Source organism: Littorina saxatilis, linkage group LG3 (assembly GCF_037325665.1).
Source record: "Littorina saxatilis isolate snail1 linkage group LG3, US_GU_Lsax_2.0, whole genome shotgun sequence".
NCBI lineage: Eukaryota > Metazoa > Mollusca > Gastropoda > Littorinimorpha > Littorinidae > Littorina > Littorina saxatilis.
This window is the reverse complement of record NC_090247.1, coordinates 43,590,729-43,661,582: the sequence shown is the minus strand read 5'-3', so window position 1 is coordinate 43,661,582 and position 70,854 is coordinate 43,590,729. Positions and strand designations below refer to the sequence as shown.

The 70,854-nt window shown below is 41.3% G+C and overlaps 1 protein-coding gene across 1 annotated transcript; it reads left to right on the top strand.

Moving 5' to 3' along the window:
* The first annotated feature begins 11,887 nt into the window (after positions 1–11,887).
* Positions 11,888–52,185, top strand: LOC138962448 (T-box transcription factor T-like). The gene is made up of 7 exons (XM_070334260.1): positions 11,888–13,284; positions 21,858–22,122; positions 39,499–39,639; positions 39,994–40,055; positions 40,384–40,448; positions 45,057–45,227; positions 49,010–52,185. Exons 1-7 carry the CDS (start codon positions 12,668–12,670, stop codon positions 49,438–49,440), a joined length of 1,752 nt encoding a protein of 583 aa, XP_070190361.1. The 5' UTR covers positions 11,888–12,667; the 3' UTR covers positions 49,441–52,185.
* The last annotated feature ends 18,669 nt before the right edge of the window (positions 52,186–70,854 follow it).

Here is a 70,854-nt window from a genome sequence, read left to right as displayed (position 1 = left end):
TACAACTGCATCGGTTGATCGGTTGGCGTAACAGAGTGACCGGTTTTCGTGAGAACTAAAAATCGTTCATGTTAGAAATGACTTATGTTATCTTTGAGGAATGTAGCGACACACGTATATATATATATATCATGCAGGTTTGTGCCAATGTATATATCCATGAGATTGAACATGACTTTTTTGTTCACCATTTATTATATAAAACGGACGGCTAAATATTTTGTCATAAATAATTCTGGCATTTTGTGCTAATTTTGATTAAAAAAAAGTTATAATGACGCTTAGATACTTATGGCATTTTGTTGAGAGGGTGATATTTTCCACGTTGATACTTATGGCATTGTGTTGAGAGGGTGATGTTTTCCACGTTGATAAATACACATGTTGTGTTTTCATTGTTTTCTGCTATCAAAAACTGTTAATACAACAGTGGAATTCCCTTTCAAGACCTAATCAAAAATCAGGTCTTAAAAAGGGGGAGTCTTAACATGGGGAGTCTTAACATGGGGAGTCTTAACATGGGGAGTCTTAACATGGGGGTAAATTTACAGAGGTTATATGAACAGAAAGGCTTTAAAAGCAAGGTATTTAAAGGGCAGGAGTCTTTAATTGGGGGGGGGGGGGGGTCTTAAAAGTGGGGTTCCATTGTAATACGGACAACATGACAACACGAAAAACTGGGTGTGTTGAGTGTTACTTGCCCGTGCCTGTCCGTGCTACTCGTACTGACCAGTGGTGTTGCTGACTTTCTATTGCAACATGTGGCGAGTGACCGCTAACCGCCCCGCTCTGTCCCCCATCCCCCATCGTCTCTCCCGTGTCTTACCCCACCATCCATTTCCACTACTTACCTGCAAAACAAACTCCCAACGTGTATCTTCAAAGGCCTCAGACAGGTGGAGAAATATAAGGGAAAAGCGACGACTAGCGTGCGTAACTATATTCCGCGCTCCATTTTCATGATCGATAATCTTCTTCTTCGTTCGTGAGCTGAAACTCCCAGGTACACTCGTGTTTTTTTGCACGAGTGGAATTTTACGTGTATGACCGTTTTTTACCCCGCCATTTAGGCAGCCATACGCCGTTTTCGGAGGAATGATCGATAATGATTTTGCAAACAAAATTCCAAAACAGACAGACTTCTATCGTTCCAAATCAAGAATGAAAAAATAAAAAAAAAATAAAAGTTCTTGTGAATGTTTTGTTTTGTCCTTAAAAAAAAAGGGGGGGGGGGGGGGGGGCTCCGTAACCAACTATAGTCAGTTCCCGAGCCACTCTGTTCAAAACATTATCCTTTCTGAATTTGTTTTATATTTTGCAAACTGTTTGCTTCACCACCCCCGGTGGGGCTTGCGGGACTTGCATGCTGTAGCCGCCAAAAGGTAGTACATTATTCTCGGGGAAAAATAAAGGATAGAATGTTAAGCTCTTTTATCCTTTTCTGATGAATAGATTAATTTAATTGGATATGCATTTTTGTTTTTTACTTCTGCACGTCACTCTGCACTCCAGTATATATATTAGAACACAATTTTCAAAATCAAAATCAAAATAAAGTAGAAATTTGAAAGTAAGATCAAAAGTACAATGAAAGAATAATGTTTGGGTGAAGGATAAAAAAAAAGACAGAAAAGAACAGATCAGAGCAGAAAAAGGAAATAAACAGAAACAAATATATATAGACGGCATGTGGTAATTGAGAGACAACTTCGAATCTATTTCTTCTCAAATCAAAATGGTCAGGTGTGGTTTTGCCCTCATTCGGATGTATTATTGTGTACTTATACGCATTCATATGTTCACCTAATTGTATATGATGCTCAGACTGGGACAAACATTGTTTTGACTTCTAAATGCTGACTTCTGAACATCCCACGGAAAAAAAATTGGGACTGTGATTCAACAATGCTTCTGTCTGTGAAAAGAAGAAGAACACGTTTACATGGGTTGATTTTAAATGGACAGCTTTCCGCATTCCAAAATTCTAGTATGGGGGTGAAAAACGCACAAAACATTCCTGAATACGCTCAAAATAGCAAGCAAATAAGCACTCAAAGAAACAAAATTCGTGTTTATGAGTTTTGTTATACCTTTCATTCGAGGTCTATAGAATAACATTAGTGTAAGCTTTGTGAATCATTGCTTGATGCATATATATGGGTAAAGGCAAGCGCAGGACATGTGGACTGCAGATTAGTCCAAAGGGATAGCATTATCTTGTACATCAATCAATCACTCGTAGGTCCTCCCAATTCTGAAGTTGATATAATCTTGCATGACTGTACTGCTGTTAAATGTGATTTGCATAAATAGATTAACTTTGAATGTCCTTAGCGGGACTAAGTTAACACTTGACCATAATCACATCGTTATAGCGCGGGGTTATGGTTTATCCCCTTGTCCTTTTCCCCCAGTGCTTTGCATAAGTATACTTGCATATGCCTGTACAGCGGGACTTAAGTAAACCCTCGATCATAATCAGGTATATAACTCATGCATGCAGGTTTAACACTTTATGATCTCTTGAAAAAACACGTTGTTGCGAAGAGAATAGATCATCCTCAAGTGTGATTTTTTTCTCATTGACAGTAAGTATAATTGGTATTGTATACGAAGAGCATGCGCCATCTATTCTTGGTCAAGAGATGGGTCAGATACCGGGGTGGATGGGGGGGGGGGGGGGGTTCAACAATGGGACATGCAGGTTTCTTTTGAAGAGACCTTTAACACACAGACAGACAGACCAGACAGACAAACAGACAGACATAATGATTTACACGTCCTGAGAAAAAAAAGGCAAGATAAGGGGACAAGCAAGGTTGCCCGAAGAGTCTGTCGTTGAAGAAAAGTTGCAGTTTACGTCTTCAGTGACAACAGGGTAAATTAGTTAATTGACTGTCAGCTTTCACTTTTATGGACTGTTGCATGCACAGACTGCGTCACCAAATTGTCAACCGGACAAGCGACGGAAGAAAGAGGGCTGTAAACACCGAATTGTTCGCTGATTTCACACACAGGTTTCAACTGTATGTAGGACAATGCATCAGTGAATTGTTCACTTTGCCTCGCAGTCCAAATAAATCGATTTCTTCGCGCGCTTTGTCTCAATATTTGCGGACAGAGTGTTGGAAGTCGTTGCATGTCGTGTTGCGATGTGTCTGGTGCCGCCACGTCTGCTGTCCCATGGCTATCCCATGTCTCTCCACCCTTCACTGGTTCTAACCGCTTCTTCGTTGGCCTCCATGACTCACGGCCTCGCGGCCTCTCTTCATCCTCCATTGACTCTAGACTTCGACGGTCCTTCGCCGAGCTATACGTCTTTTCTTTTCCCTTCAATGAGGACATTCAGATTTAATGTACTCAGTAGTTACAGTATAGTTATATTATTTTAATAGGTCAACCAAAGGAAATGTGCAAGAGTACACTAAATATATCACACAAAATGATAAAATCCATATAATTATTTTTGTTCTTGCATGAAAACAGACATTTATACTCTTTTTTGTTTAACGATGTATTTTCTTCAGTAGGCTATATGATACTATTCTGTAAAACCAAGTTGTTATCTAGGTGCGCTTAACTCAATCTACATGCAGATTGTGTGAAATGATATATAAGAGGATTTTTTCAAAGTTATTTGCTTGTTTATTTGCTTGCAAGCATGGCTGCATGCTTGTCATTTTTCTTTTTGTCCTTCGGTGATTTTGTCCGATCATGTTTCGTTCCACAATCACTGCAGCTGTTATATTGCTTTTTCGCGGCTGTTATTTAAAAAAAATTCGTGGATTTATTTTTTATTTTTGTACAATTGTATAACTACTGGTTGTTGTCCCTCGCTGATTGTGAAAGTTCTTCCCCCTTCGATGAATCGTGAATTCTCTTCATCCGTTACTCGTCCAATCATCCTTCATATCTTGTTCAATCTCGCACTGACTCTAGCCGTTTTCATCCTTCAGTGTTCATCGTTAACTCATTCTATATTATCATTCCAGTCAATCCTTTTTCTACTCGGTTCTGTTCGTGTTTTTCAGTGCTAGATTTTAACAGACTATTCCGAAACCAGGCCACACAGTAAATTTCTAACAAAGCGATAAACACAGCGAAAGTCTCAGGGCTTGGAAACATACACGCATGCAGGTTAAAAAAAAAAAAAAAAAAAAAAACTCCATGTATTGCAGCTCACCTTATCCGATGAGAAAGCAGCCCGATTTTGTTTAAACAAGTTTATTCAATAAATTCCATTGGTACTATTACCGCATACATGAAATAAGGAACATGGAGCACAACAAGCTAGGCTTATGAGCGTACTCTTAAAAGCAAATGAAATTTGGCGGACGATTTTAATATAACAAATTTGAAATAATGTCAAAATAATAATGGTAAATTATGGTAGACAAACATGTAACAATAAAAGGGGAAAAAAACAAAAGAAAAAAAAAACCCAATGCTAAACTAACAACAGTACTCACACGCGCTCGCACACTCACTCGCACACACACGCGTACAATGACTTCCCCGATTTGTCATGAGATTAACCTCACAGGACTGTATGAAATCTTATCCTTAACCTCATCTTTATAAGCATATGTAAGTCAGAATTCTTCTTCTTCTTCTGCGTTCGTGGGCTGAAACTCCCACGTACACTCGTGGTTTTTTTTTGCACGAGTGGAATTTTACGTGTATGACCGTTTTTTTACCCCGCCATTTAGGCAGCCATACGCCGTTTTCGGAGGAAGCATGCTGGGTATTTTCGTGTTTCTATAACCCACCGAACTCTGACATGGATTACAGGATCTTTTTCGTGCGCACTTGGTCTTGTGCTTGCGTGTACACACGGGGGTGTTCGGACACCGAGGAGAGTCTGCACACAAAGTTGACTCTGAGAAATAAATCTCTCGCCGAACGTGGGGACGAACTCACGCTGACAGCGGCCAACTGGATACAAATCCAGCGCGCTACCGACTGAGCTACATCCCCGCCCCAGTAAGTCAGAATAAACCGAGGATTCTTGATTTGATCGTATTGAACTCACGAAGAAACATATCGAGATGCTGACCCTTTCCTGTAAATATACCCAGCCTTAATGTGTAAGCGTCATATCATCACATTGTCTTCTGTTGACACTGAGGGCGTTCCGTGCATGTCATTTTATTTCTATGTTCAGGTATAAGACTGAATCCTGACTCTCCAAAAGAAAACCCAGAAAAAAACAGAGAGGGATAGACACAAAAAAAACCACTAACAAAAACACGGTCATTATGATGCAATACGCAGTAGATGACAAGCATGCAGTCAATCAGTCAAACAAATTGGATAAAATGCAGTGATTACGATATGCTTGCAAGGGAAATATCCCGTCATACCATAAAGTCACTTGGTCGGTCTGATAGGCTGACATGCAAATGCAGGGTTTCCGATATTTTTTACATATCCGCAGCAACAGTATACATAGATACTTGAAACCATACATGTTTCTTCTTCTCCATATTACACCGATCTTCCTTCATCCGTCACAATTTTTCATCCCTATCTCCCTCTGCACTAGCCTAAACCTGACATCAGCCGCTGGTCACTAAAAGTCACTGTTTACTATACTACTACTACTACCACGACTGTCTGGGTATTTTGGCCTGGTCTGTCCCCGGGGGGCGTGCGTCTAGTCGCTTGAACACTGTGTCGCAGTTTGTCAATTACATTGTTAGTGGGATCAGGTGTGTGTGTGAAGGAACGGGGGGAGAGGGGTGAATTGGAGAAAGAAAACCATTCATTGTGTCTCCAAGATGCATACATGGTGAGGTTTGTGATCATTGATTCATCCTTTCTTCCCTCGTGCAAATATTGACCGAGTCGGCTGCATGCCAAGCTGGAAGAGTTGTTGTAGCAGTGACAGTGGGCTATACTGGTGTTACAGGTTGGTAGTGTTCTATCATTATGATGCAGGGGACATTGGTGTTATGCTTTTCTCTTTAGCTGTTACATTGACACTTGGCGCCCGTCGTCGGTTTGTGCTCGTCTTTAATGTCACTAATTGTCATTGCTGTTAGGGTTCTGCTGCATTTTTTTGGTATCTTTTAAAAGTATTTGTTTTCCCATCTGCCACACTGTCTGAATTTTCTCTTCGATTTGTATGACATATGCACCTGGAGGTGGCCATTCGGTGTCCCGAAGCTTTATGTGATTTTTGTCACCAACATTTTGTTTTAGCGTTCACTCACTCTTCACACATGTACTACGTAAAACCATGCTCATCACACTCTGTCATTTGATTTGTATTATTACCCTTTTTACTAAATTATTTGATATGCGTATTTTTAAATAGAAAGACTTATTATGGGCATAATTATATTATTATTATTATTGTTTTGGGTGTTGTTGGGGCCGTTTTTGCTCGTATTTATAAGTGCTATCACACCGCATTATGTCAATATTAGAATCGACAACGATGCAGTGTGTATTATCAAAAATAGCGCTTCATATCATGCACATGAAAAAAAAGTGCACAGCACATTGTGGCTGTTAAAAGAAAAAGAGAGTTCTATTTTTAGGTTTGAAAAGCACATCATGCATCGAGCACATACACGCATGCCTCAAAACTGAAAAATGTTTATATCGTATATACATGCCACCCTGTATTTCATTGATAAAATCTTGTTTAAACCAAAACTGAAAAATCTCTTTGCAGTGTGACGGAGAAGGTATTAAATTTCACAGCCTGTCAAGTTCGCACGAACGTGTACACTATGCTATGGGGGTCCTTTACTAGTATCTATTAGGGACATGAATATAGGTAATGTGTTAGGGGGGAGGGGGAGAGGGAGGGAAGGAGGGAGGGAGGATGTCGGAGCGTGTACAATTTTACACCTATATTTATATAAGTACGTGCCAATTAATAATGCTCATTTTGATGGTCTTTTCATTGAGTGTTTAGTTTAACACTATATATTTTATCCGTGAATCATAGTGTAGTTAATGATCTAGAGCGGTTAGAAGAATTAATAAACTATAGGCTTACCATGTCATGATCATCAAATAATAAACCATGTTGTCATTAAAAGTGTAATAATTAATCTTATATTGACGTTTAGATAACACAGCCATGGTAAAATTAAACGGTCAACCCTGCTGAGGTCAAAATCATATAGGCTTATTTTACACTCAATGCAACAGAACGTACAAGTTCCATACTTTTTTTTATATTTTTTTATTGGGGGGGGGGGGGGGGGGGTTAAGTTGATCAGATAAAAGGAATTACTTTTTTTCCTTTTTATTTGACTTATAGGCATGCGTTGTTAAGTATTTGTTTTTGTTAGTGCACTTTTATTTACTATGGATTTTGAAGAATGACGTTATATTTTATACAAGAAACAGAAAGAAATTCTAAATGATTCAATTGCTTGACGCATCATGCGGCATGAAGAAAGCAACAAATAGGTTCATGCTTTTAAAAAAAAATCTACTTTTATGTTGTTCAGTTTTAGTGTGAAATTCGTTATTGTTAATAATACAACTTGTCAACTTCATCTCTGGGCACAGGGACCTTAGGATATAAGACTAAAACCTCGAGATATAAAAAAAAGAAGTTGCGCTGCATGCATAGTTAGGCCCATGTACATGCAGCGACCGCATTTGTACGTTTCATTTTGCACCACTGTTATTCTACTCCCCCCCCCCCCCCTTGCCTTAACTATACAGTCTTCACAGGCCAACAAACAGGAAACCCATGTAGTGTGAGAAAAAAGACTAGCATAAAAAAAAAATTAAAAAAAAATCTGGAGGAGAAGGGGAGAAAAAGCAAGTTGAGCATACACTGTTCTTTCCGCCGCCTACTTCAAAGACGTGCAGAAAAAAACTGCCTTCTTTTGTCTGTGCTGAGTGAGTGTACTTTTTGTTCACCGGCAAATTATCTCACAGCAATTGCTTGGACCGTAAAGGGCACACACACACCAACTGGTTAAGCTGCGCTTTTGATTTTTACTGCATGTTCGTGCTCAGGTGTTAACGTGAGTTTTGAATAGATCAGCTAAATACAACATTATACCAACAGGGGTGTAATACTGAAATCACCAATTGACATGCACATTACAAAATTAACATATTCAGAATCAACAGCAAACTGAGCTTTAGGGTTATAGTGGTGACCCTTTGGTACATGCAAATAATGGCAAAATAACTCAAATGCTTTTTTTTATTGTGTATACAGTGCTTTATTTTCATGTGCGCCAGTATATTCTGTTTTTGTGTAATAATTATGCAGGACGGCATATTTATTGCAACAACAACAACAACAACAACAACAACAACAACAACAACAACAACAACAACAACAACAACAACAACAACAACAACAACAAATACAAATACAAATACAACAACAACTTCTATAATTTATTTGAATCTCAACACGTACATTTAATCCCAAAAGATATAATCCGTATCAAATGTAAATAGTTATATTCCTGTTTATAGTTTAGGCACGCTGAAATTAAGTAGAAACAAAGAACTAAAATATAAATTTCTAAAAAAGATAAACAGAAGCGCAGAGGGTGGGGACGGGATGATAATAGCGGCGTTGGAAAAAATGTAAACAACATTGCGCTTTCGATGCCTGTTATAGGCTGATTGTTTAACCGTCCCTTTACTGGAAAAAAAATAATACCCCAAATATGTCGTTCACCTGACACCATGTGAAAGGTCTCTTGTTTGATATTATAAGAAATAACAAAAAAAGTGACAATAAGAATCACTAAAATTGACAACGATTACTGAAACAGAAAAAGCCGGATAAATGTTAGAAAAGGAATAAAGAAAAGTATACAAACAGCTATACTCGATAGTAAATACATATTTGCTAGAAGTCGAACAATATTCTTAAGTTAAATACTTTTACAGCATGTTCCCTAATATGGGGCAACTGGACCCGACAGACGTTATCTAAAAAAAAAACCCCACACACGAACTAACGATGTAATTTTTATACTCAATAGAAATTACATTTTGGTGTAAATCATATTTTTTTTCCGTTCCTTCATTTAAATCTGAAGATTTTTAACCGTTAAAAAAAAACAAGTCTTCCAACACAGTTCATGCAAACAAACATGCACAGAGCAGAATAGCAAAAGTAGAATAATGTGGCTTGCAACTTCCTATCGCTCAGATTGTTCTTGTCCGTTTCGACTTTAAATGTATGTTTTTGTTCTGTTATTCATTAGCCCCTGCCCGAACAGTGTACACGCAAAGCTTTGGCTATATACATGGCACAATGCAAGCTATAGCTGTTATTGTTCGTTTGTTCGTTATCTAAAGTTTGGTATTTTGACAATAACTAACGCAGTTGTAAAGGGTGCTCACTTCAGTTTCTCATACCAGCTGTAAACAATTTTTGTTAGGCAGTAACTTATTTAAACTCGCGGTCTCGAACGGATAATGCTTTTATAATGTTTTCATCTGCCAGTTTTTTGTTGGTGGTGTTATTCTTTTTTTTTTAAACAAAACTTTATTCAATTTTAATCATGACAAGAACAATGCATAGATGATTACATACTCAAGCATACTGGAACGCCGAAGAAGAAGAAGAAGAATACTCAAGCATATAATGCTTATTTTAAGCAATCATAGTAATTACAAAACAAGGGTTAGCATGATGGCGGAATAAGTACATTAGCTCATTTCAGGAAACGAAAAACAAAACAAAAGACAAAACAGATACACAAACAAGCAGAAAATGGGAAGGGGTTGGTGATACAGGAGGTGGGGAAAGGGCAGCTAGCTAGTAGCTAGCTTAAGGGAAAAAGAAGAAGAAGAAGAAGACTTGGAGCGCCAATATTTGAGGAGATTTTTTCAATTGTAATAAGACACTCGCACAAAGTTAATGCGTATTGTGATCAGAGGAAAAGTCACTACATTGCGCATAAATCGAGACATAATTGATAAGTCGGAAAACAACAAAAGAACATGAGAGAGGTTATGGGGAAAAATTTGTCAGGCAGCATGTCGCATGACAGTGTCTAATAAATGTAATGAGTGAAGTATAGAGGCTCATTTACGGAACCTGCCCGTCTGTCTAATATAGTCCTGTACAGTTATGAATATGGTCTGGTTGACATTTCGTGAATATTGCGGGATGCCTTTCAATAATATTTCGATATACTTATAATCATTTGTCAAATTATCAATGGACAATAATCTTATATCTCTATACAAGGGACAATGCAATAAGTAATGTTCAGCAGTCTCGCTGGGATAACCACACTCGCATTGAGAGCAATCCTTAAGGTGCCGCTTACATAAATCAAAATTCAAATCACTCATACCAATACGCAATCTGCAATGATGTACTTGTTCAAATCTTTCTCCAAAATAATAATGGTGGTGTTATTCATTTTGTTGGGTGTAGAAAATCGGAGTGAAATTTTCTTTATTACTTACTTCGGAGAAACACGATGGAGTCAAGGAAGAATGTTATGTTTCCAGTCACAATAAATCGATTTTGTTGTGTCGAAATGATAAGATTTGGATTTTAAAGTACTTAGGGATTTTCACCCTCAATCTTTTATGTATTCAATTCGATTTGACTTTACGGCATTTATTCATTAACTCGTTTGTTCATCTACTATTTATTGTGGTTGTCTGACTTTACATTATTGTCCCCCCCCCCCCCCTTCCGCCAAAAAAAGAAAAAAAGTGTGTGTATTTTTTCCCTCGAACGGATTTGTTTCTCCTCGCACAGCCTGTAACGTTCACTGCTGGGCTTAGGTCTGTACCAGCTTCTCCGGTCACTGTTGCAAATGACAACAAGCGAGCAAGGAGTTACGGTCCCTTGTTTCACCTTTCTCTGACAGTCACCATAATCATCGATTATCGTCCCTTTGTTGAAGTTGCCAGTCTTTTGTCTATACTTTGACACTGTCTCTGTGTCTGTGTCAGTGTGTGGAAGGGGCTTGTGCTGTGCTGTGTACGGCATAGAGTAGGGGGGTTGGTGGAAGTGGCGCTCGGAGGGAGCCTAAATCCGCTCTTAATTCTATTTGCCGTTTGTATCTTCCCCTCGCTACTCTAAGCGCCGGCTTCTTTTACTGTTGCACATTCGCTTCAAGAAACTGTCGCAAAGGGGATCTGTTTTGGTGGCGGTGCGACACGTCTCATTCCCGCCCCTCTCTCCCCCTCTCTCCATAACTAGGCCTTTTCTCTCTCCCCCACCCCCATAGTGCTCCCTCTCCCAGGTTGTCCCTCCCCGTCGCTTGGCCCGTTAACACTGTGACTGTTCATCTCACTTGCCCGGCCAGTAACTATTCGGGGCAAAGAGCCCGTCATGGCACGGACAGTCCAGCCGCCGGTAAGCTGCTTCGTTTCGGGCACATCCCAAGGAAGGGAGGAGGGGGGGGTGGTGGGGTGAGAGAAAAAACTGAAGTCAGAGGAATGAGGAAGGGGGTGGGGGGGGGGGGGTGGGGTGAGAGAAAATAATCAGAGGAATGAGAAGGGGTAGGGGGGGGGGAGGGGGTAAGACAGAAACAAAATCAGAGGATTGAGAAGAAACAAAATCAGAGGAATGAGAAGGGGGGGGGGGGGGGGGGTGACTGAGAGAAAAAAAGGCAGAGGAATGAAGAATGATGTTTGGGGGGGGGGGGGGGGCGTCGTGAAGCAAGAAAGGTCGCCGCTGGCCGGAATTTCATTTGCTTCTTCACGCTGACCACTGGGTCACAGTTTACGGAGTCGGGCGAAAAGCTCTTCGCTTGGTTGGCGCTAGGACGCGAGAGGGTAAAAGAACGCCTTACCTCCCCGGTGTGAAAGCGACTCGCACCCGCCCTCCGTCCAATCAGATCGCAACCAAGCTCCGCCCCTTTCCGTGCTGCCTGGTAAGGCACGCGCTGCGATTGGCTGACACCGGAGCTCGTGCGTGATTGTCAAGTAGGGGAGGCTCGCCTAGAAGAGCAGTCGACAGTGGCGTTCGAAGTTTGTCAACAAACTGGAAGTGATTGAACGAGCCATTTAGCAGAGCGCTGTGTGGGCAAGACGAGCGGTCGAGTGAGAGTACTACTAGTGACAGCCTTCGACAGATAGAGACACAGTTGAGTTTGGGACAGAACAAGACACTATAGGACAGAGTGAGCGGCGAGAGTGGCAGGCATACGGCAGTCAGTCAGGCTGGAATCGAGACGTGCGGTCCTCACCCGAGTGACGTGTTAGCTTCGGCAGAGAGGTGAAGAAACCACACACAGCGGTCGTGTCGTGTCGCAGTACGGGACCCCCTACTGTACCATCATCCAGCCACACTACACTCTACTCAACTCTCTCTCAACGGTGAAAGGGGAAATCACACTTCTCAGATTGTGTGGCATCATCACGCTGCTGTCAGACGCATCGTGCTGGGACAATCGTCAGTGTACTTTCAACATCATTTCTTAGAATAACCGAGAGAAATTTCCGTTTTGTTGTGATTGAGTGTGTGTTTTCATAACCGGCGACCACCTTTTATTGTGCTGCACGGTGAGTTGTGTGTGCTTTTCTGTTTTCTCCGTGAGGAAATTAATGCGAGGAAAAGTGATCGATGTGTGCATGAGACTGAACCAGCCAGCAGTTTGAACAACTGAAAGTGGTGCTATCATTGATTTTGTTTTCTTCTCTTCTCGTGGGCAGAATTCCTTCCGTGCAGCGAGGACCTGTTTGTGGCTAAATGGACTATAACAAGCCGTACGTCGAGTGCCCCAGTGCAGGAAACTTCCTGGAACTCTCTGGCATCTTCAGACCCCACGCTGCCGCCGCTGCTGCTGCTGCTGTCGCAGTGAACGGAGGTCACCACCACCACCTCCGCCACCACTACAACCACTACCAGCAACAGTACGGGGTTACCACACCGACCACAACTACGGATTTTTTGTCCTACGACCCTAAACTGGCCCTGCGAGACTGCAGCGGGCCCGTCAAGCAAGAGCAGCAAGCCCCCGCCCCAGCCCCAGTGCCCCCCATGTTAGACTCGGCACCTCCGCCATCCCTGCACCACGACCCAAGCAGCGCCAGCTCCGAGCGCTGCCACGGCAGCCGCAGCCCCGACAGCAGCAGCGGAAACATGAAGTCGTCGTCGTCGTCCTCGTCGGCGTCTGGAGCCGTGGGATCGGTGACGTCGGGGAGCGACGTGCATCACCTGCTGAACGCCGTGGACACGGAGATGCTAGCTGGCAGCGAGAAGGGAGACCCCACGGAGAGGCAGCTGACGGTGCGGCTCGAGGACCGAGACCTGTGGTCCAAGTTCAAGGAGTTCACCAACGAGATGATCGTCACCAAGAATGGCAGGTCAGTGCACTTTTTCTTACAGTATAATCGTAAACTAAAATCAAGTTAACTGTTTGTCCCGTTCGTTGTCCCTTCAAATCCTAGCACGTCACAACTGATCCGAAAAAGTTCAATTCATTCAGTCACGTTCTTGACTTTCGGCAGACTTCAAGCTTAGCGGCATGGAAGCTGTTCTGGCCCTCGTGGTGATTCCTTTTGATCAAAACAATTAAATCAATAAATATCAATTTCCTTACTTTCCGGTTTTGTTTGGTTTAATGGTTTTGATAAAAAATTTAAAAAAAAACCCATCACGAGTTTCAGAACAGCTTCCATGCCACTAAGCTTGAAATCTGCTGTAAAACCAGAAACGTGACTTTTCATATGCGCGTTTGCGAGTTGTTGAATTGAACGTCGAGTGTGTGTGCTCCAGTTTTATAGGGTTCCTTACTTGTTCTTGTGTGTATTGCTCTTGTGTGTGTGTGTGTGTGTGTGTGTGTGTGTGTGTGTGTGTGTGTGTGTGTGTGTGTCACTACGTTGCCTTTTGTATGGAATTGCACATAGCATTTGTGCAATTGGGAAATTGTATTTGTATCATACTGCAGAATAATGTTAGCTCCATAAAGAAGCCCCTTAGAATAGCCCCACAACAATAAAGTACTTTAGCAGATGTGTACTTTATGTCAGTCAATGTTAAGCTTGCGCCCTCATTGTATATATAGTAACTCGGCCACAGCAAGATTTTATCCGAGCATCTTGTAGAAGAAAATTTTCCAAGGGTTAATTAAGCCTTAAGTGAAAGCAGACATGAAGAAGAAAAAAAAGTATTTAAAATAAAAGCAATGAGCACTTTTAATGTAACGATTTTTTAAGGACTCCAAAGGATATTTTAGGCACCAACAGAATAAAAGTAAACTTCCTAGGTAACTTGATTAAGAAATCACAGCCATTTGTATTGTTATTTAATGATGCATACGTACGTCATCATGCTTTAAGTTTCCTGTATTTGTAGGCAATATTCACCCCCCGCGGGTTAGGGGGAAGAATTTACCCGATGCTCCCCAGCATGTCGTAAGAGGCGACTAGCGGACTCTGTTTCTCTTTTTACCCTTGTTAAGTGTTTCTTGTATAGAATATAGTCAATTTTTGTAAAGATTTTAGTCAAGCAGTATGTAAGAAATGTTAAGTCCTTTGTACTGGAAACTTGCATTCTCCCAGTAAGGTAATACATTGTACTACGTTGCAAGCCCCTGGAGCAAATTTTTGATTAGTGCTTTTGTGAACAAGAAACAATTGACAAGTGGCTCTATCCCATCTCCCCCCTTTCCCCGTCGCGATATAACCTTCGTGGTTGAAAACGACGTTAAACACCAAATAAAGAAAGAAAAGAAAAGGCAATATTCAGGCAGTATACAATGATGGGAGGGGAGAAAAAAATAGAGGGGAGAGTAAGGGTGGAGAGAATAACATGTCGTGATTAAACTTATTGAGAAATATTATACTACGTAATACCACATATACGTTTGACTTCATTGTTTTAACATCTTGAGAGGTCAAATTGAAACCGTATGAACTGATTTCTTTTTGTTGTAATCATACAGCGCAAAATTCTTCTTCTTCTTCTTCGTTCATGGGCTTAGACTCCCACGTTCACTCATGTTTTTAGCACGAGTGGATTTTTACGTGTATGACCGTTTTTAGCAAAATAATATTGAATAGAAAATACCCATTAATAATAATATTGATAATAATAATTATGATAATAATATTAATAATAATAATAATAATAATAATAATAATAATAATAATAATAATAATAATAATAATAATAATAATAATACAAAAATGAAAGAGACTCCGAGTAGGCATAATATATTATTGCTTATATTATTGCTTATATTGCTTGCATAAGCTCATGCACACGACGGTAAGCATTTCCATTCATCAGTTTGCCCATCTAGACAAAACAAAACCACTGACAAGAGAGCATGTCAATTGAAAGCAATAAAAACAAAGGATTATGTTTTGCTCATGATTTAATCTTGTTTATTCATGCTGGTCTGTGTCAATATTATGAATCACATGATATGCATGCAAGAGCATTCTTAATGTAGATATCTACCCATATATTATTTGCTTAGTTTTAATTTTCGTATCTATATATTGTTTGTCTATGCGGCATGCCAATACCGCTGTTGAGTCCGTTTTTCGATCTTTTTACGACTAGAAAGATAATAAACCTTATGTTCAACATTAAACAGTGTACGCTCCTCTTGTTATAATGAGGCTTAGTTAATTTACAAAGTTCGAATTTTGAATAAAGCGAAAAGTTCTAATCAGTTAACCCACATACAGTACTATGATTTTGATCCTCCCACAACTCTCACATGACTCATTTAAATTCGGAGGAAGCAATGTAATAATAATTATTTACTAAAACTTCTAAATTAAGCCTCTGTCGAATATTTGTTTTTCCAGCCTATGAATTATTCAATGGCATACTTTACACAAATTAAACTTCGAATAATTCCTCATAAGTTTAGTGAGTCATTTACAAATTCAATGGGTGTTTCAATTTTATTTTTGACTGGTGATCCAAAAAATTATGAATAACTTGCAATTAAACTGCTGGTTCCGATCTTGCGTGGTGTGTCGTTCAAAGCGTGTGTGTGTGTGTATGTGTGTGTGTGTGTGTGTGTGTGTGTGTGTGTGTGTGTGTGTGTGTGTGTGTGTGTGTGTGTGTGTGTGTGTGAAAGTAAATTGCTGAGAATCCAGAGTTCTAAACACAAGGCTTGAATGTGTAATCTTGTAAGGCCTAAAGTGATGAATACAAAGAACACTCTGACGTCGCTTGTTATGTTACTGGTGTACTTGCAAAGAGCGCGCGCAGTTATCGTTATCTTGATAAGATGTTAATAGCTAAGACTGATTGATTCTTGAGTTTGTATGGCCTTTGAACTCGGACTTGAACTCGCCCCAGCGAGAGAGTCAGATAGAGTCATAAAACTTAAGATGCTAAGGAGCCGGTAGAATGTTCTTCAAGTCATGAATGTTACCTTTGGGGTGCATCGTGAAAGTGTTTATTGCCCCTGATAACTTTCTCATTCTCAGAAGTAGATTCCACTGTGTGACTATAATTATACAAGAGATAAAAACGACCAATTTTTCATGAACTGATAAAAACGCGCTTTTGATCATGGGCCGTGCTTCAATTAATTACGACCATTTGCAATTTTTTAAGGAAGAACTGCACCGAATGACTGTTTACGCCTGGTCCATTTCAGTTATGTTAAAATGTATTACTTACGGTCACACGACCCCTGATTTTACATGGCTAAAATAATTTAGATACACAAATAATAACCTGTATTTATACAACCTGTCTGCTATTGTATTCGTAACACTAATTAGCCGAAATATTAATAAAACAAATATATGTAACACAAATATCCCCCAATTGAAATGCAGGTCTACAAATATACCAATAAAAAAACCACCCAACCAAATTGTGTGTTACCCGACTTTTGAAAATATTAGTGCAAACAAGAGTCATTACTTATTGATACCTTTGTAATTTGCATATCAGCTTCTTTTTAATAAATATATCCTTCAAACAGCATATTGTGGCATTACATTTGGCAATCGCAATTATCAATGACTGATTACAAACCAGCATATTATATGTGTATTCGCTCTTCAATAAATTAACGCTTGCAAGGTTTAAACAAGATTGTAACCAATGATATAGTCATTAAACAACAAGTCAAACAATTAGGGCACAAAACCAAGCAAGAGTTCAATTAATTACCACATGGTGTTTTTTTCTTCGTTCTTTTCTCACTCTAACCTGGGGTTGAGCAGCGACTGATTATATAACAATCAGCACAGCTTTTAATATTGTTGCTTTGTAATTGAAACTGCTGACTGACCTATTAGGATAGCGCGAAACAAATGATCTGTGACTGTCTCGGGCATATATCCGGTAAGCCGGAAGTATTATACGTTTGCAATAATGTCTGATGATAACCGATATGACCATGTTGATTGTTATTAATACTTTTTATACGCGGGAACGCCACCTTAACAACCAATTAAATCGTCGTTCTCTCTCTCTCTCTCTCTCTCTCTCTCTCTCTCTCTCTCTCTCTCTCTCTCTCTCTCTCTCTCTCTCTCTCTATTTTGTTTCACACAAGATTCCTACTTTGACCACTTTAAACAGAAGTAATCGATTTTAGAAGAAACAGTAATAAAGAGTTCATGTCAATAAAAGTGCATGGTGGATATTATATGGCGCGGTTGTGATAGATACATCTGTAACTGACAATTTCTGTGTGTAATGGGTGACAGAAAAGTCATCTATTCTAAAAGCCAGCGTAGGTGTTTCACTGAGTCCCTATATATAATTATATTATTATACAGTCTGCAGTCGATGTCCCACTTGCACACCCCCCCCCTCCACCCTTTCCTCCCCCTTCCTCCCCCATCCCCCGCCGGTTCAGTGAGACGGAACCCCAGCAGCTTTTCTCTATCGATCTCTGGCATGCAGCAGACTGCGTGTCGCTTGCTGAATTCTCCCTGAGTTCGTGTGGACTGGTCTCACGTCTGCCCTTTCAGAGTCACGGAAGCATCTCTATATATATTTGAAGTGATTCACTTCAGACTGAACTTCAATTAATTAAGACAAACTCGGTTCTGAGTAAGTTCCTGTATATTTTGAGTGAACTGCTCTAACAATATATGGATATGTAATAGGTAAATTGCCTTGCTTTGTTAGTAAATGTACCAACAGTCCAGCCAAGAAAGTGGATAAATAGAAAAGTCCGGGCGGGGATGTAGCTCAGTCGGTAGCGCGCTGGATTTCAGTGTATCCAGTTGGCCGCTGTCAGCGTGAGTTCGTCCCCACGTTCGGCGAGAGATTTATTTCTCAGAGTCAACTTTGTGTGCAGACTCTCCTCGGTGTCCGAACACCCCCGTGTGTACACGCAAGCACAAGACCAAGTGCGCACGAAAAAGATCCTGTAATCCATGTCAGAGTTCGGTGGGTTATAGAAACACGAACATACCCAGCATGCTTCCTCCGAAAACGGCGTATGGCTGCCTAAATGGCGGGGTAAAAAACGGTCATACACGTAATATTCCACTCGTGCAAAAAACACGAGTGTACGTGGGAGTTTCAGCCCACGAACGCAGAAGAAGAAGAAGAAGAAGAAAAGTCCATACATAGCACAATTAATAAAATTAGTAACTAAAATACACAAGTGAAAAAGTATATACAAGTATACATGTTAGAAAACAAATAAACGAATAAATACTGAAATAAATAAATAAAGGACTGTTTGGTTTCATCAAGATTTGTATTACTGTGCTTTTGTAAATTAAACTATTTTGAGTACCGGCCTCCAACCTGCATACTCCATTCTTTCTCCTTCTTGCTCCCATTTATTCCCGTGTTTTTCCTTAAAATACTCTGATGGTTTGATTTTCTGGGCAAGCACTTTCTTTGATCAATCGAACTAGATAGAGGCTGGCTCATTCAATCTCGTTGAGAGAGAGAGAGAGAGAGAGAGAGAGAGAGAGAGAGAGAGAGAGAGAGAGAGAGAGAGAGAGAGAGAGAGAGAGAGAGAGAGAGAGAGAGGGGGGGGGGGAGATGTAGCCTAAGAGGTCAGAGATGTAGGAGAGCGACCCAGATAGGCCAAACTGCGAGAAAGAGAGAGAGAGAGAGAGAGAGAGAGAGAGAGGTCCGTGCACATAGAGCACGACGGTATAGCACCGCGATGCGGCACGCCATGCATACCGGGCAGACGAGACGGAAAGAACTTGTCTTTTTCCACAAAAACGCAACAGGAACGCTCGTGTCTCAGAACCTCCGATGCTCGGACGACACCCCCGGCAGAGGCCATTAATTATTCATGCTTTATTTAACTGCCATGTCCCTGCTGCTCTGACAGCCTCTTCCCGATCGAAGCCGTTTGTGATTTGGTATGGCGGTGTCACGTGACACGACTGTCGTGTCGTGGCTACCGAGACTGACTGATGCTTTCCTGTTGCGGTTCTCGGCTAGCCTGGCCAAGGGATGCTGAGCTGTTTTTAGATGCTCGGCAACTATGACCAATGAAAACATGTTCCGGCAGACCTTTCTGCGGATCATGTTCTTTGTTTAGATTGTTTTTAACGAGTTTTTGTCTCCAAATAGTCTTAAAAAAAAATACAATAACGTACCTGTATTCATAGCTTCGCTTTACCCAATAATTTTGTTTTTTACTAGTACTTTTTTCGGTCATTTAGGGCAGTCAGTGTGCTGTTTTATCAATTGTTTGGAGCATGCAGCCTGTATTTGTTGTCATGATTATTGAATTTCTTGTTGTCTCCATAACTGCGCTCAAGGGTTAGATTGTGAAGTTCCAAATAGATTAAATTAACAAGTCGCGTAAGGCGAAAATACAATATTTAGTCAAGTAGCTGTCGAACTCACAGAATGAAACTGAACGCAATGCCATTTTTCAGCAAGACCGTATACTCGTAGCATCGTCAGTCCACCGCTCATGGCAAAGCCAGTGAAATTGACAAGAAGAGCGGGGTAGTAGTTGCGCTAAGAAGGATAGCACGCTTTTCTGTACCTCTCTTTGTTTTAACTTTCTGAGCGTGTTTTTAATCCAAACATATCATATCTATATGTTTTTGGAATCAGGAACCAACAAGGAATAAGATGAAAGTGTTTTTAAATTGATTTGGACAATTTAATTTTGATAATAATTTTTATATATTTAATTTTCAGAGCTTGTTTTTAATCCGAATATAACATATTTATATGTTTTTGGAATCAGCAAATGATGGAGAATAAGATCAACGTAAATTTGGATCGTTTTATAAATTTTTATTTTTTTTTACAATTTTCAGATTTTTAATGACCAAAGTCATTAATTAATTTTTAAGCCACCAAGCTGAAATGCAATACCGAACCCCGGGCTTCGTCGAAGATTACTTGACCAAAATTTCAACCAATTTGGTTGAAAAATGAGGGCGTGACAGTGCCGCCTCAACTTTCACGAAAAGCCGGATATGACGTCATCAAAGACATTTATCAAAAAAATGAAAAAAACGTTCGGGGATTTCATACCCAGGAACTCTCATGTCAAATTTCATAAAGATCGGTCCAGTAGTTTAGTCTGAATCGCTCTACACACACACACACACAGACACACACACACACGCACACACGCACATACACCACGACCCTCGTTTCGATTCCCCCTCGATGTTAAAATATTTAGTCAAAACTTGACTAAATATAAAAACAAAAAAATAAAAGGGATTTTGTGTGCTTACACAGCGGTTGCTTCCCTATACCAAACCAAACTCACACAATGTTAACATAGTGAAGTGGATTTAATTTTTTTACACGGAAACAAACGATCAGAGCAAACGATCTTTCAAAATTAAAAAAAGAAGGGAACAAAAGAATTGACCATAATTATTGGTTTGCACTTGAAATTTGGCAGTCGATGCTAAAATGAATATTTTCGTCAAACGTTCACATGCAATAGTATACTGTTTACAGTACATGCTTAATAAACATTTCCTTGAAGAGTCTTACCGTCACTTTTGTTTTTGATGTTGTCATTTTGGACATTACATGTTTTATAATCGCTGGAACAAAAGAAGCGCCGGCCAAAACCTATGTAATATTTCCTTTGTACAGCTGAAATAGTTGTGTACATCCTTTTTTTAGTTGATTCCTGTGCATGTAGGCATGGACTCTCTTGTTAAGACTAATAACCGTCTATGCAATCGTCATTTTTTTTTTTTTTACATTGGAGGATTTGAAAGCTGTTCAGAAATGAATCAATGATTTTTAGCACAATTTTTCTCTTGTTTATCAATTTTCTCTCTCTTTTTTTCTCGTTTATTGTGACGAAAGTGTAGAATGATTAACATCCGGTTGGCTTGAAAAGTAAGCGAAGCTACACATTTTATCAACGACAAAGTGACAAATTACACGGACAGCAGTAAACCGAACTGTTTATGAGTATACACGTATTTGAATTAGATCGAAAGAGAATGTGCACGTGGAAAGAGAGAAACAATGTGTGATTTAACAACTGTTTGCTGAAGCGGCACATGTGTGCGCCAGTACGTGAAGCGTTTTATGACCCATCGGTGATGATTGTCCAATTAACACCTTATTGTAAACTGCACATAAACAGGCCCTGGGATATCCCGCTTCTATGATATATTGCAACTAATATCTATAAAAAGTTAGCGGGTATTTGCTATTCGGGAACGGTTATTTCAGTCCCTTGGTCACTTTTCTCCCTTGCTAAATCATCGTCTTCCCAGTTGTTTAAACGGTCGCACCCCTTTCCTTACTTATATTTTGTCAATCTTGCTATTGTTATTCTATAATATATTGCAACTTATCTGGGTTTTTTTCTTTTTTCTTAATTTTGCGGGTATTTTCAATTGGGGAACGGTTATTTCCCTTGGTCACTTTTTTCACCTTGAATAAGCCTATTATAGTATCTAATTTTCAGTTGTTAAACGGTTGCATCCCTACTTCAAATCTTGTTGACATTATTGCTATCTTCATGTTGCAGACGGATGTTCCCAGTGTTTCGCTGCTCAGTAACCGGCCTGGACCCTAGCGCCATGTACACTTTCCTGCTGGACTTTGTCCAAGTGGACAGTCATAGGTGGAAGTATGTGAACGGAGACTGGGTACCCGGGGGGAAGGCCGAGCCCGCTGTCCCCAACTGTGTGTACATCCACCCGGATTCGCCCAACTTCGGCGCCCACTGGATGAAGGAAGCTGTGTCATTCTCCAAGGTCAAACTGACCAACAAGATGAACGGAGGAGGACAGGTGAGTGGTCGTTTTCTGTTTGTTCTCTCAATGATTTAAATTGAATTTGTTTTCCATATTTTCTTAATTATATAACACAATAAATGACAACATCATTTTATTCAATTTTATTGTATGTGTTTATATTTTATTTAATGATTCTTTTTAAGTTATTTTGTTCACTCTATTTCATCTTTTTTTCTGTTTTGATCTATTTGATTTTATTTTATGTTATTTTTTTTAATGTTTTTTTCTATTCTATTTTTATTACATTTTGCTTGCTTCATGCTGATGTTTATTCAACTTTGTTTTACTATGTTAAACATTATTTTACCCAGTTTCAATATATTCTTTGCTTTGTAATCTTTTGTCTTGGTTTTGGCAAGTCTGTAATTGTATTTGTTGGCCAGCTTTGTTTGTTAGTTTTGTGAGATTTGTTTGGTTTTGTCCCTTTCTTTATACTTTGTTTTGTGCTTTTTGTTTTTACTCCCGCAAGACAGTATGCTGTTTTCTTTTGTAATGTGTTGTGTGGGTTGCTCTGCTATATAATCCTTTTTTCTTCTCTTTGTTTGGTTGTCTATGTTCCTGTCAAGGGGAATAATAGAGGTGACACAATCTTGAAAGAAACCTTTAATTTTCAAGAGTTATGCTGTGTTTTGTTCTTGTTATCCTATGTTTTTTCATTTGTTGGTTGGATGGTTTGTTAGTTTGATTTGTTGAAACAGAATTGTTAATACAAATCTGAAGTATTTCCATAATTTGATTTTGTTTTGGTAAAAAGAGACTTGCATAGTACACCCTGATAAAAAGAGAAATGTGAGATTGCATATAAGATTCCGTTGAGTGACCGTATGACATTTGACTTCCATGGACACATTCTCAAACGGTTTCATCGTATAGTTTAAGGTCAGAATTGTTTGTCCGAGGGGATAACATTTAGAGTTACTTCCCGTTGTCCATCTGCGTGTGCTCTCTATCCCCCCTCCCCCCAATACTATAAATGAATAAAAGTTGATTTTATTATTATTTTATTTTTAATAAATTGTTCATGTTTTAACGAAAAAAGCACTACACTATTTGATAATCGGAATAAAGCGAATAAATGAATAAATACATAAGCACAAGATACAAATAAAAAAAAAAGATAAAAAAAGACAGATTTAGAAACTCTGACAGTTAAAAAGATAGTAAGACAGACTGAAAGTAATGCAAACTCTTGTGTAACTTATACTTCGTATGTTTTTAAACTCCAAAGTATACTCTAAATCAGTATGGAATTGGAATTATCATCAATTGACAGGCGAACAAAGCAGCCATCAAAACTGTACGCAGGTGATATATAGGCCTATATATAAATAAATAAATGCATTAAACTAGGGCAACGGGGTAAAAGTAATATGTGTTAGCATCCATTCATTGAATGTTTAATACGCATGGGTGCGTGATTTTAAAGAAATTCCTTGCTAAATATCAGCCAAACTAAATAAAGAGAAAAGCCAGAGCAGCCATCCTACTTTGTCAATGTTTTGAACTGAAGATCTTTTGATTTTTGTTTTCAATGGAAATCTAAACAACGAAGTGACTGTGGTAAGATGAACAAAGTTAAAAAACAAAGGAATACTGTACTCACCAATACAAGAACGGGACAAGACGATACGAATTTTCGCTTATGGAAGCTTCATCAGGAAAAACAAGAACACAAAAGACAACAAAAAGCAGACGCAACACGGAACGAACAAGGTTTGAAAGAAAATGGAGGGGAAACATGCAAAAAAGGGAAGGAACTCTAGGAACGGAAATGAATGAAAGGGGAGAGAAGTGGTTGGATGATGTCAAGGGCACAGGCATACTAGACTAAAAGTGATACACATTCATAAAAGGGGGGTGGGGGTGGGGACAGAGGAAATAAAAAAAAATAAAAAATAAAAATAAATAAATAAGAAAGGGGGTAGGGGGGGGGGAAACAAACGTACGCACGCACACGCACACATACACACACACACACACACACAACCAAACACATGAAATCACACATAAACACACACACACATTCACACTCGTACTGTAAATCCACAGTATGTTTGGGGAATACAAGTACATCACATTTTCGCATTCAAGCCATCAGGTGTGGATGTGCCCAGGAATGGAAACGTTACCCTCTTTTTAGCCGGCAACTTTCTTGTTATTGCTGCAGTTTGTCTCCGACTTACGTTTAAAACGCCCCATAAAGCAGCTAATGTTGCTTTCATATCCCGGGCGACCGACATGCGATATTGCTTTATGCATGTTCACTCCGCCATTGGCCGATACTGCTTTATATCACCCACCACGTCACTTTATTGGCCGTTAAAATCAGACTGATACGGTTGATATGCGGCTTGTCTGTCAGTGTGTGTGTGCAAAGCGATCCGTCTCATAAGCGCTCACGACCACACTGACTGCATGGCTGTGTACATGGTGGTCTCTCATGCGAGGCAGTCGCCAGTGTCTGGTGACGACAGTTTCACGCCTTCTCGCGCGCCGCACGTGCAGGTGGTCCTGGACAGTACCGAGGCGGACTAGCGCCAAAATTTATAATTTCAAAGATCTCACTTCATCTTTTTAATTTATATATATATATAAGCAGCTAATATTGCGTGTACAAGTATACCGTATGTGTGAACGACACTAGCTTGAAGAAGGGGCATTCAGTGTACTATGTTTTTGATGAATGTAACAGTGTACAGGCTGTGTGTGAAAGACCGATTCTGAAGGCAGCTGTGTACTGAATGTTTAATTTTGAGAAACTAGCGTAGGAAAAAGAAGCGATTTGGGCAATGTGTCTTTGCTGAAGGTAGCGCATTGTATTCTGGTAACACCACTTCTGCAGAATGATAAAAAAGCGGCTAGGTTCCCATCTTGTTGCAGAAATAAGCAGTACGTTTAGACTAAAAGTGAGAACAACACTGGTGTGAAGAAAAGGGATTAGCATACCATGTTGTTGCTGAAGACCGATACAAAAGCTCATATATACATTTCAGCAGCACAGTATACAGAGTAAGCAATGCTGATGAGGTGTTAGAGGAAGACAAAAATCACGACTCACATCCTACTTTACCCTACCCCTCCTCACCCAGCCACACAACGTGTCACAGGGCTTCACACTACCAGCAGCAATGCTGACATTTATTTTTCACACACCTTTGCGCACCTGGCCATGGCGGGAGTGCTTTCTTCCTGGGCAAAAAGAGGGAGTCAGATTGTTGCTAACTGGCGCTGCTGGCATGCCTGTCCCTTTCACTCCGCTAATTGTCCTTTGGCTAGGGGCGCTGGTGCTGTATGTGCGCGATGTTAGGTAGGTAGGGCAACTTCCTCTCTGCTTGTTTTGGGCCTCTCTTTTTCTTTGAGACCATCGATGTTTTTTGTGGCGTTGGAGAAGGCAAAGCGCGTTTCATTAACTCTCAGCTCCATTTTGTAAGGGTGGTTTTTCTTTCTTTGTGTCTGGGTGGTATGTGATTGTTAGTCATCAGGGCTCCAGTTGTCGCTCTTCTAATGTCTTTGTATGCATAATGTACTACTTATCCCTTTAGAGGTACACCAGTGGTAAATGGTTGAGGCAGATATGATGATTGGGGTGATGTCTGTGAGAGTGGCTGTTGGTCTGACTTTACTTGGTCCAACGTTCCAGTAGCTGCGTTTTTGTGAAATCAGGAGACAGGTTTCAAATGACTCGACTGTCAAATACTTGACTACCTTCAAGTGCATTGAAACAGTACCCATAATTATTGTGTTACTTCAATGGTACCTGCGAAGAAAAGAACATTTTGGGAACAGCCACAAATGTCCCTAGATTGCCGCAGGTGGCCTGTTATGATAGGTAAGTTTTCGCCAAGACAATAGACAAAGGGACAATATAATGTGTCCTTTTCTCGGTAGTAAGGCCTGAAATGATAGCAGCTACCACTGTACATTGGGGCAGTAAGGCTGAGGTGAACGTCCTCAGTCGATGATCTTCAGCGATGGCAAGATTTTAACCCATTGCTCGGAGGGTCAAAAGTTGTTAGAGGAGGGTCATTGTGACCTGGGTCAGGTTGAACTTCAGGAACACGGCAGTCATTGTTTTACAGATAGTGAGATACGGTCAAGTTGACTCTGGTGTTGACCAGGCCCGGGGCAAAGGCGTGATGATGAGCAATGCTGACCATGCGGTCAGTACACACGGTCAGTGGACGCCCTGTCACCGTTCTGTTGGTCAGCCGTCGTGTCTGGCATATCTTGTGCCACCCCCAGTGTCACCAGAACACGTCCCCAAATCCCTCCCCCACCTCGACCCTCACCCCAACCATGCAACCCGCTATTACTGCTCAATGCAAGGGGTCAAATTACACCGAGATTTAAGCGTTCTGAACGTAGACAACAGGAAATGCATATAAGCTATTGGAAACCGGTCACCTGGCACCTCAGAGGTTAAGTAGACTTGAAATGACATAACGACTTTCCTTTGACAGTATTATCAAGACGATGAAAAGTCGCTTGATCGTGTCATTGTTTTGTCTGTGCAAGGAGACTGGTTCCACATAGCTCTCATGATGTCTATAATTAGACGCTTACTTCCCTTTGTTACTTGCCCTTGTCTTCAGCCCTCTGCCTCAGATGATTATGATTTTTGCTCCGTGGAATCGACTGTTCACAAACAGACTTTGAGGAGATAGACATAAGCAATGATTTTTTTCCTTCCAACTTATGTGTCATTCAGGGTCACATTACAGACTAAATGTGACCCTCCACCACGAAATGAGTCGCATGTCACCTTTGCATGATTTTCATATTTTTACATTTTCCTATGTTTTTTTATGCTCTATCCAATGGTGAAAACCGTTTTAGAAAAGAGCAAAAACTGTTTGAGTTATAAGCCTGTGACTAAGGTGACCCTCACACTGTTACCAGACACTCCCCGGACTTATATTTAGCCTAACGCAGAACCGCGCGAGGTGACATGCGACTCATTTCGTGGTGGAGGGTCACAAATGCGGAGTTGTCGATGGAAGAAGAGATCCGAAAGGTATAGGTGCAATCGTAAGGTCTCCCTAGAGGAAGCCATACTCAGAAGTGAAGAACAGGGCATCACTGATTTGTGAATGAGAAGTCTTGAGAAAGGAACCCTTCCTTCTCCCCTCCTCGTCCCCCACTCCCTTCCATCCTTTTGCGAGACCTCATTCTCTTCTATTCATTCTGTGTATCGGAGCTGGTGACACTGGCTGAGAGACACAGCATGCATGTTTCCCCGTGTGTGGTTAGGAGAAGACCGCCATAGAGGGGCTGGGGGAGGTGAACAGGGATGAGGGAAAGCAAGCAGTCAATATGCCGTGTGCTAACTGACCAGCAGGCCATGGCTAACAATCAATGAAGAGGGCCAGGTGTTGATGTGCCAATCAAAGCCCCCTCACAGTTAACTCACTGAGGTCCCCCCAGCTTTCAGGGTGTCGCGCTATTTAGCCAGACGTGCTTCCCCAGCTGCGGCAACCATGCTAGGAACGCGGGTTTAAATCTCTGCATGAAATGTCTGAGGAGCCTCCGCTGTCCTTTCGCTGGCCGTGGTCCGGCTCTGGCCGATTTAGCGGACGTTCCAGCCTGCTTTGGGGGACGTGAGGGAAGGTGAGGGATCGGTCTGCGCTACCTCTTTCATCATCTTAGTACCCCCTCGCCCCTTTTCCCAAGCCCTTGCTTCGCGAGTCGTGTCGCCAGTTTCCTATTCCTCTGCGTTTTCAGTATCAAACATATTTTGTCTTTAGAAAAATAAAAAATAGTTTCCAACATTTAAACACTCCTTCCGGCTTCGTCTGCCGCCACCCTCCCAATCATTCCTTGTTTGTTCAGAACTTGCTGTTCCTCCTGCTAAATATATCACGACGTTGCGTTTTTCGGTTCAAGTTTTCGTACAGGGTGTCTTATTTTCTAGCAAGATCAGATTGCAAGATTTTCCATGATTTCACTTCATCCTTGTGTATAAAAGATTAATCAACCACTCAGTCCATCAATTTGTGTTCTCTCCCAGCTTATCCACCGGACCTGTCATTGCTTGCACGTTCACCGCAAATGCAGGAGTCTTACTATACGTGTTTAGCGGAACAGAGACTATAAACACGAATTTAAAGACAAGATAGGAGGCGGAAAAGTTCACCCGTGGCGCTAGTAAGAGTCCATAGGTGCGCTTGCGTCTTGACCTAAGAGAGACGTTCAAACAATCGCGTTGGTCGAGTCTAAAGGAAGCGAGAAATTTTTAGTGCCAATAAAGCGATGCCAAGAACCTCCGCACAGTTATTTTCCGACTTGGCCGTCGAGAGGTTTGATCATATTTAAGTGATCGTGTATGCCCGACTAGGAGGTCTTTGATGTTAGGGGTTAGTTGGTAATATGTTCACAGGTGTTTACGAACTTGTTTTTGCTCAGTTAACAAAAGATTACGAACCGTAGAGATGATTCATTCTTGCATTTTAGTTTGTCAGAAGAACAGCGGTGACATCGACTTTTCTGGCATCAAAATGGTACCTGCAGAAGAAATATCAGCAACAGGAAAAGCTGCCATTACTAATAACGATAACAACAAAAGCAACGAAAACTAAAACATATCAAGATAACGAAAATAACACAGCCTTCCCAAATTATGTAGACATGTAATACCCTTTCCCATATTTAAAATAACCTTCGAGCGAATGGCTGCGCAATATGTGTGTAAGTTTACTTTTTACCCTAATATTTTCCTCCTGCCTTTGAAGGCTTGCAGTTTGAAGTTTTGTTAATCCACCCCATGAAGAAACGGCGGCGCGCGCGCCAACACAGGGGGTTTATTTTTATTTTTAATTACTCGTTTGAAGATGGAGACTTCAGTGTGCTTTGCCACCCACGGCCGAGAGGGCGGTTTAAAGAAATAATTTCCCTCCGCAAGTGGGGACTATAGCTGAGAGTGACTCACAAACGGTACCAGCAATACCGTACCACCATGGCTTCATTTCAGCGCCAGGGATATCCCACAAAGACAGAATCTCCCCTCAGTCAATATTAAACCTGCCTTTTCATGGAACATAAACCGGGTAGCCCGGACACCCACAACGCTTTGGCGGGCTCACACTTGAGGGCCTTTGTTCCTCCCGTTTATGTTCATCTCGTAATCAGTTCTTGCCCGTCTCCCAGGCTTTGATGTGAGTCGAGAAGGGCGACGCGAGCACTCTCATCCTATTCATGGCTTTCTTAGAGCCTGTAGCACATCTGAGGGCTGGCCAGGCCGCCTCAAACGGCGGAGGACAACTCCGAGGCCTGACTGACGAGAGCGCGACAAGCAAAAGCAGAAATATTGTTGTTGACACATTGCTAAGTATACTTCCCCTTCCCTTTGGTGGACCGGCAGGGGAAAAAAAGAGTCCTTGATTGGCAGGGCAAAAACATTACTTTTAAAAGATAAGGGCGTCATACCCTCCTCCCCTTACAACTTGTTGGAATACTGTAAATACTGTACATTATCTTTACAGAGGATCGTAGCAGGGAGAGTGATCAGTAATATCTAGCTTTCTTTATTGCGAAAAAATTCGAGGAAGATTTACAACCGAGATTATCCGATTTTTCCCCGTCGAAAAATGAATCGGAATGTCTCTCGATCGAGTTGTACTGGAGGAAGTACATAATTATTTTGTGAGATCCTTACTAAGAAAGCTAGTCACTTTGTGCCGTACGTACTATACTGAAGAAATAGTCAAACTTGAAATGTCCGGATATTTACATCTCTCAGTACATTTGGTGAATAGCTGAACCATGCAAGTGCTATCTAGTTTTCTGCTCATATGAAGTTTTCCAACAAGTTCTGTTTATATTGTCATGTATACACTGCATCTTTAAGAGTTATAGCAGTGACTTGTGCTACACGCTGTAAACTATGTTTACTTGAAACTTCAAAGCTGTAAAAATAGAATAGGCATTTATCTCTTTTCACTCTCGGCTTTGGTTGTTCGCGCTTTGAGCTTTTGTCGATTTGAATTACACTGAGAAGCGACGCCTTCCCTTTCGCTGTCCTTCCCCCGTTGCTCCTTTGGGTTTTTCGTCTCTCTTTAACTCTCTCTTTCACTGCCCCCCCCTCCCACACACACACACGCATACTCACACACGCACATACACTCACACACACACACACACACTCACACACTCACACACACACTCTCACACACACACACACACACACACCTCAGTCTCACACACACACACACTCACACACACACACTCACACACACACACACCCACACACCCACACCCACATTGTCTCTCCCCCACGGCCTCCCCCTTACATTCCCCCTCCCCCATGCCCCCCACCCCCGACTATGATTAAACTTTTGAAACATTGAACAGCGAGCAAGAAGCAAGCAGACAGACATTTTTTTCCCAAGCTGTCAAACATGCCCATGCCGGAAAGCTGCAGCAGGAGAAGTAGTGTTGAGGTGCTAAATGCTGTTTTAATTTTCGCTGATTCTTGTGCCGTGTGTGTTTGTGCTGGCCGCGCACTGTTGACTGGGCGAAGAATGGAGGATTATGGAGGATTTGCCGAGCTGACAACCACTGAACAAACACAGCCTGTCTGTCATCATAGCCCGATAGATCCTTGGTTTGGGGCCTGCAACTCGGCGACAAAACTGAGACAAAAACTTGTGGGGGTGGGATGGGGTGGGGTGGGGGGGTAGGGGGTTAGTGGTTGGGGGGTAGGGGGTTCGTGGTTGGGGGTGGGAGAGAGGAGGGGTGCAGTGCAATGCGCATTTTATGAATAGTTTTATTGTTTATTTTATTTTCATAATCAGATTCAGTTACACAAAAAAGAAGTCAGTCGTCGGCGTAATGTTTTTGGGTTCCAACATATACGGATCTTGCCATCGTGCATGGTGTTTTTGTGAGACTGTGGGCCTAAAGGAAAGGAGTCGGTTTTTTCTTCTTCTTAAATCTTGGCAAGCATACCCCAGACCCCAGGCGCTAATCTATGTTTATCATTGATGTGGCCTTTGTCGATATCCCCTACATTGATATTTTTTCTCTCGAAGCTGAACTGATCACCAAAGTCTAAAACTGATTGATTTCACCAATATGACGACATTCAGTCTCAAATACACGGGCAGTGAGTGAGGCAGGCAGAAAGATGTAGAAAAATGGTGGTAAGGTGGGGTGGAGGTCTCTAGTGAGGATGAGGGTGTGGGGGTGTGAGAATAGAGTGGGAGGGGCAGTGTCCCCTCCGTTCCCGTAGCGGGACAGTCTTGTCAGAGCGGTGTGAAACGCGCCTTTCACAGTCCCCAGTTGGCAGCGACACAAGGGGACTACATAAATCAACGGCTTTTTGCTGATAACCGCGACCTGTAGGGTTGAGCCACCCAGCTCTTCCGCTCAAGCCTGGGTAAAGCCAGATAGAGCAATGCACATAATCTACCCGGGTTACTGCACCGTCGCTACCCCTCGAAAGGTATCGAACAATCCCCACCCCTTTCACCCCCTACCCCTACAAAAAAAGTAAATAAATACAAATTCAAATAAAACAAGTCGCGTAAGGCAAAATAACAACATTTAGTCAAGCTGTCGAACTCACAGAATGAAACTAAACGCACTGCATTTTTTCACCAAGACCGCATACTCGTAGTTTCGTCAGGCCACCGCTCGTGACAAAGGCAGTGAAATCGACAAGCCAGAATAGTGCGGTAATGGTCGCGCTGAGCAGGATAACACGCTTTTCTGTATCTCTATTCTTTTTAGCGTACTGAGTTTGTTTTTAATCCAAACATATCATATCTATATGTTTTTGGAATCAGGGACCGACAAGAAATAAGATAAAATTGTTTCTAAATCGATTTCGGACAATTAATTTTAATCATTATTTTCATATTTTTAATTTTCAGAGCTTGTTTGTAATCCAAATATAACATATGTATATGTTTTTGGAATCAGAAAATGACGAAGAATAAGGTGAAATTGTTTTTGGATCGTTTAAAAAACAAATAATTTTAATGACAAGTTTCCGATTTTTAATGACCAAATTCATTAATTATTTTTTAAGCCACCAAGCTGAAATGCAATACCAAAGTCCGGCCTTTGTTGAAGATTGCTTTGCCAAATTTTCAATCAATTTAATTGAAAAATGAGGGTGTGACAGTGCCGCCTCAACTTTCACAAAAATCCGGATATGACGTCATCAAAGACATTTATGGAAATTTTTTTAAAAAGTCTGGGGATATCATTCCCAAAAACTCTCATGTCAAATTTCATAAAGGTTGGTCTAGTAGTTTTAGTCACCTGGCTGGCTATAGTGGAAAGGTTACTTTTGGTGGTCACATTAGATATTATGTTTTTTGGAAAGTTCGTTTTATTTGCAGCCACAGTTCGGTAAACGACAAATGGCTAAACCCAACCACCTAAGAATGAGAAGCGTTTTTGTAACATGACCCATATTCTGCAAAAATGCAGCCATGACGCAGGGGGTAAGTTACAAAAAACCGTCATGTACCGCTTGACTGCATACGGATATAAGCAAGTTATACCTCAAACGAAAGCTAAAGATTTTTGCCATCAGACAGCAAGTAAAATGCCTAATTCGTATACACAGTTTTATTTTTAACAACATCTGTATAACATGCGGACGACAAAACAGGAAATGCCATTTTCTCAATCGATATGTATAGCTAACTGAACGCCTGGTTGAAACCGCAATCAAAAACATCTTGAAAATTGTTTATTCTCACAGCTAGAATTATTTTACATCAACAATTGTTAATTTACCGAGGAAAACAACAGTCACATAAGATACATAATGGATGATTTTGAATCAACTCCGAAAACCGAACCGGGTCGAAGCAAAAAAGAGTTTACACATACACAGGCTTGAAAAAGAATAATTTGGTTCAATCTGTTATATTTTTACCCATAACGTTAAAGATCAGCTTAATATAAAAGGAAAGTGATCATTGTAAAAGGATTTTGCTATCGCAAAATAATTCAACTTCCGGTTTTACCTCATGGCGTCCATAATATTATCAATTTATTACATAGTGTGCATTTGTCAGAAATTATACTAAATGTAAGAAGCGATCTTAAAGTGAAAGTAACGTTTAATAAAAGTATGCGCATTTATTTATTGATTGATATATGACTAAAATAATGGACATGTAATTTAAACGTACAAAACAACATTTTGTACACTACCTCTCTAAAAAAAACGCGACTATGACCGACCGATATGTATGTGTAAATTAGGTCATTGTTAGTGATGAAAATGGGTTTTCTTTAAAAGATAACACGCAAACTGTGAAGTTCAAGCCCATAAATGATTTTAGTACGACTTCTTCAAAACAGGTCTGTTTTTCACTCCACCAGTTTCAGTTTTAATAAAATATATGTGTAGCTCTCATTTTCAAAAAAAACTTATCTGCAATTCACTTAACCAAATACACAATGAACCCAGAAGGTATTAGAGTGAGACACTTTACAGTGAAATATGTTATGATTCCCCTTATTTCAAAATATATGCATTTTAATTGGCAGACACGATTCACGTCGTTAGTACGTGTCCTCTAGTGAGGCAACCGTTAGCATTTTTTGTCGTAAAAATTGACATTTTTAAACATAAATCATGGACAAAAAACTAACTCTACAAAAAGTGCAGGTTTTCTTGGTATAGTCAGTTAAAGCATCTTAAAATTCAAGAAATTGTGCAATTACGTGTATGTATTTGAAATGGCAGAAAATATTGAATGAAAGTGATTTTTGACTGATTGAAACCCTACCCCCACTAACAGAATGTGCCCTGAGATTAGGGGTGTTAGTTGAAGATGAATGAATAATGGCTATGGTTTTCCCCTAAAGTATTCAAAACCTAAACATATACATAGGCAAGATGTTCTACATTAACACAATTAACTTTTTAAACATATACATATGTTTAGTACACGATACTTCCGGTTTTTCTACCGGATGACTTATACATTTAGGGGGTAAACACCTTATCGTAGAAAAAGCTTTATTTTCAAAAAGTGCAAGTAATTATTAAAAATCATACATAATATTTATATATTGGAGTTAATTTTCCTTCCAAAGTCATTTGTTTCAAGTGGCAGACAATGTCAGTTGGAGAGTTACATGTACGTAAAGTGTATAACTGTTGTCTGTGATTAGTGCATTGTGTACTCATTGGCACCATTTGATCCTAAATGCTAAACGATGTCGTGATCATACCACAGTTTTAGGATAATTTACATCGCATCGATTACTAAATTGATGGTAGAATTTCACTGATAAATTCTATTTCCGGTAGCGCCAGTGCCGTTATCTGAGATAGTAACGTTTTACATGGTTTCACGTTCAGTGGTGATGAACGTAACGTGTGGTTTAACAAAATTACTTGCACATACAATAGTGAAGTCTATCTGTGTGTCTTTGTTTGTGTGTTTGTCTATGTCTGTCTGTGTGTTCGTCTGTTTGTCTCTCCCTCTGTCTGTCTATCTCTTTCTCTCTGTGTCTTTGTCTGTCTGTCTGTGTGTCTCTCTCACTCTCACTCTCTCTCTCTCTCACTCTCTCTCACTCTCTCTCTTCTCTCTCTCTCTCTCTCTCTCTCTCTCTCTCTCACTCTCTCTCACTCTCTCTCTCTCTCTCTCTCTCTCTCTCTCTCTCTCTGCGAGGTAGGTGCACTTAAAGAGAAAGCAATACAGAAATAAATGCATTTCTCTACCAAGAATGAAGTTTGTCTGTCTGTGTGTTTGTGTGCGTGTTTTTTTGGTTGCGTAAGTGTTTCTCTATAAGCATCTCTACGTCTTTGTTTGCGTACATAAGTGCGTGCGTGCATGTGTGGGGGTTTCTGTGTCGGTTTGTCTCACTGTGTGTATGTCTGTCATTTTGTCGGTATGTTTGTGTATGTCTTTGTGTGTGTGTGTGTGTGTGTGTGTGTGTGTGTGTGTGTGTGTGTGTGTGTGTGTGTGTGTGTGTGTGTGTGCGTGCGTGCGTGCGCGCGCGCGCGCGTGTGTGTATGAGTGCGTGCGTATGAGTGCGTGCGTGTGTGTGTGTGTGTGTGTGTGATTGCAATTATTCCTCCTTTTTACATTTAGTCAAGTTTTGACTAAATGTTTTAACGTAGAGCGGGGAATCGAGACAAGGGTCGTGGTGTATGTGCGTGTGTGTGTCTCTGGGTGTGTGTGTGTGTGTGTGTGTGTGTGTGTGTGTGTGTGTGTGTGTGTAGAGCGATTTAGACTAAACTACTGGACCGATCTTTATGAAATTTGACATGAGAGTTCCTGGGTATGATATCCCCAGACGTTTTTTTCAGTTTTTTGATAAATATGTTTGATGACGTCATATCCGGCTTTTCGTGAAAGTTGAGGCGGCACTGTCACGCTCTTATTTTTCTACCAAATTGGTTGAAATTTTGGTCAAGTAATTTTCGACAAAGCCCAGACTTAGGTATTACATTTCAGTTTGGTGGCTTAAAAATTAATTGATGACTTTGGTCATTAAAAATCTGAAAATTGTAAAAAAAATATTTATTTTTATACAACGATCCAAATTTACGTTCATCGTATTGTCCATCATTTTCTGATTCCAAAAACATATCAATATGTTATATTTGGATTAAAAACAAGCTCTAAAAATTAAAAAATTAAAAATTATTATCAAAATTAAATTTTCGAAATCAATTTAAAAATACTTTCATCTTATTCCTTGTCGGTTCCTGATTCCAAAAACATATAGATATGACATGTTTGGATTAAAAACACGCTCAGAAAACGAAGAGAGGTACAGAAAAGCGTGCTATCCTTCTCAGCGCAACTACTACCCCGCTCTTCTTGTCAATTTCACAAAAACAAACAGATAATGACGTCATTGTAAGTGGCACAAACGTGTACATGAATGCCTTCCCTTTCGAATGATTTACAGTTATATAATTTCTGTCAAGCGGTTTAAGTTTTATGTCCGTTTTATGAACCCAACCCTCAAAACAAGAATAGTAACGCCAAAGAAGGAAAACATACACACAAACCAACGTTTTTCTCACCGGTGGTTTGGAATATTGCCCCAAAACTTTCGATTTAGTGTTGTGGTGTTAAAATCTATCAGAAAAAAGTGTTTGCTAACGTGACGCCAAAAAGTAACCAAAACGGTCCTTAGCCGACTGACTATTTACTCTGAATCGCTCTACACACACACACAGACAGACACAGACAGACAGACACACACACACACACACACACACACACACACACACACACACACACACACATACACCACGACCCACGTCTCGATTCCCCTTCTATGTTAAAACATTTAGTCAAAACTTGACTAAATGTAAAAAGAGAGAAAAAGCAGGCACAGTATAACTTATATTGATTTCTTTACATTTAAACAAATATGTTTCTTAATATATGTTTTTTTCTTCTCCATATTCTTTTAAGAAGAGAGATGTTTGGGTGTATGCATGCGTGGGTCAGTAATGCAACACGGCTGAGTAAAGCCAGATAATTTTGTACATAATTTGCACTCCACTCAACCTCCCACAAAAGGAAAAAAATCACTCACTAGGGTCGATGAAATCTCAAAGTATTTATAATCGTGGAGAATTTTCTTGCAAGTGTCAGAGAGTTTATTGTGGCATTTTTTGGTGTAAGGATGCCCACTACAGTGGACTGTCAGTTTCCACAGAGAGAGTAAGTCCTATACCCCCTGCCCCTTTCCAATATCTTTTTCATCTCATGACAAATCGTTATATAAATATATATACGACTAGTGTCTGTGTGTCTGTGTGTGTGTGTGTGTGTGTATCTGTCTGTGCGCGATGCACGGCCAAAGTTCTCGATGGATCTGCTTCAAATTTGGTGGGCATATTCAAGTAGACCCGGGACACGACACAACCTGGTCGATATTTCAACACGTGCTCTCAGCGCGCAGCGCGGAACCGATTTTGGTTCCACCTCAGCTATTTTGGTTCCACCTCAGCTTACCCGGGCCCCCATACCGACACACCATAGCCGCTACACCACATCACAACGCCAAAGTTCTCGGTGGATCTTTTTCAAATTTGGACACCGTATTCAGCTACACCCCGGACACAATATCATCGATGAGATATTTCAACACGTGCTCTCAGCGCGCAGCGCTGAACTCATTTTCGTTTTTGGGTTCATTTCACCATTATAAGTAACTCTTCCTTATCTTCTCCAGTGTTTGGCGTTTATCTCCCTTCCTTCGTGTGGCTTTCCCGTTCAGTTGTAAGTTACTACACTGCGCTGTCCACTGCGCTGAGCGTCTTCGGATATTCCCGGCGTTCTGTTACTGTTACCTATTTTTAGAAGGTCAACGCAGTGTACAGAACGTAAATTGGACCCGTAAATTATCCTCACTGTAAAAGTGCAAAGGTCGAATCAATTTATAGCCACGCGAAAAATACACTGTCATCTATCTCTCTATAGATACGGCTTCTCTGTGTTTGTGTGTGTGTGTGTGTAAGTGTGTGTGTCTCTATGTAATCAACACCTGTGCATTCTTCAGTTCTGTTTGTGATGTGGTCTGGCGGCTTTTGTGTAATTTTATGTACTGGCCTTCCTTTGAGAAGCCATAACTTGCTCAGTCCTGTTTGAGTGGAGTTCGCCTCCAAAGGTGATTAACACGGTTACATTCGTCGACAAGGATGGGACTCGACATGGTCAGGAATGGCATTATGGCCACTGAATCATTTTCGTGCTGTTCCCATTCCACGAATCTGGGAGGGACCTAAGCTTGGCGGGTCCATAGTTCGGACCCGGCGAAGCCGGCGTACGGCTCTAAGTACTTCTTCCCGGCGAAGCCGGCTACCCGGCGAAGCGGGTATTCATTCTAGTATAAATATATATTACTCTGTTATTATTCGAGCGTGTTATTTTCTCTCCAAATATATTTTCATAAAAATGTTTACAATTTTTTCTTCGCGTAGTTTGTCACCGTCAATTCACTTACTGGTAGTTTCTGTTCCGACAGGCATACCCGTATATACGCGTGTCGGAGGTGTCTGTGTGTATATAGGTGTTTGAGCTTCATACAGGTTATTACTTTTATTGGTGGGGGGATCAAAGTGAAAGTTTAGCCGTCCGCCGGTTTGTGAGCGAGTGTTGACGATTTATGAGTATAGGCTAAACCGGTGCTGGGCTAAACAAACCTCCCCCCTTCAGTCTAGCACCGCCGCCGGTACCTTCAAAGACCGGACGGTGTCGGAGCGGTCACCTCTTTACTGACTCTCGCACTTGGTGGGGATTATTGTATCGCTGCCTTGCAGACCCCCAATATGGATTATGCTAGTACTTGGTTCGGATTACGCCACTTTCTTCTGCTAATCTACTTCAGTGTCAGGAACTCTTTGCCTGCCAACCGTCAAGAATTTATGTCTGTCTCGAAGACTACATTTTACCGCGGCGTAGGTCTTTGAGCTTCGTGAAGAGTTGCTGGCCTTTCTGTGAATTAGGCTGTCATTTTCATAAAAGAACGAAAAATAACAACCCCAAAACCGTTCTTGCCTGTGGTTATGTTTGTGTTTTTATAGTTAGTCTTATTGGTTGTATGTTGCGTGTTGTATGGGCTCCGTGTACTTACCGTACATTTACACCTTTCTTTTTATATTGTTTTCTTTTTTGTCTCCTTATTTTTCTGCTTCTTTCATCATTTTATTTCAACTAGTATTCGTCTTCTTTTTTTTTTTGGGGGGGGGGGAGGGTGGTTAAACTCTGAGCTTTGCACATTTGAGATCTGTGGGCTTTGGCTTCGATTTGTGTGTGTGTGTAGTTCGATCTGCGGCGATGCATTTTAAGTCGGAAGTTTAAATGGAAGAGGGGAATAAAAATCACGATTTTATCATTTCAATGTGCAAAAATAGTTTGCAAAGCATCAGACAATATTGTTCTTAGCTACACTGGCTGAGTGCTTTTTCTGTTTGTGTATGCTTTGCTCTGAACTATCCGCATTGCCCCCTTCAATATGTTTTACCCTCGTGAGATGTTGCTGGGCATTTACGATCATTATTCGTGGCAAAACATTGCATCGCACATTAGAATGTTGAGAATGTTGGTTGAAATCAATACTTTTTCTGTCAGCTTCGAGACACTTTACATTTTACCGTTTTTGTGACACACCCTCAGAATCAATTTATCACAGTCGAACCTACCCTGGGGACCATCTGTTGATAACGATCACCTGTCTATATATAACGAACACCTATCTATATAACAACAATGCACCTGCGTTAAAGACCACGCCAAAGGATCCCCGAAATATTTTCTTCATTTTCTTGAATTACTAAATTATTTTATACGATGTATTTTCCAACCACAGGTGACCGTCAAACGTTTGACTTGTTTTCATGTCTGATAGAAGAAACACTCGTTATGTGTGCAGATCATGCTGAACTCGTTGCACAAGTACGAACCACGGCTACACATCATCAAGGTCAACCAGCGCAACCAGAAGAAGACGCTGCTCACCTACAGCTTCCCCGAGACACAGTTCATCGCCGTCACTGCCTATCAGAACGAAGAGGTGAGTGTGATATAATAAATATCGTACAGTAACTGTTCTGTATCGACCAATGGCAGCATAGTGGCGTCCAAAGTGAAAATGTCTGTCAAACTATCAGGAACTATTGGTATTTTTTTTCCAGACACTTCTGTATAGTGACCGTAGACTGGCAGCAGGGGTAGAAACCCGAAGGAAATATTAGTAGTGGGGTGCAGTTTTGTTCAAGATTGAGGGTGTTACGTGTTTGGTTTGACGTCATCCAGGTTTGCATTATAATACGATTTTCAGGCTGGCTTTTTAGGTGCGGTTTTTTTTTATGACGGAGAAAACATTGTTGCCTTGGACTGTGATTAATTGTGTTTTATTTGTTTCCAGATTACGGCGTTGAAGATCAAGCACAACCCTTTTGCCAAAGCATTCCTTGACGCCAAAGAAAGGTATGCAATGATTTTGTTCTTTACTTTGGAAGAATGAAATAAGCATTAGGAGAGGGAAGGAAAAAAAGGATAAGGAGGCAAAAGAAAAATGAAGAAAAATATGGTAACAGTCTTTAATTAAAATTCGTTCAATATTCTTGAATACACTTCCGTTCCCACTTCTCCCTCAAACAGATAACGCCATCACAATTTGTTTTTTCTTTAATCTTCTGATTATTTCGCTGTGGCTTCAATTCTTTATTTTTTTTATCGGTTGGTTAACAAAAAGAAGCTCTACAGCGGGACAATTATTCACAACTTGATTATAATCTTCCTTGATCATTTTCAGACCTGATCAGAGAGACTTCATTGATGATGGATCTTGTGACCCACAAGGCAGATCACTCTCACACTGTGAGTACAGTTATTTCTTGTTTGTTTCAGGATCTTCGTCTATTTGTTGCACAATAGTATGCTGTTTGTGCGTGTGTGATTTTGTTTGTGTATTCTGATATTGAGATGTTCTCTGGGTGTAATGTACGGCTGTTGTGACTTTGCAAAACTGTTTTTGTGATATGTATATATTTTGACAAACTGAAACATTGTTTACACGACTGTGAAAGGGTAGAACGATCATGTTTATTTTTCGTCTGTGGAGGTGGGTGTTTTAGGGGGGGGGGGGGGCGGTGGTGGTCAGCAGTAGGAAGACATGTTCTGTTATCCTGTGCTTGATGTTAGTTTCGGCTTTGTGTTCGATAGCCTTGTCAAACCAGCACCGTGCAGCTGTTGAGCTGAACATTCAGAGCTTTAGAAAAAGGACCAGGTAAAATCAAAACGCACATCAATTACAATTTATCGTGCGGACGTATCGTACCCATGTTACGAACACATGTTGAGCACACGGCAGTTGACGTTCCAACGTTCCACTCTCTCCAGGCAAGCGACGCTCTTATCTGGTCGGTAAATCAAGGTTAATTTGTGATAATCTGCTAACACCCTGGCCAAGTGGTTTAGGGGGCCCTCTCACCCCCCCTGCTTGCAATCGGGGGTCCCGGGCGACGGCTTGAAGCGAAGTCAGGCTTCATGAAAGGAAAGCTAGCCTCGTGCAAGCAGCGCCAAGCGCCAGTATCACCGCGTGTCGATAAAGGGGTGGTCGCCCTGACAAAAGCAGGCTTTGAGTTGAAGACAGCCTCGGCGATAATGCACCTGCACACAGGTGTTGCCTCTATATACCCCGGTGGTTTTTTTTTACCCGTTGCCTCTGATTTTGGGGGTGGGGGAGGCGAGACGGCCAGAGGGTTGTTGGGGTGGGGGTGGAGGGCGGTAGTAGGTGTTGATTGGGCAAGAAGGAAGTGGTATCAGTATTTGAAACCATATCAGATTCCAACTTGCCTAAGTTCAGAAATGTTTATTTATTTACATAATAGAGAAAAGTGACATTTAATGTTTTATTGTAGTGATTTTCTTTCAATACAAAATAAATTGCTAAACAAAAAACATTGTGAAACAGATATTTTGTTCAGACATACGCGACACAAAACCAAAAGTACCAACAGAAAACGGCCGCATGTTTTCAAAATATATTTCAGTATCAAGTCGAGAAAACTACTTCCACGTTGAACGGCAAAACCACAGTTGGTGTGGAGGGTTAAAATGTTTTTGATAAGTGTTCATTATTATTAAATGTGATTTAAAAAAAAGAACCAAATGCCATGTACTACTAGAAAACGGCACCAAGTTTTCAAGTTTAATTTCAGCACACATCGTGAATGCTTTCAGTGAAGTTGAACGGTAAAACAGCTATATGAGTGTTGACTTGTGGAGGGTCGAAATTGGATCGGCAAAAGAGAGCAGGCTTTAGACCTATCAGGTAGCACTCACCTACCTGTGACAGTCATAACTGTCAACACCTCCACTCACACTCAACAAAATTCTGCATTGAGGCCACCTCTGCGCTCACAAAATAGGAACATAGGTACAAAACAGGACATATGACACCATGACTCGATGCTTTCGTCAGTGCTGATGTATAGTTATGGAGGGCAAGAAGTACAGAAGGAGAAAAGTAAGAAGGCACATTTGTGTCTTGCGTGTGAATACACAATGGCTTGACTCTTCGGTAAGATAAGTTTTAAACATTTTCAAGATGAAACGGACATCGAAGCCGATGGGATGTATTGGCAAACCCAAAAATGACAAGACATTCATAACACGCCATTATACCTATTTCGAAATAGTGAAAATATGGAAACGTAAGAGTCAACTATAATATGTGCTGCTCCTGTTGACCGTAATACGAGGGTGTTATTTTAAGAAATTGGTTGTAAAATCAATGACGTAATTTTGCATAAAGTTTTGACAGTCTTGTCCCAACAAAGCCTAACTCTCCTGTGTCGGCCCAGGTGCAGAGAGACACACGTTCAGTTTAGGTTGTTCGGCGGCCCCTTGGCTTTGATGTCCATTGATCTTACCTACCGGTGTGTGCTCTGGCTCATTGGGCCAACCGCTCTTAATTAGACGTTAGTTTGATGAGGGAGGCGGCCGGGCCCACCGAGACCTTTGCTTGTCTTGACTGATTGAGAAACAGAGCCCGCGGAGAATAAATTGGTAGGGAGGGAGCTTATTGATGTAAGTCATGGCTGTTTCACACCTTGTTAATCGCGCGGGTCAAAACAGCGACCCCGGGGCTCAACAATCCACCACCAGTTAGCCACTGAGCTATAGAGCTAGCACCGTTAACTCTCTCCTTGCTTTAAAGCGGTATTGTCCGCAAAGAGACGAATTTCGACACTTAGAAACATAGTGTTCGATGGTGAAACCTATATGTTTGGGCCAACGGAAGTGGACAATATCCCTGTAAAGATGGAAGAGGCGTGTTTGCATTCGGCACACCGTTTTTTTGTGGCTCCGGTCACTTTTATTTCTCTACTATAGAGAAGTGTTTTGGTCACACACACAAAAGTGCAATATTAAAAAGATGCAGTATGTTGGCATTACGCACATTCTTTGTCATTTCGGTCCCTGCATCAATGTGGTCTGATTCCTTTTGACTACTTATTCCTTTTTTTGTGCAACAATCACGTTATTTCTTCACAACATTTTCCCAGCATAATGAATTAACTAATTATTCGGCTATCGTTGGATCACTTTGTTTTATTCCGCTCTTATTGAACACACGTGGTTTGGGCATAAAGAAGCGGGCAGTATCCCCGTAAAGACCGACGGCATAATGAATAATGTTGGCATTTGGCACACCGTCTGCATTTTTTTTTAATCACTTGACTTATTCTGCTACTATTAAAGACGTGTTTTTGGCCCAAACAAACCGGCATTTTTGTCCCAGCATTAAGGCATTATCACTTGCTTATTCCGCTCCTTTGAAGAAGTGTTTTGACCGTAAAAAACTAGCAATATCGCTGTAAAGATCGGAGGTGTTACGAGGTATGTGTTGGCATTCGGCACACCGGGTCTTTGGGTCTCCGGTCTCCGTGTTGGCTTTGCAGGCCGAGTTATCAGGCGAGGCGCGAACGACAACAGCAGCGGTCAATTTGCACAGCAGCTTCGTCCGATACAAGCCATACAATCCGCCTCAACTCGCCGCCAATCTCACAAGGGGGCGATAACTAAGAAAGAGAACTGGTCAATAAGTTTGCACCCCCCCCCTCCTCCAAACCTCACCCCTCAACCACCGTTTTTGTTTTGTAAAGACAAGAGATTGAACGAGTTGTCAATTGTTGCTTGGTGATCTGACCGCCCTTCAGATCTTCCTCACTTTCTATCCTCTTCTCTTCTACCTTCTAGTCTGTTTCGCGTTAATCTTCGTCCTTGTTTAGTTTGTGTGTATGGACAGTTTATCATCCTCTGTTCCACAGTGGGGGTACACTCCGATACTGATAGGTTTGTCAAGTTATCTCCCTTCCTGTGTGCTCTTCTCACCTGGGAGATCTCTTAGGTGTCGTACCGTTGGGGTTATTCCTCGCCGATTTTCTGTAAGGAATTCCACTATGGTTTTGTCGGGAAAAAAAGATAAATTTATTTAAGGATCTAGACGGTTGGTTGAAAATTCTGTCCTTAATCAGTCTGAGGACGTGTCACGAGATGTAAAAGCTTGAGAAAAGACACTGAAATATGTACCAGAAGATAAAAGTGTTTCTTTTTAAAGGCTGTCATTGAAATGATCTTTGAGATTCAAACGACAGGTTGTAAAGAGATGATTCTTAGTTTGGCGTTTAAAGACCTGGAACATGTTTGAGGGGCAAATTTCAAAACGCCGCTCACACTAAAATGGGAAGAGCTGTACGTCCACTCACGGGTTGTCAAAGAGCGAGTTGACAAAGCTGTAAATTCGAAGGATACAAAGTGACGCCTCTGACACCTTGCTGCTGATTTGCCTACCTCGTTATCCACTCCCGCCGATAAACCCATCATTCTCTTCACGGTCTCGCTGATAAACTCCACATTCAACTCACAGTGCTAGTGATAAAGCCGTCATGCTCATCTCGCATTCACAGGGAGAAATGCGTAAGGTTGTCAACAGACCTACTGTACAGGTCACCAAGACACCCCCTGCAGGTCTCGTAGACACCGTGTTGCACTGACGTATTCACATTACAGATCCATCTAAGAGTATTGGGTCATTGACGCATTAACATTTTTGAAGCGGCCGATGGTTGTAGATGGGATTGAGTCGGCCGTTTGATGAACTTAATTTCTGAGCAAGTAAACGATTTAGCCGAGAGTTTGCCCACTTCAATGTTTGAAGACCCATTGATTTTTTTTATAGTGGATTGGTCAAATGATATATTTTGGCTGTTTTTGTTTTGTGTTGTTTGTTGTCGTAGAAGTTGTTTTCTTTGTTATCCATATCCCCATGCTGCAGTGCGACGGGAAGTTTTGAATGGTGGTAAACGTGAGCTTGTTGGTGTTGTTTTGGTAGGCTAGTTTCATAGTATGATACACGTAATATAAATGTCATAGATATAGCTCTGTGTGTAACTTGTCCCTTTCTCTGTGTCGTTGCAGTCACCAGCACGTGGTACCTACCCCCAGGAAGCCACGCCCTGGTTCCTCCCCCAGCTCACCAATTCACCTCGCATCTCGGCCTGTCCAACCCCAACTGTGACCGTCTGACTCTCCGCAACACTCGGCCCTCCCCCTACCCCAATCCCTACCAGCGCCGCTCCCCTCCTCACGGTAAGTGACGTCATTATGCTTGACACGTCATTTTGTTTGTTAACGTCATTTGCTGAAATGCTGCTATTTGTTGTGGAGTGCTTTTTGCAATGAATGACAGCGTTATATTCATGTTTCTTGATTTAACCATCTCTTAATTATTGTATTGTCACTGTGTCATATTGGTATCTGTCCCCTTTACTTGTTGCTGCATGGTGAGTGACGTCATTGTTCTTGTTGTATTGTTGTAGGCTCTCCTTCTTGTTGCGATATTTTGTTTTTGTTCCATCACTTTTGGGGGTGTATTTTTTCTGTTGGAAAAACACTGTGTTTTCTAAAATAATTCCTTTAAACTTACTCTCCACCACATAGTGACTTTCGTTTCTTGTTGCGTCATTCTGTTCATGTATGAAGGCCAACGTCATGTGTGTTGAAATAATAAATATATAGAGCTTTATTTTGAATCTGATCATTTTCCCGAAAATCAGTTTTAAGACCAACACAAAACTGAATAAAAAATCGGACTTAAAAGTGAGGGAGTCTTAAAATGGAGTAAAATATACTGACTCTATGACGAGAAAGTCTGAGAAAAGGAACAATGAGTCTTAACTGGAGAGGGATGGATCGGGGGTCGGGGGGGGGGGGGGTTCTAGAACAGAGGTTCCACTGTGTAACCGAAGCCAATAATTATTACCGCCAACAGGCCAGTACAGTACAAGTCTAGAAAATATCGGATATCATTGAGTGACTTTAGGGCTAAACGAAGCGTACACAGCTGTCGCTATATGAGATCAGCAAAGACGGACGATAGGTTGTGCAGGTAGGACCTATTAGGCGGACGTCTGGAGAACGCAGATTGAGAGATTGGCATCAGAAACAGCCATAGAGTCGGGTCAGCTCAAAGCTAAATGGACACTGGTGTCCAGGCTTGTCCGGTCTCACTGTCCACTGCTGAGGAGCTCAGGTCAGTCGGGTACAAAGTGTGACCCCAGGTCCAGTCAAACTGCTACAAACCGTTACCTGATACTACCCCTATTGTGACGGGCACGCAGAGCTATCTTGGACGTTTAGGGACGACAAACACTGTCATCCCCTTCAAGAGCGGGCGTAGGCTACTTGCTTGACAGAGAAAAACACGGGTACATTTCATGATCGTTACTGCTTTGACAATTTTTTCTCCTGGTTCATGATTTTACAAACGAAGAACAGTGAATATTTTGATTTGGAAGTTTATTCGCCGAACTCAAGAGCCAACTTGGCACAGAAAACTTTGAAAGGTGCCTGCTGCAACAATAACCTAAGCTAAGATAAGCGATTTAATTTTTTTATTATTATTATCTATAAGTAAATGAATGCAGAGAACAAACCAATACATTTTTCAACATATAAAAAAGAAAATAAATGGATAAATTCATTAAAAATTCTTTAAAATTTAATCTGAAATGGAAATGATCTATTTATTTACTTTTCAGTTATTAAATATATATTTTTTAAAAGCATTGAGTTGTTCTGCATTTTTAAAAACTTATTTAAAACGTTAATTAAAGATTTTATAAATTTGATTTTTTAATGGAATGTCCCATTATTTCCCAGGTAAAAATAACGAAAGCTTTGCCCAATGTGGCTAACGGTGTTATTGTAGTGAACACACACAGGGACCAAGGTCAACAAAAACTGAGACTGTATCTGATCAGTGTCTAGCGTAGCTCTAGCCCTCTGTATCTGATCGTAGTGTCCAGACCTGTCCAGTAGCCCTCACCTGTGCTGACCCCCACGGTCAAGAGCGCGGAGATGGGCCGAAGGGAGGGATCACTAACGGACCTAAGCTCTCCGCACTTAGACTCTTAACCTATCGTCGTAGGCTTGGCGATGCTTTGGAGCGACCCGCCAGCAGATTTTGACCTGAATGTAACCCCCGACTTATCGCTGGAGTTTTTTGTGGACTGTCAGTTTAGGATTCAACGGATATATGTGAGGGAATGCCACCTCAGTGTTACTTATATACTGTTTGCTTTAATTATTATTGAAAGTAAAATGTTGACTTCTTCGACTTATGATTTTATCTATTCCTCGCTTCTTCTTTTCTTCTTGTCCATCCCTTCTCTCTTCCTCTCTCTCTCTCTCTCTCTCTCTCTCTCTCTCTCTCTCTCTCTCTCTCTCTCTCTCTCTCTGTCTGTTTTTCTCTCTCTGTCTCTCTCTGTCTCTTTCTCTCTCTCTGTCTCTCTCTCTCTTTCTCTGTCTCTCTTGCTTGTCAGTGTCGCTCCACCCCCCTCCTCCCACTGCATCTATTTTTCTCACCTGTGAATCCCCCCCCCCTCTCTCATTCTTTTTTCTCTCTCTCTCTCCCTATCTCTCTTGGCACCTCTCCCCTCCTTCTGTCTCTTTCTGTCAGTGCCCTTCCCCCCACCACCCTCGGTCTCTGTTTTTCACCCGTGAAACTTCTCCAACCTCCCTTTCCACTCTCTCTCTCTCTCTCTCTCTCTCTCTCTCTCTCTCTCTCTCTCTCTCTCTCTCTCTCTCTCTCTCTCTCTCTCTTTCTCTCTCTCTTTCTCTCTCTCTCTCTCTCTTTTTTTCGTCCTCTGTTCCGTCTATATTTCTTTCTCTTTCTTCTCACTCTGTCTTTTCGTTTTCTGTCTTTTTCTGTCAGTGAACCCCCCCCCCCCCCCCCCTGTTCCGTCTTTTTTTCTCATTTGTGACTCTCTCACCCCTCCCTTTATCCTCCCTCTCCTTTTAACTTCCACTATTCACTCCGTATACCTCTTTCTTCTCTTTCTCACTTTGTCTTTTCGTTCTCTCACTTTCTGTCTTTTTTCTGACATGCCCCCCCCCCTCCCTTAAGGAGAGATGAAACATTTTGGGCCAGCAGTAACAAACACGACACGGGCCCGCCCCGGCACGTCGTAGGAGCGGGGAACGGGCGGGTGGTCTGTGCCGGCCGGCCACTCGTCACGTCATTAGTGACCGCTCAATTTGCCCTTTCTCCGCTTTTGTCTCGTTCACAAAACTTTGCACAGCCGGCCCCCGGGGGGAGAAAGGTTAAAGGGGGAAAGCGGAAGGCTTCTCTCACAAAAGGCAAATATCACTTTTACTACTGTCAATATTATCCTTGAATGTCACTTTTCTTTTTGCGCCTTGAAAGGAAGAGCAGTGCGGCCTCGTCACCGTCTCTTTGTCATGCTCGTTTCTTTACACCCCCGTTTCTTTTGTTTTTCTTGTTGAAGACGATGTAGGCGAAGAGAGAAACTGACATTTTTGCCGCTTATTTTAAAACTCGCTCGTCTTACGACACTCAGACAGAGGGAAATCGTGCTCATTATCATAAAAAAAACCCACCCTGTGTCGTATAATTGTGTCCTCCGGATCGTCATGTAGATGTTAACTGGCGGTGACCGTTATGAATTTTCTTTCCCGCATTCTTCTTTTTTTTGTGGTCAGAAATGACAGCTTTTCAACATCCTTTTCATATATATGGCATATATACCTGTCTTCGAGCTTTTAGTTGCAGTGTTCCACATCGATACTGTCCCTCGTCCATTTTGCTGTGTGTGTTTCCGGCCGCAGCATTTCGTATCCTTCTCATTGTTTTTATTACAGGTGGCAACATTTCACCAGCGTTCTTTTTGATGTACCCGAAGAAACCTGAAGATAATGGCCTTTTCTCCATTTTCGCTGTACGTTTTAAATGGAGCAGCTTTCCATTTTGTTTTGTTTTAGTGAGTACCAGATGGGAAGGTTCCATTGCTCTGTTCGCTGTTTGTATCGCGTCTTTTCACTCATCTCTTCCTCTTGTGTGTGTTTTACAGGTGGCAACTTTCGAAGTGACATGGGCAACCTGTCCATGCTGAACTTGACCGACAACTGGGCAGCCAACGTGTCGGGCATGGGCACGCAGGGCTTCCTACACGGGGGCCCCGCAGGGGGCATGGGGCAGTCCATGGGCGGCCAGTACCCGAGCATGTGGATGCCCTCCGCCGTCAGCAATGTCAGTCAGAGCTGCGCCATGCCTTACCTGAGGTCAGGGCATGGCGGCTACTCCCTCCCCGTGTCCGCTCCCTCCGCCTCCTCCTCCCCCAGCGCGGGGCTGGGCGGGGGACTGCAGACCTCTCCGAGCGCCTCTGGGGGTGTGGCGGGGCAGCCCGGCTGCGAGCATCCTTACGACCTGGGCGCCTACAGCGCTGCTGCCAGAGACCCTAGCAGGAGCAACTGGAGTCCCCTCACTCCCCCTCCCTTATGATGGACCGCACAGTCTTCATCACGAGGACGAGTCCTTTAGCGGGAGGTGTCATGGACGGGAAAGGCAGGGACTAGGGAGGGTCTGTAAAGCCTCAGGTCAGCTGTTACGGAGGAGGTGTGCACTCACCTTTATTACCTCATTGAACCTTGACGGAGCTAAAGTCTCAAGGAAGAACAAGGCGTGTCTTTGAACCACAATGAGATCAGTTTCGAACAATGATGAGATTGGTCTCAAGTGTGAATGAGATGGACATCAAGCCACAACGAGATAGGTCTCGAACAAAAGTGGAATCAGTCTGCAGACGGAGTTTGCTCATTTTTGGACAATAATGAGATCTCAAGCAAGATTAAGATGAGTAAGAGCTCTGGGACTCACAGCGTCGTCGTCTCTGTGTGCGAGGCTGGGTTCGAGACGAGAAATGTGTAAGCCTTTCAGCGTCCTATGACTGAATAACACACACACACACACATACTTCCAGTGCGTCGGAGAACCGCGTTTGTGACAACAACAGAGCCCAACACGCCAAACCGACAGAAGACTGCTGCAAGGCATATGAGTTGGCAGTCGGAACGGTTGCATGAGGTGAATACTTGGCCAGCTTTTATTGATCTGTCAAGATGATGACTACTGTTAATGTGTTGAAGGACCTGAATCATCGGAGACCAAGCAACACGACTTTTCAACCCAACATTGGCTGCAGTCCACGCCATCCCATTGATTTTTTTGGCCTCACCTGTACTATTTTCGGATTAAAATTAGTTCAGGCGTGTTTCTGGTGTTTTCTTTGTCGTCTGACCGAAAAACAATTGTTGCGGCATCAATGTCACAGCAGTTTGGCTGTTCTGTTGTGTTATACTTTGAAAGCCTAATGTAAATCTAGTGTTTGAAGTCGTGCGTGCAGAAAATGTTTAACAACTTATGGATTTGCAGTATTTTACTAAACAGCAAGAAGTCAAGAAGCTTACGTAAGTATACTTAAAAAGAAAAAGAATAAACGATAGAAATATTCCCTTTTCTTCGCCCCCCCCCCCTCACAATCCTTCCCCACCCTTCCCTTTTTTGCGAGACAGGCTAAGCGACGTATATAGTATACTTTAATCAACAAAAGTTGTGACAAAAGGCCCGTTGTCAACAAAATATCTCTCCTGAGTAAAAAGAAAAAGAAAATAAAACATGAATAATTCAGTCATGTTCCATTGGTGATAACAAAAATAAATGACATTACTGGTTTTGTATACCATGGGACGGGCCATACTGCCCGTTCTGTTAGTGTAAGAATGTTTTCATGTTGTGTCTTTTTTGTAAAATCCCTTTTGTTTATATCTTGTGTTCATTCCCAAGGGCAGAAAAAAACGACTGGCGAATTGTGCGAGTGTGGGTTCTATGATAATCTTTGTTGAGATGATATGATAAATTAGGGACCAACCTCATTGATTCGGTCCACGTGTTTTGTGTGAAAAGACATGGCAGCATTCACTGAGACTCAACAAGTCGTCTGCAGCAAAGCAAACATATCATGACTGGAAATCTTTTCTGTAAAACTGTATGTGTTTTGTGTCATGTACTTCATTTGGACTTGCGTGATCACTGTTTGAAGCTTGCAAATGCAAACACATAAAAACGTTGACTTCTTGAGAAAAGTAGCGGAGAGAAACACTGTTGAACTCTTTAGAATGAGATAGAGAGAGTGAGAGGAGGGAAAGAAACTGTTGAACTCTTCGGGGAAAGAGGAGGGAAATGATATCGTCTTCAGAGAAAGAGGAGAGAGTGATGAAATCCAAAGTGGATAATGATACACACGTGCACATGAAATCCAAAGTTGATGATGATCAACCTACATGTATGTGTACAATAATAGAAGAGTTGATTACGGCGCGCAGTGTCTTTTTCACTCTGTCCATCTGGTGCCATGTTTCTGTGAACTCTGTGATACTGTGCTCACTCAGTCGTCAGTGGCCTCGACACACTAATCGCCTTCATTATATGTGACACAAAACTCAATGAACTCTTCGACTGATACGAGTCTGACGTCTGTTTCAAAGCGGGCCTTACCTGGAAGGCAAAGCAACACATTTCTATTGATATTATTTTTCTATATGGATGTGGAGAAAAAAACGGCTGCTAGTTGAGTTTGTGTGTCAGTGTTTTGAATCCTACAGCGCATGACTGTATTTACACCTTTCTAATTGTATGCTCTTGCTTGTAGCATTTTACCATGACCATTTTATGTCTGTGTCTTTTTGATGAAAATTATTTATAAAATGATCTATTGAACCGTCGTTTGATTTTGTACAGTGTCTTTGTAAAATCTGTGGTTTTACTTCGATAATTGTTCCTTCTTCCTCAATTTAAGATAATGACAACATTTCTTGGTTAAATCTCAGCTAAGTTCAAAACAGGATTGGAGATATGGTTGAGCGTTGGGTGACCGGTTTAATTTTAATGTCAAAAAGAAACAACGTGAGTGATCATACAACTCAGCCCAGGTGCATGTCTGTTGAATATTCCCTAAAAGGTGAAATTTGAGTCATCGAACAAATTATTTCAATTTCTGTGTCTGTTTCTTGCGCATAAATGGACAGACAGCAGATGCTCTTTAATCGTGTCAATTTTCTTTAAAAAATCCCTCCGGTTCATGAAATGTGTACTTTGCATGCAGTGGCCATTCATTTGTGAATTCATGTTCAGTCGTTTATGTAAAGAAGTAACAGAAGCCGCGGAAAAATAAACCAAAACCAAAATACACATTCGTTCTATATTTTTGTTCTTTTTTGTTTGTTTTGCAAGAACTGTTATTAATAACTTTTGCCGTAACCTTTTGTTTTAATATTTTTCTTCTTCCTCAATTTTGTTTTCTGCTTGTGTCCTGTAGCCTACTTTACCCATATTGTGTGTGTGTGTGTGTGTGTGTGTGTGTGTGTGTGTGTGTGTGTGTGTGTGTGTGATCTGTGAGTGTGAACGATTTTTCATTGGATGTTGCTGTCAATGTTACCAAGTATAGCTTCTTCACATCATGTGCAAGAATAACATCGTCCGAAGTAAACAACTCTCACGATGAAAAGCAATCGGCTTTGTTAACAACAAAACACAAAACATTTCATAGCAATCGGCTTTGTTAACAACAAAACACAAAACATTTCATAGCAATCGGCTTTGTTAACAACAAAACACAAAACATTTCATAGCAATCGGCTTTGTTAACAACAAAACACAAAACATTTCATAGCAATCGGCTTTGTTAACAACAAAACACAAAACATTTCATAGCAATCGGCTTTGTTAACAACAAAACACAAAACATTTCATAGCAATCGGCTTTGTTAACAACAAAACACAAAACATTTCATAGCAATCGGCTTTGTTAACAACAAAACACAAAACATTTAATAGCAATCGGCTTTGTTAACAACAAAACACAATACATTTAATAGCCCCCCCCCCCCGAAAAAAAAAAGAGACAAAAACAAGAAGGAAAAGAAAGAGTTCTATCACACCTGGAATAGACAGAGTCGAGATGAACGGCAGGAAGATCTTTCAAGTTAAAAGAACTAACTCCCCTGAACCCCCTGCCCACCCCCACCCTCTCTCTACAAAAAATAAGGGGAGAAATACAAATGAAACAGAGTTAACCTTTGAAGAATCGTTCGAAAATGGAAGGTAGTTTTGAACAAATCTGCAGAACTATTCGCTTGGAACCAACTCCGAGGCATTCGCTATACAGTTGTGTCCAGTGTTAAATACTTTTTGGGGGGAACATTATTCATGCTTTTTCTAATGATGAAAGTTGACAGGAAATGATATAATTGATGGGAACCCAAGAATATCCCCACTGAGTTTAAAGAAAAGTAAACAGAGAGATTACTTATAATCAAAAGGAATGTGATTGGAAGCCATGATCTAATGAAAGAAAATGCATAGCACAAAAATTGAAGAAAAAAAACAACCAACGTGCCAAGTATACATTTCATAATATGAGCAAAGAACGCAATAAATCAACAACGAAAACAAACAAACAAACCTTAAAACAAACAAACAAACAAACGAACAAACGAATAAACAAATTACATGAAATTACCAGAAGACCCCCGCTATATCGGGCTGAAACACCCTTTGTTCATTTTAACATACATTCAGTTAAGAAATAAATACGAGAACAATAAAATTAAAATAAAAATGAGAAAAAGTTAATAAAAGCTAATGATTCAACAAATCAAGAGTGGTTGTTCTTACTGTTGCGATTAACGTTTTATGTTTTGTTTCGCTGAATTTCTTTCGCAGATTGATTCATTCAGCAAAAATGCACCATTAAAAACTCAGACTTAAAACAATCAAGCATCGGCAATAAAAAAAACACACACCCACTAACATAATAAATAAACACCTATCACAACCACCTCTACTACCATCGCCACTACCCCCCCTCCCCTCGACCCCAAGGAAACAAACGAATAACCAAACAAACAAGCAAACAAACATAAACAACACACACACACACAAAAGCAAAACAAGAACACACACAAAAAGCAAAACAACAACAACAACACACACACACGCACACATACACACACACACACACACACGCACGCACGCACGCACGCACGCACCCACGCACGTACGCACGCACCCACGCACGCACGCACGCACACAACACACATCCACACACACACACACACACATACACACACACACATCCACACACACACACACACACACATACACACACATACACACACATCCACACACACACACACACACACACACACACACACACACACACACACACACACACACACACACACAGCACAGTAAAAGTAGAATGATGTTCTTGTCCTTTGTTAAAACCTGGACCTGTGTTGGCGAACATAATCTTTAATCTTAATCTATGCATTCCTATACATCTTTCATTCAACTTACACATTCAACTTATCTGTGAACAAACCAAAAAGAAAGAGAAACGAAGGGAAGAAAGGAGGAGAGAAAGAAAGAGAGAAAGAAAGAAAGAAGGAAAGCCAGAAAGCCAGAAAGAAAGAAAGAAAGAAAGAAATGTACACATTCAACTTTTCTGTAAACAATCTTTCAAAAAAAGAAAGAAAAAAAAGAAACAACCAAACAAACAAAGCGGCATTAGATATTTATGCAATCATTCTTTACAATCATATCTGCACATTTCGAATATTTACTGAATGTAAAAAAAAAGAGAGAGAGAACAAAAAGAAGAAAATAAAGATCGAGAAAGGCAAGTTATTGAGCGTTTAATCACAGGAAAAACAAAGTTGTTGGAATGCGGGCAGCAAAGTTTGTTTTGCGAAACTTAAAGTCACTTGATGAAGTCACTGTTCTGCACGCCCGCAAAAACTCGCGCTTGCAGCACGTGCTATTCCAAACTGCCCCCAACAGCAGCTCAAACCTGGCGATATTCAATTCAATTCAATTCAATACAACTTTATTATCTGAATGCAACAAACAGACATTTTTCTTTTGGCGCATGTACGAAATAACATCACATAAAAACACACTCTCAGAACATCTAGACACATAAAAGTACACATCAATACACACATAACCCAAACCTCATATTCCCATACCCGCACCCTCACATTATACATCCTCGTGCATACTCTCGTTTATCCTTTATAGTCATAAATACATTATGGTTAATATCATTGCTAGTCAACTTAATTAAACTCACGGCCCACATGTGTTTACAACCGATACTTTTTCGTGAACGTTTTAAGAAAATATCTACCCTATTCAATCATCAAAATGGATTACAGAAGCAGCTTGTTCGCGTTCAAAAGTTAGTTAGTTGACTTATCGGTTCGCCATGTTTGGTGTGCGGAGGTTGTCAACTAGTTATTTTGGCTGTGGATAGATCGTGTGTTCGGCATGGACAACTGACCACAACAACCTTCTTCTCTGCTCAGACGGGGTTTCAACTATGGATGACAACGGAGGACACTGAGAAGGATGTAATAATGCTCAGGAACATTGTCCCAAAGTCACGGAAGCTGTTGCAAGGTACCAAACATTTGGGGAAGGAAAGATAAAAGTACAATTAATAAATTACCTTCAACTGTGTATTTTTTTCAGTGAGGAAAGCAGTGCAAATTAAAACGGAAAGGACGGGCACTGTGGCGTGATGGTAAGACGTCGGCCTCTTAATCGGAAGGTCGTGAGTTCGAATCCCGGCCGCGGCCGCCTGGTGGGTTAAGCGTGGAGATGTTCCGATCTCCCAGGTCAACTTATGTGCAGACCTGCTAGTGCCTTATCCCCCTTCGTGTGTACACGCAAGCACAAGACCAAGTGCGCACGGAAAATATCCTGTAATCCATGTGAGATTTCGGTGGGTTTTAGAAACACGAAAATACCCAGCATGCTTCCCCCGAAATCGGCGTATGCTGCCTGAATGGCGGGGAAAAAAAGGGTCATACACGTAAAAACCCACTCATGCAAAAACATGAGTGAACGTGGGAGTTTCAGCCCATGAACAAAGAAGAAGAAGAAGACGAAAACGGAAAGTATGCGTTCACAGGTTTTGGGGAATGACAGCAATGCGGTGTCAATGTTTGCGATGTTTGGATTGAACACTTTGGGTGTTCTGTTGCGCTTGATGAATGTTGAGCACTGGCGGTGTGTTCAAACGATGTGTAGGCCTACATGCGTCTTTGTTTCTGCTCTTCTCTGAAGACGTTGACTGCGACAGCAGAGATTCGGCTGAAGACTGAGTATGTTTGCGTTTTAAACTGTTAGAACTATACCGTTGATTCATGAAGCCGAGAGGGTCTTGACGAAAAAGGTGTGACGGCGTAATGTTCATCTGACGTCGACTCGAGGAGACTGCAAGTCCGAGTGGCTCAAGGTAGGATTTTATGCTTGAAGTTCACTGTTTTTTGTTCCTTTGCTTGTTGTTGTTTGGTATGTTTGTTTGTTTGTTCAGTTTTGTTGCTGTTTGGTTGATCGTTTATTTTATTTTTTGATTAATTAATTAATATATTTATGCATTTATTTATGCATTTATTTATGGATTCATTTATTTATTGTGGGATGGCCCCAAATGCAAAGTAGCTATGATCGTCTTTCCACCAAAAACGTTCATATATTTGTGTTGGGAAGCTTAGTCTCATAACCAGTGACGTGAGCATATAGCGTGCTTTGTTTCTGGATTTGACACTTTTAACAAGTAGATAGTATTGAGGTTGCGCGGAAAACGACCAAATATTCGGCAAAGGACCCGACGAAGATGAAGTCATTTTTCTCGTCTTAGTAAGCCGATCTGACATCCCCCCCCTCCCCTCCCCAGGGAACGGTCTCCCTGTGGACAAACTGGCATCACAAAACCAGGATACGACATAGAGAATACTACATGGCTTGCTGTGTCATTTTTGAAAATATTGAAGTGCGAGCGAAAGCGAGTTTTTCAATATTTGAAAAAGCAACAAGTGTTAATCTGATATCATATGGCACAGCAAGCCATTTGGTATTCTGTTTATCCTACATACTGTACTTGCGTGTCTTCTGCTCCAAACGTCCCGCAGTCGAAGGGCCCAAATTAAAGAACCTCGATCTCTTTAAAAGCCTCGTTAAATCTTTGACGGCATAGCAAAATGACGTCACTCTAGAAAGTATAGCGTGACGTGTACCGTTTGAAAATTCTTCCAGGGGAAACAACAAACACAAAAGTGTTCTCAGAATGACGTTTGTCTCGGTGACTTTGTCATCATGAGCAGTGTAAAATAAGGCCCCTGCCAGACTAGTTTAACACGACCTTATTTACATATGATATACCATGTACCAACGTGTGAGTGTATGTTTTTGTATGGCATGGGTGGTCTCTCTCACGTATGCCGGATGAATAATACAATAACACAATACAAAGTATTCATGGAAACTTGTTGTCAAAGGATGTTAATTACAAGGAGTTTTGGACGGAAACAAGAATGACGTCATCTTTTTGTCGGTTCCATGCGGAGCATTCGGCCGTGTCCCCCGCAACATTAATAACGTGTAGCGGGCAGGCAACAGTATCTGTGTTCAGTCCCAGACCCCCGTGTCGCCAGCCCCCACCCCGGGTAGCGAGCGAGACGACAAGACGACAGGCAGCAGACGACAGCGGGAGCAGGGCGGGTAGATTTCATCTTGACGAGCCGTGACAGGACCATTAGTGGCCTGATCTGACCACAGGCCGGCCCACATCAAAGTCACCGGACCCTGCTTTTCCACTGACTTCCATGCCAAATGGTCAATTCACTCCTCCGCATCCGATATTGCATTGAGCTGTCTGCTGTCGGTCTGTTTGTTTGCTCTGTGTGTGTGTGTGTGTGTGTGTGTGTGTGTGTACTTTCTGTGCGTATGACTGTCTGCTTATTTTCGACTTTGAGTTCGTTTTTCTTCTTACAGTATTTAATTTTCCAAATAAGGATTCTCGTGCCACTGGTCCCCGCCAAAAACCTATGAATTTTGTTGTTGAAAGTTTAAACAGTGATTTATTCAAGACACGATAATATACAAATATTTCGAATCAACAAGCCGCTATATAAAGCTTGTAGGGGTGAACCTCAGGTGCATACAAATGGTAATATTTGGGGTGAGACTTTACACATTTCTCTTGAAATGAAATAAGCATATAAACAAAAAAGAATAAAGACAAGAGAGGACAAGACAACTTGAATGGGCATGTTGTTGTTGTTGTTGTTTTCGTTGTTGTTGTTATTGTTATTGTTGTTGTCGCTGTTGTTGTTGTTGTTATTGTTGTCGTCGTCGTTGTTATTGTTGTTGTCGCTGTTGTTATTGTTTTTCAACATCTAATCCAATGGCTATGCAGATTATCTTCCAAAATCACATGTCAGTGACGAGCAGGAAACTAACATTCTTTTTTTTTGGTTATGCCCATCGTTCGTCTGTCCGTCTGTCTGCCTGCCTTGGAACCCTGACCTGATGTTAGTTCATATATTCTTCTCTATCAAATCACCTCAAGCACCTCATCGTGAACTTATGTTTTGTATGTGTGTGGCACGTTGGTGTCCGTTTTACGCCCGTCCGACCGTCTGCAAGTCAGCCCCATTACTTTAACAGAACTACCAAACCATGAGAACTTAGACTAAGTGGTCAAATTCGCTGCTCTGATGACAGAAAGACTCTTCTATCCATTCTTATTTCGTTTCCATATAAATGAGAAGATATTATCTGTTAACGTGCTTAAATATTGTATATCGTATGAGCTTGCAATTTCATTAATAACTGCTTTGATCATCAAGTCACCGGATCGTTTAAACAAGAAGAGATTAGGATATCATTTTCATTGCTGTCAGGCCTCCGTTCGTTCATCCATCACATGCTACGGTGCAAATAAATGTATTAAATTAACATGTATTGGTTTAAACGGTCTTTCCATAAAATAACCATTGACATTTGTTTTAATGCCGATAACTTCTTGTACTGAAAGTTGGTGCGTTAGTATATCATGTGCCAATTAGGGATTCTGCTTCAGAGCTTTAAGATTTTTCTGCCATGGTAGTTGCAAAGATCCACAAGTTTTTAAAAGCTTTGTGGAACCACCACATTTCCGTAGCTGAACATTAAACAGACACAGGAATGTACACAATTTTGACGGAAAAAAAGACAGAAAAAAAAGAAAGAAAGAGGGCAGAATAAAGGCAGAGAAACAAACAGAAAAGAAAACACAAACAAGCAAACAAGCAAACAAACAAACACACACACGCATACAATTGTTAGAGAAAAAAACCCAAAACAGTGAAGTAACGTTATCCTCTTTAATGACAGCAACGAAGCAGACTCCCAGACAAAACAAGCATAGAACACAGGGATTATTTGCCTCGACAGGGGGATGCCAAACAGACTCGCGTATAAACTTCTTTAGGGGAATCAATAAAACTGGTGATACCGTTTCGCGCTATTATTTCTCAATGGCGGCAAGATGAGACGATAAAGAGCTAGTGTTTCATCTTCCCGCTCGCCGTCACGCCTGACTGAACTTGCCCGTGACTGTAACCATGACCTCACTTATCCATCATGATTCTGCCGTTCTGTTACCTGCAGGAGTCTATGACTGTGTCTAGGATCGGCATAATTGCCAGCATAAAGTTATAGCTAGCCTAGTGGTAAATACTAATGTGAAAATACTACTTTTTAAAGGAGATCAAGATTCTTACGTTAAAATAAACACACACACACACACACACACACACACACACACACACACACACACACACACACACACACACACACACACACACACACACACACACACACACACACACACACACACACACACACACACACACATATATATATATATATACTAGAGGAATACCCGGCTTCGCCGGGTGAATCGCGAGACAGAGACAGACAGCGTGGCGGTTCGCCGTCTTAGAGCACGTGTTGAACATTTTCATCCACCAGTTTGTGCCCACACAAAGGAAGGCAAGAACATACAGAGAGACTAAAGCCGCCAGACCCCATCACAAACAGAACTCTACAATCCACAGGTGTTGCCTGGCGAGCTAGCTATAAATAGCTCACAACTTCTAAGGCGAACAACTCTGCAGAGTCTGCTGTGAAGGGCGACGGTAGTCTCCCTGTCACACTCGACCCCCTTTGAATGAACTTTGTCCCCAAAGTTCCGAACCATGGACCCGCCAAGCTTAGGTCCCTCCCAGATTGGTGGAATGGGAACAGCACGAAAATGATTCAGTGGCCATAATGCCATTCCTGAACATATCATGTCGAGTCCCATCCCTGTCGACGACGCCAAATGTAACCGAGTGCCGAAACACCACAATCACCTTTGAAGGCGAAATCCACTCAAACGGGATTGAGAATTTTAGAGCTTATTTCTAAGCACTATAATAACTGTTTTGGCTTCTCAAAGGAAGGCCAGAACATACAGAGAGACAAAAGCCGCCAGACCCCATCACAAACAGAACTCTACAATCCACAGGTGTTGCCTACATACACACACACACACACACACACACACACACAGACACACACACACACACACACACACACACACACACACACACACACACACACACACACACACACACACACACAGAAGCCGTATATATCTATCTATTATATATAAATATAAAGAGATAGGTGACAGTGGATTTTTCGATAAATAGATTCGACCTTTGCACTTTTACAGTGAGGACAACTTACGGGTACATGCAAGAAAAGCCGCGTTCTGGACAGTGCAGTGACCTTCTAAAAATAGTAACGGGAATATCTGAAGCTGCTTGGAAGGAAGGGAGATAAACGCGCAAAACACTGGAGAAGATAAGGAAGAGTTACTGGGAATGGATGAACCGAAAAACCAAAATCGGTTCAGCGCTGCGCGCTGACAGCACGTGTTGAAAATTCTCATTGACCAGGTTGTGTCCGGGGTCTACCTGAATATGACCACCAAATTTGAAGCAGATCCATCGAGAACTTTGGCCGTGCATCGCAAACACACACACAGACACACAGACAGACAGACACACAGACAGACAGACACAAGTCGTATATATATATAGATACACACACACACACACACACACACACACACACACACACACACACACACACACACACACACACACACACACACACACACACACACTAAAAAATACCACTCACCCAACCAAATGAAACTAGCCAAGGTATGGATGTTTGTTTTAACCCGTGTTCACCAGTGTTCCAAACATGAGGCTTCGACTTGTCCAGGTATGGCTGTTGATGTTACCGGCATAAAACTATGAATGGTCTAGGTATGTCTGTTTATGCTATCGGCATAAAATTATGAAATGTCTGTCTGTTTATGCTATCGGCTTAAAACTCTGAATGGTCTAGGTACGGCAGTTAAGGCCGGGCAGTCAGGTAGCACCAACATGAGGCACTGCCTGGCAGGGCTTTGACTGTTGCAGTTAAACTGATCACTGGAACTGTCAGTTTTGATAGCATGCGGCCGTAACTAGATTGTGACTATTGCCAGAATGAGCTTTTGTCTGCTTTAAGACTGTTAAAGATGCCATCATAAGTCTTTGGCCGGTTTATGACTTTTGCTGATGCCAGCGTGAGCATTTGCTTGGTCTTGGACTGTTAATGTTGCAAGAATGAGAATCTGTTTGACGTAGGACTCTTAATATTATCAGCATGAGTCTTATGTCTGGTCTATGAGTGTTGTTAAGGATGCCAGTATGAGTGTTTGACGGGACTAGGACTGTTCATGTTGCCAGCATGAATCTTTGACTAATCTTTAACTGTCAATGTTGCATGCATGCATGGGCATTTGACTTCATGGTCGAGGACTGTAAAGGATACCATGGGTCTTTGGCTGGTCTAGGTCTCTTCATGTTTTCAGCATGATTCTTTGACTGGCCTTTGACTGTCAGGGTTGGCGATCGCGACGTGGGTATTTGACTGGCCTAGGACTGCTCGATGCTAATGGCGGCAGCATGAGGCTTTGATTGGTCTAGGACTGATCATGCTGTCAGCATTATTCTTTGACTGGTATTTTATCGCCAGTGTTGCCAGCATCGCACCGGTAATGTTGCTCGTATGAGGCATTGACTGGTCTAGGACTTTAAGTGTTACCAGCATGATGCTGTGACTGGTCTCGGTCTTTAAGTGTTACCAGCATGAGGCTTTGACTGGTCTAGCACTGTAAATATAACCAGCATGATGATTTGACTGGTCTACGACTTGTAATGTTTAACCATGAGCCTTTCATTGATACTGAACGCTACAGTCAATTGTAAAAATATGCCTTTAAGCAGCTGAAAGCAAGAGACTTATTCAGAGATTAAGCGTTTTAGGTACTTTTGAATCATCACAATTATTTGCCTGTGTAAATCTGTTTTGATTTTGTTAATTGGAGTCCATCGAAAAATGCTGACAGGTAAACATTTCACTAAATCAAATATGAGCTGAGACTTTATTTAAAAAAAGTATTCTCTAGCGTCCGTCCATGTTATAAATACAAATACAATAGAAACAAGAAGCATAGCCATCTAGGCTCACATATGAGAAAAGGCCCAAAGCCTGCTGGCTGACTGACTGACTGAGTAATGAAATATTGCTAGGAAGAAAGGTGGTACCTTGTCATCATTATTTTTCTCCTTCGTCCTCCTTGTCTTCCCTTCCATTTCCATTTTTCTCGTCTTCACTTTTTCCCTTTGTAGTTTACTTTAAACCTTGCCTTATTGCGGTACGCGAGAACGTCCTTGAAACTTTTCGTTCGGTCTCCCATCAAGGTCGCAAAAACGGAGCAGTTCGCGAACAGTAACCAGGTGGACATTTGTGTGTGGTTTTTATTTGTCCTTTGTAGTTTACTGTCAACCTTTTTTTTTTATATTACAGTGCACAAAATATTCCCCGAGCGTTTACAATCAGTCTCGCAGCAAGGGCGCAATATTCTTCGGATATACCAACGGTTCCAAGGTGTAGACTTGTCTAGTTGGTGCGATGTCCTTCATTAGCCACGAAAACCTACAACTCCTCTTTTACCGCAACTGTCCAATGTCGACACGGCAGCCGCCAAGCAGACGCGCCGACTGTGTCATTGTCGCGATCAAGAGTAGCAGACGACAGTCTATGAATGGAAGAGGCAAGCGGCATCTAAAAACCAGAAGCGCGCGAGATGACGAGGACACCTTCCCAAAACACTCGAGAGAGCTCTTCAGGGAAAAAGACAAACAGAGTGGGGTGAAGTTGTCGCCAAGACCGAGCCGGGCCGGAGTATCGGGTAGTTTGGGCTGGTATCGGGTAGACGGCCGGGCCTGGGTGGTTGTCAGCTTGTCAGTCAACGCGCCGACAACAATGCGCACACTCGACATCATGTCATTATGCCGTGGAGTCGGCTCGCTATTCTTCGCACCCTATCTGGGGGTATCATATCATATCAGTTTATTGAAAATTGAAATAACTTTTCCACGGAATTTAGTGTTGAGTTGTTTTCCCGCACAGTGTTAACTTGACTTGGGTGGCGGAAGTCAGAATCTATTACGATAGAAAATGTACCCCCAGCGTAAACACCTCCGCTTCCCCCCTCTCCCCCCCTCTCCCCCCTCTCCCCTCTCTCCCCCTTCTCTCCCCTCTCCCCCCTCTCCTCTCTCTCCCCTCTTCTCTCTCAGACCCTCCGCAAATCATAAGCTCATTCTCCGTGTTCTTGTGGTTTCTTTAGAGAATTTTTAATTTGCATATACAAACCTTGCAAAAATCTTATCAGCCAGATACTGGGACAAAAATTTCTGAGTCATAAGTTTAATTGTTTTCAATTGTATTTTTAACTCTCCACTCCCCTCGCAGACAATATTAGTAAGTATTCAGCATATTCTTTAAGCATATGGTGATTCTCCGCGATAAAAAAGGCCGCCAATCTAGTAGTCGTTTCCAAACAGAAACAGTGTTGATCTGATTTTACAGGGTTCAAACGGCTACAAGTCAGTTGACCAGGCTGGGCAGAAAATAGGGCCAGACAGCCACACAGCCAGCTCAGACACACGACTAGCCAGACTTTCCTTCAACCTTTTTTTTCGCTCCCGTGATATAAAAGTAAAAGCCAGATGTAGCCTTTTCGACGCCTTTTTTATATTTGATATGCTTTGTATATGCTAATCAAGGCTTGAGTGTAAGGCTAATCGTTCAGTATCAAGTTTACAGTTCTTTCTTGTTTCTGCATGAAACAGCGAAAACAAAACAGCCAAAGAAAAGGGCCAAAAGACGGATGATGACGGCCGGGCGGGGGTTGTTATTTTGATGTTGTTCACTCAGTGAACAGCAGGTGTGAGCCTCTTTAGCGCTTTAAGTATGACCGCACACTTGTGCCAAAAGTGAAAATTAAAGTGTTTGTGTTGACCGAATATGTCGGAAAAGAAACCGCCTGCAGATCAATCCTACGATTCTGATTGCATTTGAAAAGTTTTCGTACCCAAATAAAGCTATTGTTTTGTCATGATATCTTAGTTTTACAGATAGTCGTTGTAAAGCGGTGTGCTTTGGATGTATTATGTTTTCCTTTCGGAGAATGCTGGTACAAATTCCTGGCGCGGTCATTGTAATTATAAAACATTGCAGCGATCTTTGTATTAATCACTTACAATTACAGAAAACGCTACTGGGTTATTGATTATCTCAATTCGGACTTTTGGTGCTACTGTGCCACAAAGTCAAGCGAGTCAAAAGTTGTTATTACTTGAAAGATCACAATAGTTTAAGTTATGGAGACATCACAGTGCGCTGAGAGATTTAAAGAGAAAATCGAGAAAATGAATTATTGAACGAAGCGCGTATATTTGCTCTATAAATCTCTTAGTGCACTGTTATTTCTTGTAATGTATCTGCATTCATCTGGGAAGTTATTGCTATGATTACATGGTAAGAATGTTTTGAAGCCTTCGCGTTTTCTATCTACGTCGTTGTTGTTCTGAAATGTGCAAAACCCCGTTTATTTCGGTGCTGAACTGACGCTGTAGTCTGCTACATGGACGTATGGCAGTCAATCGAATCAGTTGACTTCCAAATGCTGCATGGTCTAGCTCGAAATCTGTCAGAAAAAACAGGCAAAAAAATAAGCCCTTTTAATGAAAAAGAAAACAATGGTATCAGGTATTATCACAGGTACCGAGATCACTGTCTTCCGTAGGTATCATACTCGCATCTGTGGCGGCATTCTAGTTCCAAAAGTTGTAATTATCTCTTAAGATGAAGGTGATCATGCACCGTTCATTCTAATTATCACTGATAATAGGAACACTTGCAGTGAGCTTTGTAATCTTAATTTTTAGATCATTTTTTGGGGGAAACACGCCAGCACCAACAGTCGTTACTGGGATTATATTGCAAGTTGTCGGTAAATAGACACGGTAATTATCAATCATAACAACACAAAATCACACTTATCTTCGTATTTCTCACTTCTGGTGCTAATATTGTGTGATAGCTTCATTTGAAGCTGCTGACTCCTGGCGTCTGGTTTCAGAATCCAAATTGCAGTTAAACTTGTTAACGGTTGTTACGTAGCAGCCTGTTCCTGACATCTGAAAACCAGAAGAGGAGCTGCTTTGCATAAAGTTAATAGACGACAAACAATGTTAAAAAAAAGAACAAAGAACAAAGCCAAAAATAAAACAAGTCGCGTTAAAGGCCCACTTCGCCTTGCGTAAGCCATCAGTTTCTGGCAATGGACACTATCAGGCTTTTACACACAGTACAATCACCCTTTTGTTTAAACACTTACCGCTAGAGTACACCCTAGGTGCCCTCCATAAAGAGCGAGCATTTTTTAAAGAATTTATTTTGCGTGGACAGAAGGGTGTTAATCGGACGTCTCGTTATGGCGCTAGACCTAACTTTTCAAATCTGAATAATAAATTGACAGCTTGTTACACGAACGTTGTTAAAACACGAAAGAATTCGGTTATCATCAAAACAAAGTCGGTACAGTTCGAAGTTTTAAAAGTTTGAAATTAGTGAGCCCGGATATGAAGGTCAAGCATACTCGGTGAATGAGTCGTCTTGTGCATGCAAATTGCAGCTCTTTTGATTTGATGACTGGGAAGTGGACAACCGAAAACGATACAACTTTAAAACGCTGGTCGACTGAGATTTTAACCATTTGATACTGTTAGTTGCTGCGTCTATGTATATTGAGTATTGCGCGCATACACACATACTTCCGCGACAGGGATATTATTACATCAAATGAGCTGCATCTTACCATTGCCCAAGCAGACGAATTTTCCGATAACCGGTACTGCTAGTTTCTTTGAAGACGCCTCCACTCGGTTTGTGTGACTATCGTTCATTTGTTGTATTTTTGATTCAGAGGTACACAATAACATGCTATTGCAGATACAGAGTGGCATTGAAACCAAAAACTGGGGACTAAATTCATCACGTATGTAAAAAAAGGAAAGTGTGTCACACGGGGGCCACGAGGCTCAGGGGTTAAATAAACCACAAGAATTGGGAACTAGTGTGTGGTTTACGCATGCTAAATAGCCATTCAAGGGAACTGTGTCATTTAATGCTGTTAAATGCTATTGCAAGTGTGTTCCATAAGGTTAGAATTGCTTATTTTGTGAACGATTCCATCGTACTGTAAACCTCATGTGAGGCAGAGTGGGGATTTAACTTTTCACCAAGACAATAGCTTTGCCGATACCTCGCGGACGAGAAAGCGCTGACACAACCACGTGATGATAAACGTACCGGCCCGCTGATCGCTTGAAATAACAAGCCAGTATAGCGCAGTAGCGCTAGCGCCTAACAGGAAAGCGCGCTTTTCTTTATTCTTTATTACATTCTGGGCTTGTTGTTAATCCAAACATAACATATCTATATGTTTTTGGATTCAGGTAAGGATAACGAATAGGATGTTATCGGTTTTGGATCAATAACTAACATTTTAATTTTAAATAGAATTTTAAGATTTATATTGACCTAATTCATTGATTATTTTGTAAGCTTCCAAGCTGAAATGCAATCTCAAATTGCGGGCTTCGTCGAAGATTGCTTGACCCAAACTCCAAAAAATGAGAGCTTGACAGGGCCGCCTCAACTTTCACAAAAAGCCGGATGACGTCATCAACGACATTTATCGAAAAAAACAAAAACAACTTAGCTTGGGGATATCATCTGCAAGAATGTGTATGTAAAGTTTCGTGAAGATCGGTCCAGTAGTTCTCCCAGATTCGCTCTATATGCGCGCAAAACTTGACTAAATGTTTTTTTTTTAAATCACAACTGATGAGTGTTTAAAAAAGAAAAGAAAAGATTAACATTTGTAATTTAAAAAAAGTTAGTAGAATGTTTAAACCACGCATTGCGCGGCAACACTACTTCATACAGTATCAGCAATAAAGGTTTCAGATTATTCTCGTCTTTGCTCCAACATTAGTGGGAATATTTTGAGGGGAATCAGCACGAAGAGAAATGTTTTCTGAATCAGCTGACAGAAGACATTAATACCATTTTCGCTGTTTTTATGTTTCTTTGTTTGTTTGTCCTGCTTCATCAGTGTTCACACAATTGTTTTACTCGTTTTTAATGAAGAAAATGGTGTTTCTAATGGAGCGGACTACGTTCATTTGATTCCTTAACTTGCCTGCAGTTTTCCTCCCCACCTCCTTTGTCTCAATATACCTTCCTCGGTGTGTAAACCATGGTGTAAATCACCCACCCTAAGACGTGTCCAGGTTTTTACATGGGGATGAAAGCATTTTTCCGCCTTAGCACATTTTTCCGCCTTAGCACTTAGCACATGCCTGGCTAGGCTTTGTGTTATTGTTTTTCTTATTTGGTTTGTTGAATTAATTTTGATTGACACAAATGTCAGCTACGACAGAACTTTAGCGAAAAATTCCCAGCTTTTGATTTTTGGGATGTGTTCAAGTTGAAGAATGTTCATATCCCATGTTATAGTCTTGCCGGACCTATGGTGATTTACAAGATCAAAGGAGTAAATCCTTTAAAGGCGCTTTCTTTCTTTCTTTATTTGGTGTTTAACGTCGTTTTCAACCATGAAGGTTATATCGCGACGGGGGAAGGGGGGAGATGGGATAGAGCCACTTGTCAATTGTTTCTTGTTCACAAAAGCACCAATCAAAAATTTGCTCCAGGGGCTTGCAACGTGGTACAATATATTACCTTACTGGGAGAATGCAAGTTTCCAGTACAAAGGACTTAACATTTCTTACATACTGCTTGACTAAAATCTTTACAAAAATTGACTATATTCTATACAAGAAACACTTAACAAGGGTAAAAGGAGAAACAGAATCCGTTAGTCGCCTCTTACGACATGCTGGGGAGCATCGGGTAAATTCTTTATCGTCCCAACCAATATGGGACTCCCCCTAACCCGCGGTTTTTTTTAAAGGCGCTGTCCTTCGGCTTCCTGTATTTTAAACAATTCGGCTCATCATCTCAGATCTGCCCAGCCTTCTTTTTACTTTAGATAAGACTTGGTAAAGTACAAAAAACAAGCAAATAAACCCCAACAACAATGGCCTAGCTGCTTTCCGTGTACAATGAGATAAAAAAAAAAAGGAATTAGTTTCTTGGCGGACACTAGTGTCAATCTCGGAAAAGAATGTATATATGAACAAATCTCCAGTTTTCGCTTGAAGCAGCTAGGCAGATGATTGTTGGTGTCTGTCTAAGTAAAGGAATTGTCTTATCCCACGCAAAACCCTCGGCAGATCTGAGATGGTGAACCGAATCGGTTAAACGGCCAGGAATGTGCCTTAAAAGCTGTGGTCTATTTATGACTTTCCGGAGCTACGAGGTTGAAAAATAGGGACAAAATCATGTACATATTTCTGCACGGCAAACACTACCCGAAACCCCACCTATACGGCTTGTATGACTTTGAGAGCTTCAGTCAACGCTTGAATTTTGCAGTGGTAACATCCGGTTTGCTCTCGCAGAGCTGAGCTTAATTGTCAAGAAGGATCGAGCAGAAAAAAAAACGACTTGGCAGGGATTCGAACTCAAGGCCTCGGGGCCTCGAAATGTCGGGGCCGATGTCTTAACCACTTCACCAGTGTTGTCAAAGATAAAAAAAAATTTGATATTTCATATCATTCTACGCTTGAATTACCATTCATGCGTTGCAATAACGTAAAAATTGACATTAAGATTTGCCTTTATTTGCAAACATGTTTCACGGAATCGCAGTACATGTTTACACCGTCATGCTACACGACATTCGTGCCATGCAAATAGCTGCGATATCTCTATTTACAACATGCAAGAAAATGACAAGAATAGTAATTGAATCTCTCCGAAGCTATGCGCAGTTGAAACCAGACATCTAAGAAATAGTTATACATGTATTCACTTCTGAACAATGGGCGGATAGAGATATAAATCATGCTGCTTCAAGAATAACATAACATGAATTCATATCAATGTTTTTCCCTTCTCATTCTCAATTGGCACAGTAGCCTAGTGGTTAGGACATGAGACACGAAGTTTCGAGGTCGAGAGGTCGAGACTTCGAATCTTCGCCGGGGCGTTTATTTTTTCGCCTTGGTCACCCTTGAAGATAAAATATGATCAGTCTTGAGAGAGCAAACCGGATGTTATCCCTGCAAAATTCAAGCGTTGGCTGAAGCTCTCAAGGTCATACACGCCGAAAAGGTGGGGTTTTGGGTAGCGTTTGCTGTACAGAATTCTGTACATGATTGTATCCCTATTTTTCAACCTCGTGGTCCCGGAAAGTCATAAATAGACCACAGCTTTAAACTGGACTGGGCCAGCACGTGCGTCCGACATCAAGACCGAAACGTGTTTAGCCTAAGGTCACAGTGAGGAGACTTTTCGTCCCAATAACCTCCCTTTCGCTCCAAATTACAATATAACCGCCGCATTAAGCAGCTACCTGTATATCGTTTATATCTCCCCCGCGCCATTCACATAGTCTCAATAGATTTTGCCTGGCTGAAGCTAAAGTACAATACCCGACTTCGTGGTTATCATTTTCATCTCCTCGACAAATTCACGTTGTTCACTTTTTTTCTCTCTCTCTCCTGCTTTTACTTGGTGTTATTCAGCCCAGTTTGAGGGCTTTTGTGCGTTAAACATCCCTCACTTGAAAGGGTGAAACTCAAAGCAATCCGTAAGTGGAGCGTTATCGCATGAAACAAACGGACACACGATGACAGCACGGTGAAGATTGGCAAGCTGGTAACAAAGATAGCTCGCTCTATTCTAAACACCTCTATTGTGCGGGTCATTTCATAATTGGTAAAATATGCTTCTTGGAAGCCTGGGATTTTGTAAAGATGACTCACACAGACAGGCAGACGCATTCAGGGACGGACAGACAGACGAACGCAAGCACGCACCCACGCACTACCACTTCCTTCGCTTTGTGTGTGTGTGTGTGCTGTTGTACCTTGATTGATATTCTTCAGGCTTTTTGAGAAAAACATCTTGCTGATCGAAGAAAGATCAAACAAATATTTACTGTATCTGATGACATATCTTTGCCTTCTCTGTCTCTCTCCGCCTCAATCTGTCTGTCTGTCTGTCTGTCTCTGTCCCTGTGTCTCTGTGTCTCTGTGTCTGTGTCTCTCTGTCTGTGTGTGTCTCTCTCTCTCTCTATCTCTCTCTCTCTCTCTCTCGCTCTCTGCCTCCTTCCGCATAATCTTTAGTCCTAGGTGTAACTTTCACATTGAAAAAAAAGAAGATATTATTTTATATCAGAGTAAGAGAGTCACTTCTGTTGCAGTGACGACATTAGGTTTGCCATAATAAGATTTAAAAAACCTTAAAGATACCTTCTTATACCTGTGTAAGCCTTCCTGTAAAACATTTCAGATCCGTCTAGGCTTTTACATGCACTGAGGGCATCCTTCCTTCCGCTTAATCACAACCTAAACGGCCTTTTTTTTCTGTGTCGAA

Coding starts and splice junctions, on each gene's coding strand:
- LOC138962448 (XM_070334260.1), top strand. CDS start 12,668: ATGGACTATAACAAGCCGTACGTCGAGTGCCCCAGTGCAGGAAACTTC. Junction 22,123..39,498: donor AGATGAACGGAGGAGGACAG/GTGAGTGGTCGT, acceptor TTATGTGTGCAG/ATCATGCTGAACTCGTTGCA. Junction 39,640..39,993: donor CTGCCTATCAGAACGAAGAG/GTGAGTGTGATA, acceptor ATTTGTTTCCAG/ATTACGGCGTTGAAGATCAA.